Source organism: Tasmannia lanceolata, unplaced genomic scaffold (genome assembly GCF_043159265.1).
Source record: "Tasmannia lanceolata isolate RefF3 unplaced genomic scaffold, GAP_Taslan_0.1 ptg000037l, whole genome shotgun sequence".
Taxonomy (NCBI): domain Eukaryota; kingdom Viridiplantae; phylum Streptophyta; class Magnoliopsida; order Canellales; family Winteraceae; genus Tasmannia; species Tasmannia lanceolata.
The window spans coordinates 60,897,345-60,969,058 of NW_027518714.1; the positions used below are offsets into that span (position 1 = coordinate 60,897,345).

The 71,714-nt window shown below is 39.9% G+C and overlaps 4 protein-coding genes and 2 long non-coding RNA genes across 8 annotated transcripts; 4 read left to right on the forward strand and 2 right to left on the reverse strand.

The window, feature by feature from the left end:
• The first annotated feature begins 16,258 nt into the window (after positions 1-16,258).
• Positions 16,259-23,308, forward strand: LOC143860449 (uncharacterized). Of its 2 annotated transcripts, XM_077371109.1 has the most exons (12): positions 16,270-17,217; positions 20,321-20,551; positions 20,653-20,718; positions 20,817-20,885; positions 20,968-21,039; positions 21,246-21,476; positions 21,578-21,643; positions 21,742-21,810; positions 21,893-21,964; positions 22,058-22,279; positions 22,388-22,481; positions 22,570-23,308. In XM_077371109.1, exons 1-12 carry the CDS (start codon positions 16,480-16,482, stop codon positions 22,605-22,607), a joined length of 1,968 nt encoding a protein of 655 aa, XP_077227224.1. In that variant the 5' UTR covers positions 16,270-16,479; the 3' UTR covers positions 22,608-23,308. The 2 variants fall into 2 exon arrangements, with proteins under 2 accessions (XP_077227225.1, XP_077227224.1); XM_077371110.1 differs by lacking the exons at positions 22,388-22,481; positions 22,570-23,308 and having other exon boundaries at positions 16,259-17,217; positions 22,080-22,247.
• On the forward strand, positions 17,225-19,770 carry LOC143860451 (transcription factor bHLH62-like). Its single transcript, XM_077371111.1, has one exon. It carries the CDS (start codon positions 18,598-18,600, stop codon positions 19,189-19,191), a length of 594 nt encoding a protein of 197 aa, XP_077227226.1. The 5' UTR covers positions 17,225-18,597; the 3' UTR covers positions 19,192-19,770.
• A 7,682-nt stretch (positions 23,309-30,990) lies between the features above and the next one.
• Positions 30,991-31,466, reverse strand: LOC143860091 (uncharacterized). The gene is made up of 3 exons (XR_013239587.1): positions 31,311-31,466; positions 31,145-31,198; positions 30,991-31,047 (listed from the first exon to the last, which is right to left on the reverse strand). It is a non-coding gene; the product is annotated as an uncharacterized LOC143860091 (long non-coding RNA).
• A 21,828-nt stretch (positions 31,467-53,294) lies between these two features.
• LOC143860474 (uncharacterized) lies at positions 53,295-60,355 on the forward strand. Of its 2 annotated transcripts, XM_077371140.1 has the most exons (12): positions 53,302-54,264; positions 57,368-57,598; positions 57,700-57,765; positions 57,864-57,932; positions 58,015-58,086; positions 58,293-58,523; positions 58,625-58,690; positions 58,789-58,857; positions 58,940-59,011; positions 59,105-59,326; positions 59,435-59,528; positions 59,617-60,355. In XM_077371140.1, the coding sequence occupies exons 1-12, from the start codon at positions 53,527-53,529 to the stop codon at positions 59,652-59,654; spliced, it is 1,968 nt and encodes a 655-aa protein (XP_077227255.1). In that variant the 5' UTR covers positions 53,302-53,526; the 3' UTR covers positions 59,655-60,355. The 2 variants fall into 2 exon arrangements, with proteins under 2 accessions (XP_077227256.1, XP_077227255.1); XM_077371141.1 differs by lacking the exons at positions 59,435-59,528; positions 59,617-60,355 and having other exon boundaries at positions 53,295-54,264; positions 59,127-59,294.
• Positions 54,813-56,817, forward strand: LOC143860475 (transcription factor bHLH62-like). The gene has a single exon (XM_077371142.1). The coding sequence runs from the start codon at positions 55,645-55,647 to the stop codon at positions 56,236-56,238; it is 594 nt and encodes a 197-aa protein (XP_077227257.1). The 5' UTR covers positions 54,813-55,644; the 3' UTR covers positions 56,239-56,817.
• A 7,682-nt stretch (positions 60,356-68,037) lies between the features above and the next one.
• On the reverse strand, positions 68,038-68,513 carry LOC143860101 (uncharacterized). Its single transcript, XR_013239591.1, has 3 exons — positions 68,358-68,513; positions 68,192-68,245; positions 68,038-68,094 (listed from the first exon to the last, which is right to left on the reverse strand). It is a non-coding gene; the product is annotated as an uncharacterized LOC143860101 (long non-coding RNA).
• Between the last annotated feature and the right edge of the window lie 3,201 nt (positions 68,514-71,714).

The following is a 71,714-nucleotide window of genomic DNA, read 5'->3' on the forward strand; positions in this document are numbered from 1 at the left end:
GAGCTCTCCTTCACGTGGACGATCTAGAGAGACTCGCGCGGGGGCCCGTCCCCTCACGCCCGTCCCGGATCGGGGTTCCACAGGCTGGCGACTCTGCTGGGGATTTCTTGGAACATTGCCTAACTCTGTAAAAATGCCATTTTTATTAATTTTGAAGAAATTTGGGTCAAAACCAAGTTAAATGGGAACTTTATCGTTAGAAATCCAGGGGCACCAATTAGGTGCGTAAATAAAACAAGGGATTCACACACTGCACATCATGCATTGTCATATTCTTTATTTCTTTCATTATTTTCATTATTGGCCTCAGGGAATAGATATGACGCGTACCAGATGGGAACCGTTGTATCTATTTCCGAGCTATGCGCCGGAGCTGCAGCCGTAGACACTGGGTGTGCTGGTGTTCTACAGCAGCCGATGAGCAATGAACATACTTTGTATAATGCTGGGTGTGCTGGCGTTATACATCAAGGGTATGGTCATAAGCATAGTACCCTGCAGAAATGCCCGGGCCCTACTTTTATTTCATTATATTATGTATATATATTAGTTGCTCCCTTTAGAACCAAAATTAGGGAACCCTTGCTAGGACACTATATATATGTACTCATATAGGACGAACATATGTTGCTTACACATGTGAAGCCTAGAGTTAGGAGCCTTGTCCAATTTGTAGACTAGGGTAGCTCACCTTGCGTGGCTACAGCGCGGTCCTAGTACACTCATCAGTCTGTCACGAGTCGAGACCTCCTTGGCTCCGCTAGATTAGACTAGGGTTGGTGCCCCTGGTTAGGATGTATATATATATATATACATATTTGTTATTAGATTAGGGTTTACTTCCTAGTTAAGTTTTCCTTCATAATCATATCAATTATTCTTCTCTATCCATTCTGTGGATTATCATCAGATGCTTGGCTCTCTTAGCCATGATCTATCTCCCATGAGTCTGATCCTTTGATTGATCCTGATCAGACCGTGTTCCACATGTCGATTGTGAGTCTATCTTGCCATTATCATTATCGGAGTGTGTGTTCTTGCTGAGAACCCTGCTTTATCTTGACCATGACGGCATACTCTTCATGTTTAGTTGCTGAGACCCTCCTAGTATAGCCGTCATGCTGCCGATTCTTTTCAGAACCCTTGAACGTAATCATTATCCTTTTGGGTTCATTGACAAACTATGTGCTTACCTTACCACATCTCCTGGTATAGCCGTTATGCTGTCGAATTTTCTCCAAATACCTTGAGTGTGATCATCATCCTTTTTGGCTTGTTGACAAATCATGTACTTGCCGTACCACATCTTTATGTACAGTTGTTATGCTGTCGGATTTTACCCAACGGAAGGATGTATTGGTGCTACCTTTTGTCTCAACTTGCGCATTGCATTGCCATGTGATTAATTCTCATTGAGCTTAGTGTTTGTGGTGTCCATGAAAGGAGTCTTAGTCACTCGTCTGCCATCAACCCCAAAAGAGCTTTCATTTCTAAACTCGCTTGGTCTAGCCAGTCTGCTGTACCTTTTTCCTCTCACATTGCCCAGATGGCCGAGTACACTGAAAATCTCATCTTGACAGAAATGAGAGAGACGATGATGACATTCAAGACCTGATAGACAGGGATCCCCTCATTCTTCTTGAACTCAAGTGCTTCCAAGAACCCTACACCTAACCGTGTTGCACCTCCTACACCCACCATGGGAACCATTTCACCCATTCAACCCTTCATATATCTTACCACCTTTACCTGTACCACCTCTGGGCTGGAAAATGATTGGGAAGAAAAAAAAATGTCAGAGCTTGAACTCCTTGAAAACATTATACCAGAGAAAGCCTTGCCATTGTCAGGTGCTAAAGGACAATTTGAGCTGGATCAACAGAAACCAAAGAGGCCCTCTCTTCTGAGATTCTAACTCAAGGATTGCTCTCTCCAATCATTATCAATGAAGGCACGTTGTCCTTGAACTTTCAGCGCCAATCCGTTGCCTCCGATGAAGTGTCTCATCTTTGAAATTTGTTTGGAAGAGTGTATACCAACCCTCCTGTCAAAGTTGGTAAGCCTAACCATGTCAATATCAATTCTACGTACGTTGTGTTTATTGGTCTCTCTCATTGTGAACCAATGTCCAATCTTTTGTTGAATTTGATGGAGAGCCTATCGTGGCGCGTCAAGAATCATTGTATGTACTTCAAACATTCAATGCAACGAACATTTGATTCCAGTGTCGTCAGTATTCTTGTATATGTTCACTCTTGGATCTAATGTTAATAAACAAATTAAGACACCCTCATCGGACGAGGATGCCGATGAAATTTTCCTCGAGATTTGAAAGCTGATCAAACGAGGGGAAGATGTCGAGCAAAGCCACTTGAAGATGAAATCGATACCGTGAATAGTGGTACCCAAATCCGAAACTCGGGAAATAAGGATTGGCAAAATCTCCCGAAGAGCGCAAAGAATCGATAAACCTATTTAGAGGGTTCAAAGAAGTGTTGCTTGGTCCTATGAGGATAAACCAGAAGCGTGCCTTGGCATTGTTCAACGTAAGTCACCCTCAGCTTCAGACATCGGGTGGAAAAGCAAAAATTTCAAACGAAGAATACCAGATATCAAGTGAAGTTAATGAAAAATTGAGAGAAGACTTTCGGACAACAAAGTCATGAGCATAGAGCATGAACCCCAAAAAGAATACTTGGGCTATACATTGCGATGGAATTTCAAGTTAAAGCGTTCCAGGCGTAGGGGCATTCCCCACATCCAAGCAAAAAAATAAAAAATCAGAATGAACAAAGAAAAATAAGATAGAATCCAGAGAAGAAAGGAGAAGGGAGCATGCCCCACGTCAACTCCTCGAGAACGTCAGAATCGCAGGAAGCAGAGTCGATAAATGGATTGAAAATTTCAAAATCATCTTCAGCATTCATAGAAGACCCAGAGCCGTAGAATCCCAAATATCAGTGCGAGATCCCAAAGAAAAAGTGGGAATTCAATCAGTCTAGCTTGCACAGTGCAGATGAAGTCTTGCCAGGAAAAGCCGCCAGACTCCTCAAAAAAGAAAAGAAAAAAGAGAACAAGAGAAAAAGTTCAAAGCCATTGAACCTTGGCCATTCAAGAAGCTTGTATGCCAAAACATCAGAAGGCCATCCTTGGACGCCTGAGCCTTAAATGCCAGAATCCCAAGTTTTTTTTAAAAAAAAAAAAAAAAATCCTTTTGCAAACACCTTCGAGCCTCAACAAAATCAAACATTATTTTCAAGCATCCACAAACCAGGGGCATTTCGACCCGAACTACGCGGACCTGATCCCCAACTCTTCGGGGGTACGTAGGCAACTTGATCAATTTAGGTTCGGTCAAATCCTTGGGGATAAAAACTAAATCATCCCCTTTTCAAACTTTTGAAGCTAAAAAGCTAAACCATTCTTTGTTAAACCCAAAGCGAACTACGCGGATCTGATCCTCCATTTTTGGGGTACGTAGGTAGTCTGGCGAGACCAGATTCGATCCAAATCGTTTGAACTTCCGATATCTAACCCTTTTGAACCCAAGCCCGCCTAGAAAGTCCTTCTGGTGAACAAGCAGTGGTTCAAAGTCAAGAAGAAAAAATGATGGAGTTTGAAGACCCGCTAGGCTGAAAACCCGAGAGGGCGGTCTAGGCAAAATTTAGGGTCATTCACCCGCTAAGTTGACAACTGAAAAGTCGGGTTAGGCAAAAGTTAGGGTATCGAGCCCGCTGGATTGAAAACCCGAAAGGGCGAACCAGGCAAAAGTTAGGGCAAGCGGTCCGCCAGATTGAAAACCTGACAAGGCAATCTGGTCAATGGCAATGACTTCCAACGAAAAAGCGAATCATTGAGGTGGAGAAACAGTCTTCAACCAGGGTAAAATCTTGGAGTCCAAGTAGTGCCAGCAAGCTTACTTTAACATTCATCTAAACTAGGGGCATTGAAACCGAGCAATCCGAAAGGGATAATAATCATGACATAAACACCGAAAAAGGAGAATAGTGCCTCTTGACACGGTCTTCGAAATACTCTAAGAGTGGCTAAGCCATACCCTTGAAAAATAACACATCAGATCCAAGAGTGGGTCGAAAGCGAGTCGAGTCCTCCGAACAACAAGAATCTTCTTTGACCGAGTCCTTGGAAATCTATTCCTCCTTCATATTTGTGTTCCCTTTCCTTGCAAAGTCCAAACTGTCGGGTGCTAGAAGAATGGGAGCGTGTCCTCCAAATTGCGAAGAAAATTCAGAGTAAATCCTGGTTTAGGTATCAGAAGGGGCGGGAGACATCTTGTTCAAACCTACCCAAGACCTTAAGCCTCCAAAAGTGAGCCATGCGAAAGAAGAGATTTCCAGACTCAGCCATCATGGTTATTGTCCTATTCTCTCCATACAAAAGAACTTTGCATCCTCGAGCCTTCATGAAACGAAGCATCTTTTCTTCAACCATCATTGCCCTGCCTCCTTAAAACTCCTGTCATGGAAACACAATATACTAAGGGCATCTTTTATGACTTGCGTCATAAAAGATATCAAGCACAAAAGGCAATCAGTGCCAATGTCTTCAGTAATTTGAGATAAGAGATGTACGAGTATATCTCGAGCCAAACTTCAAACTTCTCAGACAAGTGCACTCTCTGAAAGGTCAACTTCCTAAGAAAATCAGTTTCCCAAGCGGAGTCTAGAATTTGCTCGCGCAGCCTTCAATCCCCGGCAAAATCAGAAAAAATGGTCAATATCCAAATCCCTGCAAGTTATCTGAGTCCAATTCTCAGCAAGGAACTCATACTCCCAATTTCCTCGGCAAGAGGCAATCAGTCTAAAAAAAAAAAATCATCATTCGAAATCAATCAATTCTCAGCAATATCACTGTCCTTCCAAGGCTCTTCGTGGTTTGTCAGGCAGGCACATCATGGACCCTTGCTCCCTGAATGGCTCTTCGTGATCTGTCCTTTAGGATATATCATGGACCCGCTCTCCATGCTCATTTCATTCATCTCCATTACTTGTTATTCTTGTTGGGCTCTTCGTGGCTTATTGTCATGGACCCCAAATTTCATTCTAGGCTCTTCGTGGCTTATTGCCATGGACCTTAGATTCATTGCGTGGCTCTTCACGGTTTGTTGCCGTGGACCCTCGATTACTTCTTGGCTCTTCATGGTCTACCATTCAGGTATACTACGGACCCATGCTCCCCGATTGGCTCTTCGTGATATGTCCTTCCAGAAATATCATGGACCCACTATTCATAGTCATTCCATTCATATCTTTTACATGTCATTTGTTTCTGCATGTTGGGCTCTTCATGGCTTATTGTCATGGACCCCAAATTCAATGTTTGGCTCTTCACGGAGTATTGCCGTGGACCCTTGATTCCTTTCTGCTGGGCTCTTCATGGTTTCTTGCCATGGACCTTAGATTCATTGCGTGGCTCTTCACGGTTTGTTGCCGTGGACCCTCGATTACTTCTTGGCTCTTCATGGTCTACCATTCAGGTATACTACGGACCCATGCTCCCCGATTGGCTCTTCGTGATATGTCCTTCCAGAAATATCATGGACCCACTATTCATAGTCATTCCATTCATATCTTTTACATGTCATTTGTTTCTGCATGTTGGGCTCTTCATGGCTTATTGTCATGGACCCCAAATTCAATGTTTGGCTCTTCACGGAGTATTGCCGTGGACCCTTGATTCCTTTCTGCTGGGCTCTTCATGGTTTCTTGCCATGGACCCTAGATTCATTGCGTGGCTCTTCACGGCTGGTCACCGTGGACCCTCGATTACTTCTTGGCTCTTCATAGCTTATGGCTATGAACCCTTGATTCTCAGTTTTTCTAATCCATTAATCACTCAATATCTTTCTTGCAAGGTTCTTCGTGGCTTATTACCACGGACCCCGGATTATGGCTTGGCTCTTCGCGGTTTGTTGCCGTGGACCCTCGATTTCTAGTTTCCTAAAAATAAAAAAAAATATAAATAAATTTCGTTCCGCGAGGCTCTTCGTGGCTTACTACCATGGACCCTCGATTCCCGTTTGCTTGGCTCTTCACGGTTCACCACCGTGGACCCTCGTTTTCTGCAAGGCTCTTCATGGCTTATTACCATGGACCCCTGATCAAAATTTTCATTCAACTGTTGTTCTTCCTTGTCTAATTTGGTGAAAAGCTGGACAACAACTCTCTCTAGTTATTTTGTTGTCAAGTCATGGTCCGTCGTTCCACAGTGTGCCGTCACCCAAGTGCGGAGTCAGGAATACCTGTGTGACCGATGTGTTACTCGAGTGTGACCGATGTGTTACTCGAGTTATTTCTCTGGTGGGAGGCTATCTCACCAATATGTTTTGAATGCTGAGTTATGTGTCCAGCATTTCACCAAATTAATATTAAGTCATGTTGAATGTGAAATTTTAAAACGAAAGTCTCTCTGAGAGCATCTTTGAGAGCATCAAGCCAATAATCAAAATCCTTTTCATTCGAAACCCCTGAGGCATCCCTTCCCTCCAATTCGAGTGAGACCCCTGAGACATCTGTTCCCTCCACGAGTTCAATCTTTGTAAAATAAATTTTGGGCCAGTCAAAATGTGTTGTCTGTTCAGCTTTGACATTCGCGCGACAAGCACACTCTGCCAAAGAGGGGCATCTGTAGACACCCCATTTTGACAAGGCCCTAAACCCGCATATTCGAATAAAATCCCGAGGTCAGACGGAAAATGAATGAAATTAATCCGAGCAAAAGAGAATGTGGGGCCCGCTTGTGTGGGACCCGTTTGTGTGGGACCCGCCTGTGTGGGACCCGCTTTTGTGGGGCCCGCTTTTGTGGGGCCCGTTTGTGTGGGACCTGCTGATGTGGGGCCCGCTGATGTGGGACCCGCTTGCGTGGGGCCCGCTTGTGTGGGGCCCGCTGTTGTGGGACCCGCTTATGTGGTCAAAGAGAGAATAACGACCGTCATCATTTTCTTTGTTTTTAAAGTGGGCGTAATGAGTGGTTTTGGTTTTCGCATGGCATCCAATGCCATTTGAAAATTATTTTTTATTTTGTTATTTATTATTTTGCAAAGAAATGGGAAATGGGGGGGGACAAGAGGGGGACAAAAAATAAATGATGATTGCTCTCCTCATGATGAGTCTCCCCACTCAAGAGGAGAGCTCGGTTCTCTCGCAGAGGGGAAGAACCAGAGAGAAAAGGGAGAACGAAGGAAAAAAACCAAAAAAAAAAAAAGGAATAACGAGGCAGAAGAAAAAACAAGAGAGAAGAAAAAAAGAAAATCGGCAGAGAGAGAGATCCGGCCAGTCATCTTCTCCGGCGAATTCCTTGCCGGAATCCGATCGCACATCTCTCATTACCAGTCACCTTCTTCATCTCCATCTACGCCACAAGCGTCTCAGATCCGGTGGTTTTATATTGATCCGGCGGATCTCCGGCAAATTTCTCCCTTCTTCGGTCAGTATCATCGGATTCCGTCGATTTTTACTACCTCCTGCAATGATTCCATCTCCGGCCAAGATCCGAGGTCTGCAAATCTGAAAGGAGAGAGGATCAAGCTGCTGATTTCAAATCTTTCCGAGCTTTGATCATTTTTTTTTAAACTCGATTAGCAGTCCATGTAAGTAGTTTCTCTTGAATGTTTGTTTTTGTTCTTGAGTTTTATTTGGAGGCTTGAGTTGCTTGTGATTGTAGACACCCCGCTGATGTGTGGGGCCCGCTGATGTGGGACCCGCTGATGTGTGGGGCCCGCTGTGTGTGGGGCCCGCTGCTGTGTGGGGCCCGCTGCTGTGTGGGGCCCGCTGCTGTGTGTGGCCCGCCGCTGTGTGTGGGGCCCGCTGCTGTGTGTGGCCCGCCGCTGTGTGTGGGGCCCGCTGATGTGTGTGGGGCCCGCTGGTGTGGGACCCGCTGGTGTGGGACCCGTTGTGTGTGGGTCCCGCTGGTGTGGGACCCGCTGGTGTGGGACCCGCTGACGTGTGGGGCCCACTGATGTGGGGCCCGCTGATGTGTGGGACCCGCTGATGTGTGGGGCCCGCCGCTGATGTGGGGCCCGCCGCTGATGTGGGGCCCGCTGTGTGTGGGGCCCGCTGATGTGGGACCCGTTTGTGTGGGGCCCGTTTGTGTGGATTTCTTCTTTTTTTAGAGTCTGTCATAGAGAGTTTAGGATTCCGTCCTTCCATCTTTCAGAGTCAGTCTTCAGCATAGGAGTCAGTCCTTCAGTCTTTCAGGGGTCTGTCCTATCATCATAGGGGTTAGGATTCTGTCCATCCCCTCATCCAATCACGTGATTTTATTCACTCCTGCAAGGTATAGGATGCTGTCCAACCCTTGCAGAGTTGTTATTCTGTTCATCCCCCCCGCAAAGCATAGGATGCTGTCCAACCTTTGCGGGATATCAGGAGTCTCCCTACCCTTATGATGATAGGATTTTATTCTCTGGTGTCAAAAAAAAAACAATAAAAACATTTCAAAAATACTTGAAAACAACAAAAACATTCCAAAAAACACTTGAAAATTCAAAAACATCTCAAAAACAATTCAAAATCCAAAAACATTTTAAAAATCAAAATTTCAAAAAAAATCTTGAGTCATGTGCAGAGTAGTTAGGAATTCTGGTCCGAACTACGGATGACTTGATCCCTAGCAGAGGGGTACGTAGGCAGCTCAGGCGTGCTGCTGGCACCCTGAGTTCAGTCACCATTTTTAGACACCATTTTTACACCCTTTCACCATTTTCAGTCACCATTTTTGTAAATATTTCTCACCTTTCCTTCCGAACTACGGATGGCTTGATCCCTAGCTGAGGGGTACGTAGGCAGCTCAGGCGTGCTGCTGGCATCCTGAGTGCAGTCACACCATTATTTTTTCCACTCTTTTCGTCACCATTTTTGTAAATATTTCTCAAACATTTCGAAACAAAAGCAAAAAAAAAAAAAAAAATGGGCAAGGACGGTGATTGCCAGGTCACTCAGAGCCCTCTTTTCATTCCATTTCCGGTTTTCATCGTGGTTTGCCGGTTTTATCGATTTTCTGACGTTTTTATCACGTTTTGGGACGGGCGACGACGTAGCGTGGCCCCTTTGCAGGGATTGTCCTCGCTGAGCCCAACGCTAGGCTATGACGATCGTGAGACCTATCCGATCTTCAGCAGATCAGGATTGTTGAGTTTGATTCATTAGAATTGCTCCCTGAGCCTATCGTACGCTCCCTTTTATTTTCCCTGTCATTCTCGATTTATCGATTCATTTTTTTTCCTGTGGTGTGTCCTGTCGTGTGAGTGTCCCTAGAGTTAGGAGGCCTCGAGTCGATCGGTCAGACACTTAGTCGAACCGATGGCTAGACTAGGAAGCATATAGTCAGCCCATGGTTTTCTTTATGTTGCACAGCCTAGATACACATAGGATGTAGGGCCCACCTGCATTAGCTTAAGGCTAAACAACCTGCATTAGTTAGGACATATAGAGAGTCGTAAAAATCACAATCCACTTGAATTTAAGCAATCGCACAAAAAGCTTTAAAAACTAGTCGAGTCTAGTTGATCGAGTCTAGGATAGCGGTCCTAGAGTTTTAGGCATCGTAGTTTAGAATAGGGCACCGAACTACGTTGGCTCTGATTCTTCCCGAGGCCGGGATACGTAGTGCAGCTAGGATGGATGGCCATTCTGGTCCGAGTCAAGTATTGCATTAGAGTCTAGGGTTTGTCGTGTCGGGTCGTGTGTCGAGTCGTGTTGTGTTGTGTGTTTTGCTGTGTTTTCTTATTTTTATGTACAGATCCTATACCTTTAGCTGTAACATGCATGTGCTTGTCCACCAGAACTTAGACACCAATTAGGCATGTCACTCATAACCTAGCTATTCTTAGGCGACATATCTTTCATTTCTTTTGTGTGTGCTTCTTATTCATCTCCGAGACATGCATGATTAGCTAGACGTTATCTCGGAGATATTCGTTCTCATTTCGCATGATTTTCGCCCAAAACTCTTCAAAATTAATAATAAATGGCATAAGAGACCAGGTGCTAGCACTTGGGCGAATTGGGGGCGCCTAATCCCTTCCTCATTCGTCATCAGGCACGAACCCTATTTTATATCTCTGGTTATCCGTTGCAACAGAGCACAGCATGGGATCCAGGGCCCACTTCCTTGGATGGCGACTCTTCTTTGTTTAAGGTACGCCTCGAATCTGGGCTAGTCCCCCGAATCGAGAGGTATCTCACTTTACATCGCCGCTCATGCTGTGAGGGGCACTCTTTCGAGAGTTCCTTGGCGGAGCTCTCCTTCACGTGGACGATCTAGAGAGACTCGCGCGGGGGCCCGTCCCCTCACGCCCGTCCCGGATCGGGGTTCCACACAATGAAGCAGAGCGGGTTGGGGGTGAGGAATACCCAGGTCAGTGAGAAGAAAAATGAGCCATTGAATTTCACAGGCAGTTTGAGCCACTGCTCTATACTCAGATCCTACAGAGGAACAGGAACAGTGCTCTGTTTCTTAAATCGCCAAGAAATAGGACTGTGACCAAGTAGAACACAGTACCCGCTGGTAGATCGACGAGTGAGAGGACAACGTCCCCAGTCTGAATCAGTGAAGGCTCGAAGCTGTAAAGAACTGTGAGCAGAGAACAAAACACCTTGTCCAGGACTGCCTTTAAGATAACGGAGAATGTGATAAGCAGCTTGTTGGTGAGATGTCCGAGGATGTTGCATATATTGACTGAGCAGGTTGACGGAATAGGCAATGTCAGGCCTAGTGAATGTCAGATAGATGAGTCTACCAACAAGACGCCGATACTGAGATGGGTCTGATAATAAATCACCATCATTATTGTTGAGCTGCAGATGTTGTTCCATAGGAAAAGAAGAGGGACGACAGCCAAGCATTCCTGCATCGTTCAAAATATCCAACGTGTATTTTCTTTGGCAAAGAAAAATCCCTTGATTCGAATGGGCTACTTCAACACCAAGAAAATATTTGGGAGATCCCAAATCTTTGATATGAAAAGTCTAATGAAGATATTGTTTCAAAGATCCCATGGCTTTGTTTGAAGTACCGGTAATTAAGAGATCATCGACATAGACAAGTACAAAAGTAGAGCCAGATGAGGTATGTTTAGTGAAAAGAGAATGATCAACCACAGACTGTTTGTACCCTGCTGTGGCCAAGGCGGTAGACAGCTTTGCAAACCAATTGCGACTGGCCTGTTTCAAGCCATAGAGAGATTTATGAAGGCGGCAAACACGAAGATCGCCTTGTTTACAATAACCAGGAGGAAGCGTCATGTAGACTTCCTCATCGAGATCCCCATGTAAAAAGGCATTATTTACATCTAGTTGATGAAGGGTCCAACACTTAATAGAAGCAATTGCCAATAAACAACGCACAGTGGTAAGTTTTGCCTCAGGAGCAAAGGTTTCATGATAATTGAGGCCCTCCGTCTGAGTGAAGCCTTTTGCAACAAGACGAGCTTTATATCGTTCTACTGTCCCATCTGAACGAAATTTAACTCTCTAAACCCACTTACATCCATAGAGGACAAATATCACAAAAATGTTTATTGTGGACTTTAATAGATGGATCTAACAATTTAACAAAAGTCTCCATTCTAGAAATTGAGGGGTGCCTGAGACGTCGATGCCAAACATCAAGGGAGTCTTGGGATGCAGCAAAAAGGGTGGTAGGTCTCGTCAAGTAATAAAGTCCATCACGCACATGGCCCAGTCCAATCGTTCTCTTCGATAACAGATCCTGAAAAATGCAAAAATCAGGGAAAAATGTGACAGAACAATGCAATGCTTTGGTAATCTGAGAGATGGATAGCAAGTTAAATTTGAATGACGGAATGTGCAAAACATTGTTCAGGTGCAAATCAGATGAAAAATGAACTGAACCAATGTAAGAGATTGGAACATGTGAACCATTGGGCAACTGGACATTTATGGATTGTAAATCATGTTTCACAACATGCAATGAATCAAGTGATGAACACATGTGTTCATTTGCTCCGGAATCTAATACCCAATCATTATTTGATGAAGCTATAGTGGAGAGAGCAATACTTGCCAATTGCGCTGAGGGTTGAGAATTACCTTGCTGCAGAATAGCAAGAATTTGAGCATACTGATCAGGTGAGACGGATGGACAATTAGTGTTGGTACTCATTTGCCTGTTATTGCTATTGTCCTGGGATCCCACAACTTGGAGACCTTTCAGTTGGGACTGGTTCCATGGATTGAGGACTGGTGCTTTCTTGGGAGGAAAGCCATGAATTCTATAACAGGTCTCGACAATATGGCCTTCTCGATTGCAATGAGTGCAGCAATTTGTGCTTGTTGCTGTGGTCTTCTTTGGTGGGTATCCATGAATTTTATAGCAATTGTTGACAGTGTGACCATCAATGTTGCAATGATCACAATGCAATTGATTTTTTTTTTGTCCTCGATGCGGTGAATTCGAGGGACGGTAATTCCCTTTAGAGGCATTGGATGCAAGAGCAGCAGCCTCCATTTTGGTTTGATGTGTTGATGATATCTCTCTTTGCTTCACTTCTTGGAGAGCCAAAGAATATAGCTTAGCAAGAGACGGCAAGGGGTCCGTGAGAAGCAATTGACTCCTTAACGAGGCATATGACTCATGTAATCCTTGTAAGAATTTCATGCCTTGATCTTGTTGAATGAATTCAACAAACCTTTTAGAAGCACCACATTGACAATCCGGTGGAGAGATGTAGGAAGATGGTTCATCCCAAAGAATTTTGAGACGTGTAAAGTACACTGAAATAGAAAGGTTACCTTGTTTCAAATCCACTATGTCTTGTTTGATCTGATAAACCTTCGTGGTATTAGGTTGTGAGAATCAATCCTTTAGGTCCTCCCATATCTCATGTGCAGAATCTGCATATATCACACTTGAAGCCAACTCCGGCGTGATAGAGTGCAAGAGCCAAGAGATGACCATGTCGTTGACCCTAATCCACTGCTCAGAATCTTTGCTCGGAATTGTAATGGATCCATCAACAAATCCCAACTTATTTTTGGCCCTTAAAGCCATTTTCATGGCTCGAATCCATGTAGCATAATTATCACCATTGAGAGGTGGAGAGACGAGAACAGCCGTGGGGCTGTTGGAATGGTAGAGAGAGTAAGGGTTGTCGAATGGATCAACCACTTGTGAAGATTTCTTTACTGTGGAAGAAGGTGATTCTTCCATGGCAGCAATATAAGGAAAAGAGAAGATTAAAAGACAGAAGAAGCAGGTTTCAACCTTGCTTTGATACCATGATAAACTTTGAGTATAGGGCAATACAAAATCCTCATATATTGATTAATTCAATCGATGTACAAACTGCCAATTAAATAGAAAATACAGGGAGCTAAATATGGAAAGTAAATCAATCTAATTACAGTGTAAATCAATCTAATTACAGTGAATCAGTCCTATAAGCAAGGTCCTAATAGCAGCAAGTTAATGAGCTAAATATGGACATGATTTATACAGGGAATCACAGAGAATATCCAGCACAGAGAACATCCGTAATAGGCTAATCCAACCCAATACGAAAAATTAATATCTCAACTGGAACCCGGCCCAATTTCCCAATTCAGGTTTGGTTGGGTCGGATTGAGTCGATTATGGTGATATCTTTCCCCTTTAGGCTTTATGTGAAATACCCTATCACACGGATGTTTCCATCAATTTATACCTTAAGGGCAAATTGGTAAACTATAGAATTAGTTAGGGATATTTTAGTAAATTCACTCTAGACATATGGTTATGAATATAACTACGATGATATGATCTACTTTGCCTTGCGGGCTGTGCGGTTGAGCCATGGGCTCACGACGCTGTCTCAAACTCCGGTCTGGGGCGTGACATTACGTTCTTTAAAAAACAAAACAGAAAAATGGTAAAAAAAATAAATTAAGAAATGACGGTTTTTAATGCAGGTCGAGTCAACCTGAACCCGAACCCGACCCGATTCGGGTTCAACTTCCTAGACCTGGACCTGACCCGTGAATTTTTCGGGTTGAACCTGGCCCGAGTTGCACCTCTCTCTCTCTCTCTCTCTCGCGCGTCAAACACAACTACAACAGGGTGCACATCAAGCTGTAGCCATCGGCATTTGAAAATGCCAAACTACTAGCATGGGGTGTTTGACAGAGCTCTCAGTTTGTCATTTCTTTACGAGGTAAGTCGTGGCTACTCTTGCATTATCTAGTGTATACCATGAGTCTCTCTCTCTCTCTCTCTCTCTCTCTCTCTCTCTCTCTCTCTACCCCTGCATTGTTAGATGAAAAGAACAACGAAGGAAGGAAAATAGTAGGTTCTTTTGCTTCTATTTCTTAACTTTGCTTCTATTTCTTAACGCTTTTTCTCTCTTTTATCTTCTTTTTCCTTTTTATGGAGTCATTTCATAGGGTTTTCCATATGAGGAATGCACGTGAACAAAGCCTTAGGGGATGTTTGTATATATGAAAATAAATTATCATAAAATTCTTCTTGATAAGTTAGGGCATGTTCAACATCCATTCTTAAAATATATTTTTTTAGACTTCTCCTATCAAATCATCGTAAAAAAAATAAAAATGAAAGAATCTTGTTCGTTAGTCATTTCAAAACATATTTAATTGGTTATTTAACTTTCTTAAATGAGGTTACATGGAGTGACTATTTGCCACTTATGAAATTCCTCGTAATGAGTTTTTTCGGACTAAAGCGTGGAGACATATTCCTCTTCCTTCTCACCCGTCTCCATCCCGACCTCCCTAAATCTTAGGCAAAAGTACCTCCTCTTTCTCACTCTCAATTAGGGGTGTTCGTTCGGTTATAACCGAACCGAATAGACTGAAATTTGATAACCGAAATAATTTCAGTTATCATATTTCGATAACCGAAACCAAACCGAAATTTCAAAAAACCGAACCGATTAAAAATTCGGTTATGGTAGGAGAAAAGGAGGAAAAAAAAAAGCAATATTTCGATTTGGATCGGAGGGCTAGGATCATCCTATCGAAATGATTTTTTGAACACAACCTAATTAAGTTGTGATCAATCAAATGGACGGTTTTGATCATCCTACGGAGTGCCCATATAGCACTTTTTTTTGAAAAAATAATGGTTTTATCCATAATTTTGGTTATTCGGTTAACCGAATTTTTTATTTGAGATAACCGAACCCGAATTCAAATAACCGAATTTCAAAATAAAATAAAGTAATCGAAACTGAACCGAAAAGGGAAAATACAGAACCGAACCGACCAAACCAATTCGGTTCGGTTATTCGGTTATAACCTGAACACCCCTACTCTCAATGACAAGTAAAAAACTGATTACTAGCCTCAAATTATATTTAAATTTGAGTCCAATAATAAATTTGGACTAAAAAACAATTCTTGAGATCCAAACATGTAAAGCCTTAATATAGTGTAGAAATTGGGAAGAGGTAGCTTAAAGCTCAACCCCAGTGCATCGTTTGTAGAGGGTGCAACAATTGGAGGCCTAATCAGGGTGCGGTGAGGGCCACTTAAGTGCGGGCTGCAGGTTTTCCCCAAATGTGATTATTATAGGAGAGTTATACGCATTGACAATTCATACAATCTACCAAGGAATATCTCTGGCAAGAAGGGAAGAGATTAATGAGATATGGATGGAGTTGGATTCACAGTTTAAATGTTATAAAAGAAACCTATAGCTGTCCATGACCTGAAAGATTAAAGAAGGAAATGGAAAGTGAGACTTCATTGTAAAGGAGAAGATATTCATCTTCCCATTATCCCCTCTTCTGAAAAGTAATGAGACTCAATATACTACCTATTTGTAACATTATTTTCTATACAATAATGAAATCGTCGTGGGGTACCCCTAACCCTAACTTGCCTACATAAAAAAGTAAGACCATATGGTTTTCTAACAGTGCATTTTGGACGCATGGGCTATCCATAAATCATAATTGTGAGTTTGTGACAGACAGTGAACAGTTTGGATAATTGAAGAAGTGGTCCCACACTTGTACTTTTCCTGCCTCTGTAGGATTATGCGCCCCACTTGTAACGTGAATTGTGGCAGACTTTAGCGCTTTTTGACGTCAAATCACCTGAAAAGTGGGGTGCATAATCCTGAAGGGGGTGAAAAAAATCATCTTCCCAAATAAAATATCAGAATGCCCTAAATTTGGCGGTTTCGCCAAATCTGTTTAGTTGAAATGTTTACCCCCCCAAATTTAACGAGTTTCAGCCCCCATCATCCTCCAAATTCCCCCTCCGACACAAACCTTTCTCTCTATACATGAAAGAAAGGAATTGAAGAGAATAAAAGCACTCTAAATTTAGGAGTCTCGAGCTAATTTTAGCCACATTCATCCCTGCAATACCGGATCAAGTACGAACATAGAGAGAGAGAGAGAGAAATAATGGTGACAGTGTGAGAAAACGAAGAGGAAGAAGAAGAGAGAAACATTCAATTCAAATTCAGAAACTAGGGTTTTTTTTTACACAAAAAATGTCACCTCCACCCCCAAATTACGAGTTCCAGGAATGGTGGAACAGGGAAAGAGAGAAAACCCTAGGGTCAACAACAACAGGAGGAGGAGGAACAGGATTATTCGACAAATCTGAAACCCCTAACTGGTCTACGGTCGAGATCCAATCTCCCAGTAGCAGAACGTCCGATCTAACGGTTGAGAAAGAACGGAGTCGAAACGCGCGTCAAAGATCCTATGTATTCCTCCTCAAATTCCAACAATCCGCTCAATTTCTCGCTTGGCTTACAAATTCCACATTCTCCCTCTTCCTCACTGCGAATCGCAGAATTTCCTCTTCAAACCCTAACTCAAATCGATCTGAATCTCGTCTTTACCGCATAATCAAAGCCTTCTCAATCCTAGCCGTAATCCTTCTCCTCTTCGAACTGATTGCGTTCTTCAAAGGTTGGCATTTTAGTCCACCTTCATCGGCCTCGGCTGAATTCTCCGGTCTCATTGAGTTTCTCTATGCAAATTGGTTATTTGTTAGGGCGAATTTCCTTGCGCCACCATTACAGGCTTTGGCCAATGTGTGCATTGTTCTTTTCTTGATCCAGTCGGTGGATCGGATTCTCTTGGTGTTTGGTTGTTTCTGGATCAAGTTTCGTGGGCTAAAGCCCGTGCCTTTGGCTGAGTTTGGGGAGGACATTGAGAATTCGAATCCTAACGATTATCCGATGGTGCTTTTGCAGATCCCCATGTGTAATGAGAGGGAGGTAAGCAGAAGTAGGTTTCCAATCCCCGCACTTGATGGTTTTTGCTTTTCATTTTTTGCTGCTTGTAGAATTTGTATCGCCCTTGAAAAAACCCAGTTGAAATTTCTAATTCTTATCACTTCTGGATGCTTGGGTTCTCTTCATCATTTCTTGTTAAAGTTGAATTTCATCTTAATGTAGATCTTGATGTCAGTGCAATTCTCATGGTGTTGCAATCTATTATTGCATTAGGCTTATGGGGTTGGGATGGTTTGGATCTATGGAACACCATTATTTGATTCTGTATTTTTTGTCATTCAGTGTTCGTCATTGCTTTTTCTATATAAAGGCACCATCATTAATTTGAGTGGTGATGAAGACACTATTGTGGGTCTTTAAGACCTTTGCTTGTGGGAATCATTTAAAAAAAAAGACCTTTGCTTCTGGGAATGCATTTAGGTTCATAGGGGTTTTAAAAGTACTTTTCCTAGGGTGAAACAACATGAAAACTTGAAATAGGATAGGTATGAGAGAATATGAACAGAAAGAAACAACTGGAGGGAACCTATTTATGTTACAGATTCTCGCTGCTCTCTTAAACATACTCTATAATTTATGCATCCCCGCATAGGATAATATTCAATAGGGGGTGGGGAAATGATTTCCTCCGGGAATGCAACAGTTCTCCTGCTATAATTTAGCCTACACTTTGAATTTAGTGTTGATACACACGTCCTTCCATGTCCGACACGACACACGTCCTCCTATGTCCGACACGACATGTGTCCACACGTGTCGACACTCCTTTGGACACTTTTAAATGTATTGCTAGGAGTGTTAGAGTTAATGTGGGTGTTTGGACACGTATTTGTGTAACCATCAATAATTTTATGTATATGTACTTGTCACCATTTCTAGATTTTTTGATGTTGCCATGTTAGAAACTCATATTCGTGTTGAAATTCGACACCCGAATCCATATCAACAAATTATGATTATATTTACTTTCTATTTTAGCCGTGAACCCATTTCTAAATGTTGGGGGTTTGCCGTGTCCGACACTCCGTGTCAGTGTCAACACGCGACACGCGTGTCCGTGTCCACAAATCAGAGCTCTCTTGTCATTGCTACATAGAATTGTTTCATCTCCCTCTTTCTCCCAACACTTACATTAACTAAGACATTGTTTCATCTTCAAATTCATTAAACCCATTTCCCATTTTCCTCCTCAGTGTAATTTCTTGTCTTTTTTTGTCCAGACACCCCCATTAGAAGACCCAAATCTCCTCCCTTTTCTTCTGGGTTTTGTTTTTTTTTTTTGCTTTTTTTCATCTGGGTCTGTGACCTTTTGGCTATTTATCACTTTTTTGCATCTGGGTCTGTGATATTTTGGCGGTTTATATGGAAAAGGAGAAGTTTTTTCTGAATGACACTAGTCCCCCTTCTCTGAGTTACAGAGAATCTTCTTCTCCACCCAATTGGCAATCTTCTTCTACTATGGATGTTCAATTTGGAGATTTAAATTGTTCTTCTGATCAATTAACTTCTTGTTTCCTCAATCTCAATTGGGATAATTCAATAGATCAGAGCGCCCCATTCGAATCAGAACTGAGCTCTATCGTCTCTTCCCCGGTGGCGTCAAATGTTCCTAACGAGAGCATTGTTATCAGAGAATTGATTGGGAAATTGGGGAGCATTTGTAACTCTGGGGAAATCTCGCCACAATCTCAGAGATTAGGGATTGGTGGAAATAACAATAGTACAAACACTTCATGTTATAGTACTCCTTTGAATTCTCCCCCTAAGCTTAATCTTTCCATGATGGATCATCAGGCCAGAGGGAATTTGCCCGTTTGGGGGAATTCTATGATGAATAATACACATCACACTTTGGCGACATTCGCCAGTGATCCTGGATTTGCAGAGAGGGCTGCTAAATTCTCATGTTTTGGTAGTAGAAATTTCAACCAATTTTTTTTTTTTTTGAAGCGGTAAAAGAATATATTAAGAACCGAGCTGGTTCGATCAAGCTACATAAAGAAAACAAAATACAATATCAAGGAGGTAAATAATCAAACTGTTCCAGGCTTGGGCGAAAGACACCACTCCTAGCGAGAGAGTCAGCCTCTGAATTAGCTGACCGTCTCACGTGCCTAAAGGATAAAGCCGAGAGAAGAGTTAAATCATTGAGTTCATCGAAAAGAGATAGAAACCGCCAAGGAGGAGAGACTTCCCCCTGAAGCCAGAGAATAACATTAGATGAGTCCCCTTCCACTATCACCTTATGAAAAACAGACGGATCCAACAGTTTGAGCCCACAATGGGCAGCTCTTACTTCCGCTTCTGACGAATCCGCCACTCCAATAGGGCCCGAGAAAGCCCAGAGAACATCCCCCTTGGAATTACGGCATAATCCCCCAATGCCTGCGACACCAGGATTACCAAGAGAGGATCCATCAAAATTCAGCTTTATCCATCCATCAGGAGGAGGGAGCCAGCGTTGAGAAGTTTTAGGTTTGGAAACCCCCTCATTGCAAATAGACAGCCATCCTTCCCATAGAGTATACGGAGAGACGAAATGGAACAAAGGAAGTCTCTTAGGGCTGGATCTCAGACAGGCGTTTTGGAGAATAAGGAGTTCACATTACAAGATGAGATGAGGTCTGCCTCTGCTTCAGCGTCTGTTTGTGCGTCTGTTTCGGACAAGAAATTCAATAGATTATCGAGGTCGTCTAGCCCCGACGACACAGAATTCAGTAATGCTCAAGACGAATTTTCTGGGTCTGATCCAATTACTGGTGGGGAGCTCTGCGTGAAAGGAAAGGATCAAATGAGATAAATGCTAGAAAACGAAAAGCTACTCTGAAGGGCAAACCAAAGGAAATTGCTTCCTCTCTCTCTGCTAAAGATCCCAAGGTATGTTAAATTGTTAATTGCTACTTGTAGATTTTGACTCAAATTCTCAATTAAGCATCTTGGGGGTACTAAATGATCGAAAATTGATTTTCACTCAAATCCTCAATTAAGCATCTTGGAGATACTAAATGATCCAAAATTAATTTTCACTCAAATTCTCAATTAAGCATCTTGGGGATACTAAATGATTCAAAATTCTCCCTTGCAGGCAGCTGAAGATGATTCAAATGCGAAGCGAAGCAAACCATCAGAAGACACTGTAATTGGAAAGGATGCGGCGAAGCCAAAGTTCGAACAGAATGGCAGTGCGAGCGGAGGGGATGGCGGTCAGAAGGAAACAAAAGATAATTCCAGGCCTCCGGAACCGCCAAAGCAAGATTATATCCATGTCAGAGCAAGAAGAGGCCAAGCTACATATAGCCACAGTCTAGCTGAAAGGGTAAGAAGCAAATAATTTCCACTCTGAGTGTATGATTCTTTGTTTTTAGTTTTTACCATTGTCAGTAGATTTTTGTTAACTCTGCCTTTGTTCTATGCCAGGTCAGAAGGGAAAAGATTAGCGAACGGATGAAGTTCCTGCAAGATCTTGTACCAGGTTGCAATAAGGTATGGAAAGATTACCAATTAGTACTGTTGTATTCATACATTTATGAAAAGTTGGCTTAATTAGAAAATTCAACTTTAACTCTGAATCCTTGCTGTAGATAACCGGTAAAGCAGTTATGCTTGATGAAATTATAAACTATGTACAGTCATTACAGCGTCAGGTCGAGGTAAATTCAGATTGCACATCAAATTATGTTGTCCTAAACATATATTAGGTTTGTGCTGCTGACATTCTGTCATGTTTTCCAGTTCCTTTCTATGAAGTTATCTACTGTGAATCCGAGGCTAGATTTCAACATGGAGACTCTCCTCTCAAAAGATGTAAGTCGTGTGATTAAGCATCTTGTAGATTTTGACTCAAATTCTCAATTAAGCATCTTGGGGGTACTAAATGATCGAAAATTGATTTTCACTCAAATCCTCAATTAAGCATCTTGGAGATACTAAATGATCCAAAATTAATTTTCACTCAAATTCTCAATTAAGCATCTTGGGGATACTAAATGATTCAAAATTCTCCCTTGCAGGCAGCTGAAGATGATTCAAATGCGAAGCGAAGCAAACCATCAGAAGACACTGTAATTGGAAAGGATGCGGCGAAGCCAAAGTTCGAACAGAATGGCAGTGCGAGCGGAGGGGATGGCGGTCAGAAGGAAACAAAAGATAATTCCAGGCCTCCGGAACCGCCAAAGCAAGATTATATCCATGTCAGAGCAAGAAGAGGCCAAGCTACAGATAGCCACAGTCTAGCTGAAAGGGTAAGAAGCAAATAATTTCCACTCTGAGTGTATGATTCTTTGTTTTTAGTTTTTACCATTGTCAGTAGATTTTTGTTAACTCTGCCTTTGTTCTATGCCAGGTCAGAAGGGAAAAGATTAGCGAACGGATGAAGTTCCTGCAAGATCTTGTACCAGGTTGCAATAAGGTATGGAAAGATTACCAATTAGTACTGTTGTATTCATACATTTATGAAAAGTTGGCTTAATTAGAAAATTCAACTTTAACTCTGAATCCTTGCTGTAGATAACCGGTAAAGCAGTTATGCTTGATGAAATTATAAACTATATACAGTCATTACAGCGTCAGGTCGAGGTAAATTCAGATTGCACATCAAATTATGTTGTCCTAAACATATATTAGGTTTGTGCTGCTGACATTCTGTCATGTTTTCCAGTTCCTTTCTATGAAGTTATCTACTGTGAATCCGAGGCTAGATTTCAACATGGAGACTCTCCTCTCAAAAGATGTAAGTCGTGTGATTAAGAATAATGCCTAAGTTCTCTTCTTTGATGCTTTTATTTTGTGCCCACCAATTATGTTTTTTGCCTTGCGAATTCAGATACTTCAATCGCGTGGTTCAGTTCCACAGATGGTGTTCCCATTAGACTCCTCAGTGTCAGCATTTTCATTCAACCACCAACCTCAACAGGGACCCCTACAGAGTGTTGTATCGAATGGGTCGGAGACCCAATGCTCTGTAAATCCATCAGATGCCACACTACGCCGAACTCTAGGCATGCAGCTACCTACTGTTGATGGATATGGCAATACTTCTTCTCAGGTAATTCTTTTGAATTTTGAAATGGCCCGTCTTTCAAGCCTCCCAGCACAGTTGCATCATCTCTACCCATACAAATTAATAAGCAAGACATGAAATTTCGATTTTCAGCTTGCGGCATTCTGGGAGGATGATCTCCAAAGTGTCGTCCAGATGGGTTTTGGACAGAACCAGGAAACAATATTCACATCACAAACTTTTCCTGGTATGAAAAGAATAATGTCCTGCAAATTTGATTCCTTAGGATTTAAGAGTTCTAATTTACTGATGGATAATTAATTCATCTGATTCAGGCTCATTGCCCACAGCTCACATGAAAATTGAGATCTGATCCCCATCAATCTTTGAGCAAGACTCCTTGGAGCTGCTCTCAAGTCTGGCCTTTGTATATACAGAGACATTGGTTGGAATCGGCACATGGGCTTCTGAGCGCTTGATCTTTACGTGTGGGAAAACTTCTCTTCTTTTTGCTACCCATTTGGAAACTGATTTTTTGGAAAACTCTCACAACTATCCATTGTAAAATGCTAGACTAATTGCATCCTGTGGTGCCAAAGTTACGACCACATGTAAGATGTAACAAGGTAGAGGGGAAATTTGGAGAGACATGCCACCTAACGTCTGATTTGATTATGTTGGTGTTGTCATTCAGAATATCACTATTCTTAATTCATTGTGATGTTTCCACAATGTTGTCGCAGCAATTATCGCCTTAATCTCGTTGCTTTACTTGAAAACTTTGGACAGGGATTGATTTGAGTGCCTTGCAAAATAATGTTACGTATTGGAATCTAAATTGTTACTTGTAACCAGCTGTTAAGGGGACCCAGAGGTCTCTCAAGTCCAACCAAGAGATGATTTGAGATACCTTTTACAAATTCTATTTCTGGATGAGTGGCATTTAGCTGGAGTCAACTTCAATTTTTAGCACCCAAGGCCCCATTTTCTGCACCTGTACTTTTCAAAATCCAACCAACAGTAGAAATTCCTTCTATTTGTAAGCCTTACTGTATATAAGAGCCCTTTTTATTGTGTACTGGAGTGCTGGCACTCACAAACTTTTGTGATGAGAATGACATGGAAGGGCCCAAGTAGAGGTTGACTAGGCCCAATAAATCTGAAAGCTCTACTCCCAACCAACCCTTCTGTTAAAAAGCTTCGTAGTCAATTGTTAAGTTGATAAAGAATAATGTACTGGAAAAATCAATGTAGATACCCTCCACAGGATAACGACTACTTTATGAAAGGCTGCCATAAAATCACAGTTTCCAGACCCTAAACACAGAATTAACCTCCCTTTCCTGAGCTAATTAGCTGTTTTATTATCTAGCTGCTGATCTGATATTGCATACAAATTTGCATTTACAGTAGCTGAAGTACCCGAAATCAATTAACTAAACAAAGTGGTGAATCAATTGGAAAATCACCACTAAATAGGACAGGATACATAATTGCCGTATTGTTGTCGATAGTATCCGAAGAAAATCCAAGTGCTAGAAGGTTATAGCATTGTGATGTGCTGCCCCTCTAATCGGATAAGCATCCTATTGTTATCTTACATTTATGCATCGTATAAGTTAAACTTAGTGCCTCCGTGGGTATCCTCTAAGAGTTCTTCCAAAATGGCTGGCTTAATGTTCCATTTGCAAATAAGATTAACTTAAAATTAACCTTATTTGGAAATAATTATAAATGTTAATGGAATCCAAAGCATAGTTTTGAAACTCCCCTGTGTCATTGTTGACTTGCCCCCAGTCGACTCCCTTTTACCTTAGCCGCATTCTTGTCCTAGTCCGCATTTTGCCTTACAAAGTCAATCAAAACTCCTTTCACATTCCGTAGTTATGACCGCGTCAGCCTAGTACTTGGCCAAATCAACGGAGTACTCAATCACGTCAACCGAGTACTCAATCGCACCAAATCACTAGGATTTTCTTTGGCCACATTTTGGCCGCATTCGCATTTTGAAACAGTGATCCAAAGAGGCCCTTAATTAACAGACCTTTTCTTGTTCATCTGATGCACAATGAGCGTATATAACCCCTTTTTGCTAGAAAGAAATCAGGCTTACAGAGTGACCCCGGGCGTTGTTACTTGTAAATGTGAACAGGAGATAAATCTGTTAGGAGATTGCACGTGGTTTACGGGTCCGAGTTCGAGTCCCCTCGGAGTTACCAATGAACATGGTTTACGGGTGATTGCGTGCATCCATAGGGATTAGTCCTACCGTAAAATGGGATGGGGATACCCTATGTCCAAAAAAAAAATCTGTTAGGAGAGAAGGATGTGCTTGTGGGTTGCAATGATCATTACAGGAGGCCCAATAGCCCGGCTGTCACTCTTTTTATTGGTGGAAATCCATGTTTCTATGCTTTTCACCTCAACAAACATTGCTTTAACTTGGGTTTGTGATTTTTGTGGGGAGAACACAGGCTCTGAAAAATCATTTGTTACGAACCCGGATCGGTTCGCAACGATTTTGATCCTCTTAGAGGGAAGATCAGCCTCTTGACCCACTTTGAGGGAAGGGTCGTTCCTCCTTCTGTACAAAAACACAAATTTGGGATAACTTTCTTTATTCCTTTCAAAAGACTGGTTACACGTTATTTAAAACATAGTTACCACTCCATCTAAAACTCCTACTACAAATCTAGAATCTAGACAACCCTTATCTATAAAGAGCAAATATAAAAAGCGTAATTATCTAAACTAATTTACACTACTCAAGTGGGACCCATTTTGGTACGTAACATTCCACCGGCCTTGAAATCAACCTTGTCCTCAAGGTTGGGCATTTTCCGGAAGTCTTTTTCCTTTGTATTCCTTTTCTTCTTCTTCTCTTCGTCTTTCGATTAGTCATCATGATGTTATCGAAGCTCCTTGGTTGTGCTTCTTCGAAGTAATTTATATTTTGATAGACGGATGGTTGTGGGTGAGAATCCTTTCGATTGTATTGGACAGATTGAGAGGAAGAGGGACCGTAGACTCTTCGGCGATGACGATGACGATGACCTTTCTTTTGTGCCTTCTTCGCATTTTCTTCTATCTGCTTTATTTCTCTCTTCTTTTCTCTCATTTTTCTGTTTCTTCTTTTCTTTTTCATCACACAAGCCTTCTCGACGATTTTGTCATTGAACTCTTCATTCAACTTCATCGAACATGGAGGCTCTTCTATCTTCATGCCCAGCGAGACTACATCTTGTTGAACTTGGCATTCATGGAAGCTAGGTGCCTTTTGATCTCCCTAATCGTCTCATCCCACGGATCCATTGCTCCTTCGATTTTCTTCTCTAAGGCCCAGATCGTGCTACTTTGATACCAATTGCTATGAACTCGGATCAGTTCGCAACGATTTTGATCCTCCTAGAGGGAAGATCAGCCTCTTGACCCACTTTCAGGGAAGGGTCGTTCCTCCTTCTGTGCAAAAACACAAATTTGGGATAACTTTCTTCATTCCTTTCAAAAGACCGGTTACATGTTATTTAAAACATAGTTGCCACTCCATCTAAAACTCCTATTACAAATCTAGAATCTAGATAACCCTTATCTATAAGACTACTATTTCCAACGAACTAAAGAGCAAATCTAAAAATTGTAATTATCTAAACTAATTTACACTACTCAAGTAGGACCCATTTTGGTACGTAACATCATTGGTTTCACCAACCATGGTTATCCATGCTTTCCAACCCTAGTAGTATTTGCATTTCAAATGTGGAGGCCATTTTATTCATCTGGTTGGAGTATTTGTATGTCAGTGGCACATCCTTTTCTTCTCCTTAAATTAGATAGGTGGGCTCTTTACATTTCAGTGGCATTTTCTCTCTCTAAATTGAACTTAAATGAATTTATTCATGTCACTGTCAAGCCTGTTTCTTCTATTTCAGTTGAATGGTTGAAGTAATTTTCACTTAAATAATTCATGGTGAAAATTGCTTTCTTTTCTAATTGAATAGTTGGGTTATGGCCATTATAACATGTCACTTTCAAACCTTTTATCCTCTGTCTATTAGCATTTACAGTTTCATTGTGGAAGCATATTTTCTTTCCAAAATTAGATGGCTGGGGTATTTCCATGCCACCCACTGTTCAGATCTATCCCCTCATTTTTTTTGTTAAATGTCTTGGAATTGGCCCACAAGTGCATCCATGTCATAGTAGACAAGGCCACAAGCTCTTTGTTTTATGGTCTCATTGACATGATGGACTCTTTTATTCCAGTCCTTTCGTTGGGAGACTGCCTTAGTAATTATTTGTGGATTGTCTTTGCCTGCCTCCCAATATATACAGGAGCAACTGACATATTGGCTCTGATCCACTTAAAGATTGCCCCCCATCCTCTTGACATCCAAACCAACACAGAGATTATCTGAACTAGAAAGCATCATATTAAGATTTTCTAAATGGGAATATATTTACATCTGGATCCGGCCAATCCAGTCGGAACCTCTCAATAACTTAGATGAGATTTAAAGCAGGATAATATTCCTTCTGGGTTTCATTTATATTACAAAATTTAAAAAAAAAAAGAAATAATTTTGGAGAGAGTAGTGTGTTGGGATAACTTATTTAAGAACAGTAATAGCAAATGTAAATACGAAAAATGGTTGATGTCTATGACTACTTTTCTGTTCATTCACTAAAGTGGATAATAGGATCTAATCTTTTACTGGACTATTACTAATCCGTTCTGGGTTATGCAAAATCTGTTACATTTCAAATAATCAAGGACCATATGATTCTCCCGATTAACCTTTTGGTGTCCACTGTACTCTTTTAGCCATATCCAAGTGTAGAAGAAAAACCTTGAAATCAGTGTTTAAGTATGGCAGTTAAAGGTGACAATTAAACTCAATTTAATGAACTGGTTTGTGCCATGCTTTATACAGTTTTTAATTTATGTTCTTCGTCTCTTATTTCAAGATTTTCTCATTCTGGGCAAAATATAAACATTGTTAAATCTCAGCAATGGAAAGAGAAAAAACAGACAAATGAATAATTCATTCAACTCTCTTCCAGACAAGATCCAAACTTGACTTTGAGCAAGACCCATGCACTGGTCCTTAAATGGGTGAGGACCAGTTACAAAGATGATCAATTCCAAAGCTACTGAGGTATAACAAAGTTCTGAAGTACAATTCAAAAAAAAAAAAAAAAAAAGCTCTGAAGTCATGCATGCATAATTCTGCCACCCGTATTACATTTTAGATGCTGATTTGAAAGTAATACATGCATAATTTTGCCACCCATATTACATTTTAGGTTCTGGTTTGATCATCATCCTCTAAACCATGAAGTGGGTTCATTCGTTCTCAAGAATTCACCATTTCCCCCATGGAAGAATGGCACAAATTCTTTTCCATCATTGATAATGATAATCCCAATCCATCATATCTCATAGCTATGTCGAAATCTCTTCAAGGAAGTGGTTTGAGATTAGAAATTTCTCTTCTCCATTTCTTCTTCAGCTTATCAGTTTCTTTGTATGCTTTCTCAGCCTCTTGGTCGGCCAGCACTGCTCTCTTTTGCAAGATGTTAAGGTGAGAGAAAACAAGTAATGCAACTAGGATTTACATTGATGCAAGTCATGCTATTATTTATAATAAATTACAATAAGTATGACTTATGCCTCTTGTACTAATAAACCATCAATAAAAACTGTAATTTACAAGTAACTGATTTTATAGGTATCCCAAATAGCATGATATTCCACCATACCACAATTGTTTCTGTAACTTCTATACACTTCATAAGTCAGGATAATCCCCGTGTTATTATAATGATTAGATTTTGATCTTCTAATCTCGGGAAAAAACAACTTGGGTATTCCATAGTTACCAGATTTTAATCTTCTAATGCAACTGTGATTTATGTGGTTTAACCAAGAAAATATAGAGAAATTAATAGCACTGAGTTCAATAGAATACAAATGTTATAGTTTTAAATATGAAATGAAGATCTGTTGTAAACATTAATTTTTATTCATTCATCAGTGCTGCTGTTATACTGTACTTTAGTAGCTAGGGTTGGCATTATTCATAGTTCAATACAATAACAACATTATGACATAAAACTGGTATACAAATATCTGCTCTGAACAATATTTTTTGTTTCTCCATCATCACTACGGTTATTCCTTTCTTTTTAGTAATTAAGGCTAGCAATTCCAATCACTTATGAACCAATTCTAATCAGTACAATTGAAAAATGCATCATTCTCAACACCAAGTAAAATTGGGGTTTATTATCGTTATACTATATTGCAAGCTTGGCAAGAACAGTATAGCAAATGAACACGGTATAGAAACATGTTGTAGACATATCTATTTGTTTCTCATCGATTGTACTGTTGTCTATAGTGATTTTTAGTCTCTGAAGCTTGACAACATTATCAATGAACACCTTCTCAGCACATAGAAACTGGGCTCGTTTTTATATTTAGGAAATTGGAAAGTACTAAGTAATTTTTATTATAGAAGTGATAACTCAACTTGTAGGGAATCAAACCGGGAAGAACTCACCCCTATAAGCTAGCTGTTAGAGGAGGGTTGCCCATTCCCTTATAACCCATCCGCATCCATTTCACATGTCCGATGTGGGACTATTGCTTTTGCGTGGAACCCCAATACAACTAATTATGAAAATTGAAGTAGCATTGTTTCTCAATTTTAAGTAACACTGCTATTACCTTGTAACCTTCTGCACTGGACTTTATGGTATGAGTTATGCATGAGTCTTTAATCAAATTAATAACAAGAGGTCAAATTTCAAGTTTCCCTGAGGAAATACTTATCGTGGAATGGGTTTCCTTTGTAATGGGAAACAATTTTCAGTTACAACGATTTCTTTCTAAAAACAGAATGCGGAAGAATCAAATTGCAATGTACCTTTAAAACCTGCAAGTGTTTTGCTCATCTACTAAGGCTCCGTTTCTTTCGACGTAAAAATGGACGGAAAATTTGTTTCATGTTGTAAAAATGAACATCAAACAAATTTTACATCCATTTTTACGTTGAAAGAAACGGAGCCTAAGTCAAGTTAGTTCAACTCACAACCCTTGTTTGGTTGAGATCCACTTTGACACTTGGTTCCTGGTGCAAAAATACATCAAAGGGTCATTAAGACTTGCTACACGAGTGAAGGCAAAGAAAAGAGGGGCCAACTGGGCCGAACCGGTGATATCATGATCACAGCAGCACATTGCCACTGTTTATGTCAATAGAGAGCTTACTTGTGTTCAAAGCAGGGTGAGAACCCCCTATAGCCATGCCTTCTTCCACTGAAGTGTTTTTGGACATTTTTTTTTTGAACTTTCTAAGTTTGTTGGGATGGGTTTAAGAGGTATCCTATTTGGGACGAAAATCCCACTTTATTCTTTAGTGTGCTTAGGAAAGTGTCTTGGCCATAGATTATGGGGTTTAGACTTCTTTCTTGTTAGGTAATAGCTTAGGGTTTTCTCTCTTAGCTATTAAATGCAGTTAGTTCAACTCACAACCCATGTTTGGTTGTGAGCCACTTCGACACTTGACTCCTGATGCACAAAGACATCAAAGAGTCATTAAGAATTGTTACAGGAGAAAAAACAAAGAAAAGATGGCCAAGTGGGCGAAGTGTATGACGACATGTCGATGCAAGGGCATGTCATTATTGATGTCAACAGAGAGCTTACAAATGATTTCATCAAAGCTAAGTAACTGGGAAGCTCTAGGGGACTTCTTTTGAAACATCTTATTTACATTTTGAGACCTATTTCTTATTTGACTTCTTAAGGGAGTGTGTTGGAAATAGAATTTGAGGGGAGTATATGTGTTTTAGATTTCTTACTTATTAGATAACAAAAGGTTGATTTTTAATACTACTAATGGCGGCTATGGGTAGCTCTAGGGGACTTTTTCTGAAGCATCTTATTGTCATTACGGGATTGTTGTTTTCACAATTCATCACATAGTATATCAACCTTGCTAAGTTTTCCTCTATAGATTGTGACTACTACTACTTGTTTTCTTCTTTGTGTGGATGGTTTGACGATATCCATGAAGTTTGCTTCCTACAGGATATGCATCCATGTCAGTGGATTCTTATGATCTCATGTTTTATTGTGACTTATTTTGGGGACTGAGTTCTGTCGCTGCTTATTGTGTTTTGAACCTACCTTTGTGAAAACACTGTTCTTTTTCTCTTTGCAGTGGTCCTTAGAAACACTCTCTATTTACAAGGTTGTCATCCCTTGCCTTCTTTGCCTTCCCAACAATAGTTGTGAGTGTTCTAAAATTTCAAATATCTGTGATTTATTTTGTAGACATTGATTTGAGTAGAACCTCCTCAGACCTACACCTAGGTCGATAGATTGTGGGCTGAAGTTGTTGAACTAGAACCCATTGGAAAGCCGTACTGATCAATTTATGATTATTATGACTTCAACTAATCAGTATTTTGTAAGCTTTCTCAAATCACAACCACTTGGTTTTCCATCACTGTTTACTTCTGCAAGATGTTAAGGAGCGAGAAAACCATTACGCAACTGTGATTTACATTGACACAACTTATGCTATGTTTTACCTTAAATACGACTTAATTTTAATACAACTGTAATTTTCATATAACTGCCTTTATAGATATATCAAAATATTAGATCACCATATTGCCATATTTTCTCAAACTTCTATGCATTTCATAAGTCGGGATACTTCCAATGTTATTATTATGATTATATTTATGTTCCCAAGGTTGGTAAGAGCCTGTGGATGCTTAGGCTGGTATGCAAGGCATGACTTCATGCAATAAAAGAAACACAATCAGAATATAATATGATAAGCATAATAGCACCTATAAAAAGCATTATTAATGAGAAGGTGGAATGGGGCCAACCCGGTAGCAGTTGATTGCTTCTTCCACTCTGCCAGCATCTTTGAGGGCATTCCCCTTTCAGACGTATAACGGGACACACCAATTTTTTGTAAGTAAGAAAAGAATGTCATTTGCCCAACATAATAGTATTCACATAATGCTCCAGCATAGAAATAAGAGGACCTACCAGATTATTGTATGCCTCCAAGAATCCTGAGTCACAAGCAATCGCTTGCTTGTAATGGATAATCGCCAAATCAAGCTGGCCTTGTTCATAATAAATACTAGCTAGATTCCCTGCACAAAAATGATTCCACCCAATGTGTGGTTACTCAGCATAATTTGTAGGCAATTAAAGCGAGGAAATTGATGCAACTTATTATCTACTTAAGTTGGTCACCATGGGGTTAGACCTGTACTTTTTACGCATTTCATTAAAATATGTGCATGAGATCAGCTTCAATGATATTGGCAGTGACATTTTTAACTCTGAAATGCTCAACGGCTATGACTAGAGTGCTATGATTTGGCCGACACTTCGAATTTATTGCCGACACACGTGTCGTGTCGGACACGACACGACACCCGTGTCCGCACGTGTCGACACTCCTTTAGACATTTTCAAATGTATTGCTAGAAGTGTTAGCAACTTTATATGTATGTATGTGTATGAGTGTGACACTATTTCTAGTTTTTTATGGGTTTCCATGTCAGATACATCATATCCGTGTCAAGACTTGGTCGAAACTCGGCACACGAATCTGTGTCCACAAATCATGAGTATATGTACTTTCTATTTTAGCCGTGTCCCCGTTTCTAAATTTTGGGAGTTTGACGTGTCCGACACCCCGTGTCCGTGTCAAGACGCGATACTCGTGTCCGTGTCCACAAATCATAGCTGGAGTGATATCTGACTCAGTTCCAGGCTATGTCACAAATCTCGTTTCCGGCAATTTCTCGGCAAGGGAAAATCTCGGGATATATTATTTTTTTATTTTTCCAGGTTTATATCAGGAAAAACATTAAAAATAAAAAAAAATGAAAAATATTATCGTGATATTATCAAGGTAAATAAAAATATCGCTATATTTTTTTATTTCACTGGATTATTTCAGGATAAGCCATTGTGTAGTCTGGTCGGGCCTGAAGAGCACGCTGACAACACACGATAGCCTCTTGCGGCATTCCCATGGCCTGGAAAAGGCAAAAGAAATATCTGTTTCTCTCTCCAGAAACCAGTCCTGGCATTTGCTGCTACCTGACCCTATTCGCACAATACATTAATGGCTTACCTTGTAAACATTTCCTTGATTCAGGTAGGCGTCAGCAAATGTTGGCTTGAGCTTGACTGCTTCCTGAAAGCAAATTTAAAAAAAAGTCATCAAGCAGAGAAGTTCAAATCAGTTGGTACAAATATAGTATTGAACCATAAGGAAAATCTTAATAGAAAAGAGTTCTGTAATGACCAGGAGATGCCATTAAATGAAACTCTGTTTTCAGTAGCCAGTCAACCAATGCCAAATGTTGCAATAGGAAGTAAGAACTAGGAACGTCCTAAACTGGTGCATGGGGTAGCCCCGATCAAAAAAATGTTCACTACCAGTTCACTGGTTTCCACAATCTGGACTACCTATATATTAGACATGGAATACTGTATTTTTGAAAAATATTGAAGCAGGAATTTTTTTCTTGGAAAATATTTCACTGGATTGGCCGTCATTTTCCACGGTAAATATTATCCAGGATAAAAAATTGTCCCTGTTTACTATGAAAATTTCAACCCTGCTAGTAGGATTATCATCTATAAGCATAGTTTTAAAACTCCCCCGCGTCAACGTGGACACCCAGAGTCGACTTTCTTTTCCTTAGCCGCGTTCCGCATTTTTCCGCCGCGTTCCGTGTTTTGCCCTACGGTCAATCAAAACTCCTTTGACTCTCCCGAGTTATGACTACATCAACCAAGCACATAGCCGCGTCAACCGAGCACTTGACTAGGATTTTCTTCGACTGCATTTTGACCCGCATCCGCATTTTGAATGCGGAAACACTGTCTATAAGTGAATGACCCTAGGTGCCCCAAGTAAGATTATCATCCATAAGTCAATGTAACATTAACAACAACACTTCTTAACAACATCACCCCTCCCAATCAGCTTAAAATAGAAAATCCTGATTGAGAACGGCCTTTTTGCAAACTATTTCCATTGCCTTTTTGTCCCTTTTATCCATATGTAGGTACCCTCGAGACCGCAAAGCGCTACAAAACTATCTTGTGACCCCAAAAAAAAACATTCTTGAAAATGGCCTCCAAATGATTTTACTACCTTCCCTTGAGTAGTAATCCACCACTCGTGTTATCTCTGGCCAATATAAACATAACTCGTAAGGAATCCTTTAAAGGTACATCACCAAGAGTCCAGCCAAGATCTAGTTGCGTGACCCACTCCCAATCCAAAACCAAAAAATCTCCTAAAACGGTTAAACCGCTAATAGCTTCACATGCACGCAATCTGGCATTTCTAGTTGTCCTATAAAAAGCCAACCACCCCCATTCCAACCCATGTTTTTTATTATTGCTTCCACAAACTATCTACTTCCACCCCAAATCTCCGAACCTACTCGCCAGAGAGAGCTTTTAGCCTGGTTCATGTTTGTTTGTTTTTTTAATGGTTTGTAGCTAGGTTCATCTCCCACGAACTTTTATCCCTATGCCCACCTAATTTTCATCTTGCACACCACACCTGTCTTTCCAAATGATACTTCTTGCATTCTTCTTCATCCTTCCATAGAAAGTCCTTTTTGTAAGTGAGCTAGTATAGTAATGACACTGATTATGCTGTGTTGCGTGGATTCTTTGCCGCCCTATGCTGAACCCGTGTCGACACGCCTCCACATGCGAATCGGACTTGGATTCGCGTGGGACACACCCGAATTCTTGTTCTTGTTCTTTCAGGCGAATCTGACTGATCGCTTTCTCTTAAAATGCGAATCCTATATATTTCTCTTTAAACATATGTCCTTCTTAACTTTTTTTTATATGAAAGCACAACCCATGCTCTTTCAATAAAAACCCTAGCATCTCGATCCTCGAATATCAACCCCCCTTCCTTGTTCGGCTCTCTTAATAAAATCTCTAACGCCTTTACCCTCCACCCTCAATTTTTTCATGTATATATATATATATATATATATATATATATATATATATATATATATAAGGAAAGTTTTTCTAGTCGGCCAACTAGAGAACCTTCTCTAGTCCGCCGACCAAAAACACAGCGGGCCCATGTTGTTTGGATGATCCAAAGCATTCATTTGATGGGCCCTAGCATAGATAGGGTGTGCCCAAAAAATCAGCTCCATAGGATCATCCTAGCCCTTCGATTTGTGGAGGTTAAGAATGGACAGTGGAGGTTAAAAACACAGTGAGCCCACGTTGTTTTGATGATCCAAAGCATTCATTTGATGGGCCTGACATAGATAGGATGTGCCTAAAAAATCATCTCCATAGGATCATCCTAACCCTTCGATTTATGGAGGTTAAAATGGACGCTTATAAACTCCACAAATCTGTCCATTTTTAACCTCCACAAATCAAATGGTTAGGATGATCCTATGCAGCTGATTTTTTGGGCACACCCTATCTATGCTAGGGCCTCTATCAAATGAATGTTTTGGATTATCCAAATAATGTGGGACCACTGTGTTTTTTGGTCGGCGGAATAGAGAAGGTTCTCTAGTCGGACGACTAGAAAAACTTTCCTCTATATATATAATTTATTATTTTTTAAAATTTTATTTAAAAAGACACTTGTGAGGCCAGTCATGCTGTATGGCTCATAATGTTGGGCCACCAAGAAGCAGCATGTGCATGAGATGAGTGTAGCGGAGATGCGAATGCTTAAGATGGATGTGCGGTCACACAAGGTTAGATCAAATTAAAAATGAAGACATCCGTAAAAAGGTGGGGGTGGCACCAATTGTGGAGAAGATGAGAGAGCACCGATTAAGATAGTTTGGGCATATCCAACGTAGGCATTTGGATGCTCCAGTGAGAAGAAGTGGCTGGTGCCAAGTCGATGAAGTAAAAAGAGGTAGGGGTAGACCGAAAACAACTTGGGTAGAAACAGCGATGAAAGACTTGAGGGCTAGGAACATAACAAAGAACATGACCTTGGCTAGGATAGAATGGAAGAAAATGATCCACGTAGACAAACCCAACAAGTGTCAGGATTAGACTTAGTCAATTTGAACCGGGTAGATCCGTTCACTTTCTTCATGAAAATTTTCTAAAGGATTCATTAGCCGACCCCAACTAGTTTGGGACAAAGGCTTAGTTGAGTTGAGATTTTTTAAAATTTTATTTTATTTAAAAATTACTGAATCCACAAATCCTACTTTTGGGAGTTAGCCGAATCCGCCACCTCGAATCCGAATCCATGCAACAAATGGCTGGGTATTGGAAGATTGAGTATTAGAAGATGAGTGTCAAGTTTGAAAGTTTCATGAATCTAACTTCATTGACGACCCCCTCCCCCACCCCCCAAAGAAAAAAAAAACACAGACACATGATATTGGCATTGATTGGAATTAAATTGACATTTTTTTCCAAATTACCTTTCGAATTTTTGTTATTTTATCAAAGTTTATGTTAATCACCAATATAATTACGTTTGTACCAAAGTGCCCATGGTAAACTCGTTGGGCTCTAGATGATACTATGATTCTACACTGAATAAGCTTGACGTCATACAATGCATTTAAGTGTTCCATGTAGTTATCAATTCAAAATTGCACAATTATTACTGGATGAATTCCAGAAAATTGCAATTTTGATGGCATACAAAGTAAATAATACATGCCAGGAAGGAGATTTCTTTTCTTGACAAGGGGGCCCTTTATCGAAGGAGATTCCTTGAATGTCATCAAAGAAATTAATGATTGTCCCCTCATAGATAAGCAAAAATGTTACAGGAGATTGGGTCTTTGGAGATCAGCATTTGTTTATGCAGGCTATGGTTTGCTTATGCCCACATCCACCTTTATTGTATTTGCCTTGCATTTAATAAATTGTTTCTCACAAAAAAAGGAACAGATGAGTTACTAAATTTTCAACCATATAAGAAGAAAAACTAAGCATCAACATTAATGTCTAAGAACCCCATGCGCCCCCAGAATCATGTCATGGAATCGTGTCATGATTCATAAAAAAGGAAGAAGTGATGCACCTTATAATATGCAAGGGCTCTGCTAAGATCCCCTGCCTCCATGAAAAGACCCGCAAGATTTGACCAAGCAATTGCAAAAGTTGGTTGTATGCGCAGAGCCTCAAGATAGCAAGTGTATGCCTGTACAGGTCATAAGCATTAGAAACAACAATTAGCTGAACTGGCCTGAGTTAATACAATGGGAGTTTTCATAAAATTAAGTAAATGTAGTGTTTTATTCTCACAGAAAAAACTTGCTATATTTTTTTTAATGGCAGAAAAAACTTACTATGAAGATGGATATAATTTAAAACCTTTGGCAACTGTATATTTGTGTTACTGTAATTCAGATTTCAGATAAAAAGTTGATAAAAGAGATTTAGTAGTGTCCCATTGACTCCATGAAGCGCCAGTATCCAACATGGGTACCTCGGCCATTTAGAAGAATTCATGTAACATACGACCAAACACAGATATTTGTCTCGGGAATTACTCGGGAAGGGTATATCTGGGGAAATTTGAAGTTTTTTGTTATATTCGGGTTTATATCAGGAAAATTGGAAATATAAATATTTAAATTATAATAATATAAAATTTACGAATAAAATTAGGGAAAAATGACATTGTGCATTTATCGTGATATTTTCGCAATAAAATAAAATATTTTGAGTATAGGCTTTTGGGAAGCAGCCAAAATTAGCAACTTCATGGCCGTTAGCAAATACCAACTAGTAACAGTTTTCTCCTGCAAAGGGAAGTTTAACAAAATAAGGTAGAGTTTTGGTGAAGTTTTGATGCTATAGGTTGACTCTAAGTGGAGATCTGGTTTAAGGCTTCGATTGGAGTTAAGAATTGTCTAGTTGTTAATTAGACTAAATATAGAGGACGGGAACCATATAGGAATAGCACAAGGTTTTGATGTGGTTTCCATGTTAGAAAGTATTCTTAAATTAGGAAATGAATTTGAATTGTCCAGGGTTTGAGCAAGGTTTTGCTAAAAGCTCATAAAGTAATAAGCATGTCATCTATTATCTGCAATTTTAGCTGTATTAATGAAAGAATTCATGCTCTTCTAGCCTTCTTATGATGATATTGCTGCACAAATACTCTGAATTTTCTGATCAACTTCAAGCTATTCAGTTCTTCCAGTGCAATTTGTGCCATGATTTCAACTTGTTCAACCAGTCCTACATCAAATATCGATTTCTAGTTTGTTGGACTCCGGCTAGTCGATTGGTCTGACATGCATATCTAGTGAAAATAACACATAGAAATCACTTGACTTACTTCTTGTACTAAACCTTGTGCCTTCATCAGATTTCCAAGATTGCTATGAGCATCAACCTGCCAGAGAAAGAAAAGCATTGCAATAATAACATAAAGGGGACTAAAACCCAAGAAAAGAGCAGAAGGGCACAACAAAACAAAAATTCACCAAACGAGGGTTTAACATAAGAGCCTGGCGGCAACACTGGGCTGCTTCATTAAGCCTTCCTTTCCTCATGTATGCACTAGCTAAGTTTGACCATGCATCACAGAAATTGGGGCGGAGCTGCAAACAACAAAAAGAACTAAAGATAAACTACAATTCCATATCAAACAGAACAGAACCACATCCAAATATCAAACAAAGCAGATGAGGGAAAAAATCCAATCCAATTCAGGCAATTAGTAGTTTTGAAGATTTCAGCCAGGGCAAAAGAAAGAAAAAAAAGCAGCAGTGCTAACTTAATGCTTCATTGAAACATTGGCATGCAAAGGAGGTGAAACATATCACCAACAAGTAGTTGAAAGTAGTGCAAGCAATCTCCCTTGGATTTAACTATCAAATGATTTAAAATGGTTACAAGAACCTGGCAAAGATTCTGCGCACTTTCCTATCACTACATGGATAAATTACCCAATATATAAGTGCTCTGGCAATCTAAGCAAATGAACTAGCTCCTTTGAAATGAAGATCCACCGGTTCAATTACCAAGATGAACTCTGAGAACTCCAGAGTTGACCGGATTCAAGATAACATACTCTTTTTCAACAATCAAACAGCATGAAAGTTGCACATCAATCTGATTGTGACCATAGATATATAGTTTGCACAGGTCCAATATATAATAGCCATATGTTGGAAGACTTACAAGTACATATATGCAATTGCATTCCTAAATTTGTTGCGTACACGACTACAAGCAGTGTGAACTGAGCAAAACAACAGCATGAACTCTCCAAACACCAATTGATGTTGTGAAGTCATTGCATACTTATCATAGACATACTGGATGTAATTAGCTTGGGCTGGAAAGTCATTCATTGTGTGAGGATCGCTATGTATCCATTTGTAGCCACGAGTTAACATGGCTGGTGTGTGCTTTGCTTGGTCGATGGACAAATTCAGTTTTAGTAAACCTACAAAAGCATTGTTGCAAACTTATGTGATACAAGGTACCTTTGTTCTACGGAACATGTTTAAGTAAAAGCTTGCTTCGCTCGAGAATCAACTGACACATGTCTACTTCAAAATGAATTTGGGTTTCCAGGTTTCTGTATCCTATATAAGCATGTAAAGGGAATTGGTAAATTGCATACCAAGCCAAACCGAGTATCTGAATTAACCGGTAACTATGCTAAAAACAGAAAAATAAACAGATCAATGAAACATGAATAAATTACTTATGCTTTTCTAATCCCCGTGTACATAACACCATTTTCTTACATGCTTAATCCTGCCTACTAGTATTCTAGACTATACTAGATTACTCTCCATTCTCCAAACCCACAAAAATCATAATCTTCATGCATATGGGAAAAGTCAGTCATAGTGAAGAAATGTTTAAATGAAGTCATTCTTATGATCGAGAAAACAGAGTTAAAATATACCCATTCCATTAATAGCAGAGAGATTTTTTAGGTACTTAATAGGATAAATGCAATTGGGTTAACACGATATACAGACCTCAATAGCAACTAAATAATATCGAATGGCAAGGTCAATGTTGCCTTTCTCCTGTATGGAAATAAAACAGGAACCATGTTCCATTAGAATTCATTAGCAGAGAATCCATTTCAATTTTATAACAATCAGTAATTGATACAGCAGTTACCTTCCAAGCATTGGCCATGTTTCCATAGCACTCTGCAAAATGTGGATCAATACGAAGAGCTTCTTCATTCTTTGCAATGCACATATCAAAATCGTGCAACTAGAAAATATGAATATATATTGAAGGTCAGAGAAATCCTTGTCGGCCAAAATCGAACTGTTCAAAATCAATTGAGAACCAAAAGCAGCTTGAACACAATAAAGACTCGTGGCTTTCAGAGACTTCCACTATAAACTCATCAAAATACAAACTATGAGATATGTGCTTTCATAAAAAGAGAAAAGTGAAATTACAAGAATAAACATATTCAAAAGAAATGAGAAGAAAAAACCGTAAAATGAAAAGACCCTACCTGATAGTGAGTTGCACCCAGAAGGAGAAGATTATCAGTTCGACGAGGGTTTTTCTCGTAAACGGCATTGCTGTGCTCTAGCGCTTGTTTATAATTCCCTGCCTTATACTTTTGATGGGCAAGGGCCAAGAGCATTTCTTCATCAACTACAACATGGAAAACAGAAAAACGTAAGAACCTAAAGTCATGGGGAATGATTCACTAAATACATTTTTTTTTTTGAAACGGTGCTTCGCTAAATACTTCTTGATCAGAAAGCAATGAAGTTGACTAGTGAGGCACAAGCAATACCACGCATTATTCAAAGAGCACATAATATCATTTTCTGGAAAGCATAAAAGAATGAAGATACATTTGGCCATAAATATAAGTCTAATGGGGAGTTGCAAAACGGAGATATAAATCAAGACACCAAATGTTATGAAAACATGATTTGATGAGCAAACTCAAAGTGAGAATAAAACTAATATGAAACTAGAAATGGTATTGCTACAAAAGACGGTAAAGAGATAAACAAAAATAAACCAGCACCAACTTAAGCTCCACTTCTAATTAGGGGTTATTAGTACCTAAGGGGGGCTTCTCAAGGGCAATAGAGGGGAGCTATGCATGGTATTAGAGAAGGGATTATGGCCACTCAAATGGGGTAGAAGAAGTACCCTTGGAGGGTCCATCAAATCCAGAAGATGGTCGTGAAGTTGAAAGTCATGGGTTTTTAGCTACAAAAAAGGGGTTATTAGTACCTAAGGGGGGCTTCTCCAGGGCAACCGAGGGGAGCTATGCATGGTATTAGAGAAGGGATTATGGCCACTCAAATGGGGTAGAAGAAGTACCCTTGGAGGGTCCATCAAATCCAGAAGATGGTCGTGAAGTTGAAAGTCATGGGTTTTCAGCTACAAAAAGGGGTTATTAGTACCTAAGGGGGGCTTCTCAAGGGCAACCGAGGGGAGCTATGCATGGTATTAGAGAAGGGATTATGGGCACTCAAATGGGGTAGAAGAAGTACCCTTGGAGGGTCCATCAAATCCAGAAGAAAGTCCTGAAGTTGAAAGTCATGGGTTTTCAGCTACAAAAAAGGGGTTATTAGTACCTAAGGGGGGCTTCTCAAGGGCAACCGAGGGGAGCTATGCATGGTATTAGAGAAGAGATTATGGCCACTCAAATGTGGTAGAAGAAGTACCCTTGGAGGGTCCATCAAATCCAGAAGATGGTCGTGAAGTTGAAAGTCATGGGTTTTCAGCTACAAAAAAGGGGTTATTAGTACCTAAGGAGGGCTTCTCAAGGGCAACCGAGGGGAGCTATGCATGGTATTAGAGAAGGGATTATGGTCACTCAAATGGGGTAGAAGAAGTACCCTTGGAGGGTCCATCAAATCCAGAAGAAAGTCCTGAAGTTGAAAGTCATGGGTTTTCAGCTACAAAAAGGGGTTATTAGTACCTAAGGGGGGCTTCTCAAGGGCAATAGAGGGGAGCTATGCATGGTATTAGAGAAGGGATTATGGGCCCTCAAATGGGGTAGAAGAAGTACCCTTGGAGGGTCCATCAAATCCAGAAGATGGTCGTGAAGTTGAAAGTCATGGGTTTTCAGCTACAAAAAGGGGTTATTAGTACCTAAGGGGGGCTTCTCAAGGGCAACCGAGGGGAGCTATGCATGATATTAGAGAAGGGATTATGGCCACTCAAATGGGGTAGAAGAAGTACCCTTGGAGGGTCCATCAAATCCAGAAGAAAGTCCTGAAGTTGAAAGTCATGGGTTTTCAGCTACAAAAAGGGGTTATTAGTACCTAAGGGGGGCTTCTCAAGGGCAATAGAGGGGAGCTATGCATGGTATTAGAGAAGGGATTATGGGCCCTCAAATGGGGTAGAAGAAGTACTTGGAGGGTCTATCAAATCCAGAAGATGGTCGTCAAGTTGAAAGTCATGGGTTTTCAGCTACAAAAAAAGGGTTATTAGTACCTAAGGGGGGCTTCTCAAGGGCAATAGAGGGGAGCTATGCATGGTATTAGAGAAGGGATTATGGGCCCTCAAAAATTCAATCCCTACACTCTTCAAACTCATGTCTGTCTTCTTTTCGCAAGCACTTTCACATTTAACACCAAAGCTAAATGGGATAGCATGAGTTTTGAATTACTAATAATAGCAATATCTTATGGAGCACAACCACCCTTTGCGCATTATCATATCACACTGCCACATTTCTCTTAAATAAAATATTTGCAAATTATTTCTTTCAGATAGTAAAGAAAATAATATGAAAGATAACAAGGGGGTGAAGGCAACGGAGAAAGATATGTGATTGTATAAGAATGCCATCTGGAAACATGTACCCCAACTGTAAGAACGGTGTGTTTGCCACAAATGGTTTATTTTTTCTCTAAATATACACTCAACTCCTATTGTTAAAGCATCAATTTCTTTAATGTTAATCTTTATTTGTTAGTTTCAAGAATTTGTTGCTCAAAATAAATGGATGTTAAGAAAGCTTTTATTCATGGAAAGTTCAAAAGCATAAATGTAGTTCAAAAGCTTTTAGTATGAGAGGTGAGACTACAAACTACATCTACATCTCTACTATGACAGGTGAGAATACAAATTTGTCAACTGACTACAAACTACAGCTCTACTTCGTACTCACACCGAAGACAAATCATGAAAAATAAACTGAGACCGGGTAGGGTTTACTGTTTTCCAGGTTTCATACGTGCTTCACCTTCGTCGAGATCGCCGGAGAGATTGCCTACGGCTCTGTTTGGTTGTCAAAAATGAGGCATCTCATTAGAATTTCGTGGGAATTTTAGATGCCGGCACGTCGTTTGGTTGTGTTTTTCAAACCCGATGGTCAAAACACCCACAACAATGTCGGGATACAGTCGGCCCATGTGGCTCTCCAATGAGAACCGAATGGCAAACCCACAAAACCGAGTTTCTATATTAGAATTTCAACAGGAATGGCCTTCTCAAACGACGGATGAGGCTCCACGCACTGCTTCGTCGCATATCTTCCGCTAAATTCTTGTAACCAAATGGCATTTGGGAATTTAGTTCCAACAAAATCCTAGTAAGCATCCCTACAACCAAACGTTACTTCAAAACCCCACCCCCATAAGGTCCTTTCATTGCCATTCTGCACAAATCTCCTTTCACTTCCCCTTCCCGCCTAGATTCACGAGCCAAACAGACCCGTAGAGATCGCCGGAGAAGAGGACGGAAAAAAAAAACACAGACGGGAGGAGAGAAGAGGGAAGAGAGAAGAGGAAAGAGAAAGAGAGGGAAACTGAATTGCTTTTTAATTCTTAAAAGTCATATCACCTATTTCAGGTACCTATATAGGGTTACCAGGTATATATATGGGGTTTTGGGGCTTCTCTAAGCCATTATTTGGGAGGGGAGGGGAGGGGGATGGGGGTCATCAAGAACCTAAATACACTACACTTTTGGGTCATACACTACACAAACCAAAAATAACACACTTTTCATTACTCTCTTCTTCTTCTTCCACCCACATACAATAAAGAAAACAAACCGTAAATAACAAAAACAACATATTTCCATTGATATAAGCAAGAAAACAAAAAAAAACATAAGCTGAAATGTGCAAAATACTATAAATAAACCTCAAATAACATTGGAAAACAACCTAATCTTAATCCCCTACTATCTTCTTTTGCACGAGGAAGACATTCAATGTCTGACGTTCAACATCTTTTTCGCCAGTGGCCGGATGTGCGGCGGCAAGAAACAGTGCTCAAAGCTCTAAAATGGGTTTAATGGGGAAGAAGATAAGTGGTAAAGGAAAGACAAAAAGAGGAGGGAAACAGTGGGTTTTACGAAGAGGGTTTTAAAAAAAATGACAAAATGAAAAGAGACGAAGAGGGTTTTCAAAACTTCAAATGGGTTTAACGGAGGACGTGCTCGCCGGACGTTTGTAGGCAAGGAATAGTGCTACAGTGGGTTTAATGGGGAAGAAGATAAGTGGTAAAAAAAAGACAAAAATGGAAGAGGAGGGAAAAAGTAGCAGTCATGTCACCTGAAAATCTAAAAATAAAACAAATATTTTTAAAAAGTATAAAGCAAAAACGTGTCTTCATTGGAAGGGTATTTTCGTCCATAGCAACTTTGAAACCCACGTTTTGACCCCCTTATGTCATTTTTGCTATAGCTAGACCCCTGTGTCATTATACGATTTATTTGACCCCCCTACGTCAAATCTTCCAAAATCAACTATGCATTTCTTTTAGGAGGGAGACTAACTATGCATTTCTTTCAAGCATTTTCATGTATGGGTTTGCTCGTCAGAACAGAACATGTTGACTGGCTGTTTAGTTGGCTTTCCATTGGGAGAGAAACTAACATGGATTCCATGTCGGTCCACGTGAAATCCCTGTTAGCCCTTGACTCTCAGATTTTATTTTAGTTACTGAGCGGTTAAAATTGGACGGATACTGATACAATTAGAGAAGATTGCACTAGTTTCAGAATTTCTACTAATTCTTGGATGCATTGCAGAGAGAATCAATGGGGCTTATATAGAGCACTTAATATTATAATATAGAAGGAAATCAAGATATCTATGGAAAAGAGAAGAGAATGGAACATTCTAAGTTAGCCTCATTTCTAATTCAATCTTATCGCTTTATCCGGCTTGGTTGCCAATCTTAACCCACTTGCCTAATCTACCACCATGACTATCCAACGGTCAACCTCAACCCAATCCTAATGCCTCACATATTCTAACATATCCCCTCAAACGTATGTGGATTGAAAAAATCGACAAACGTTTGATATTACAATAGAATTTTCCTAACACAATAGAATTCCCAAAATTACAAATGTAATCAAAATCCACCAAATTTTGCACACCGTCAAGAATTGATGATGAAAATCCCTTGATGATGATGACATTGTCGGTGATGATGACTCTTATTGATTTGTCGCAAAGAATGCTTTAAAGCCAATGGATCATAGCCTCCGTGGGCTAGACAAGACTCAAGCCTCCATGAGTAAGTAGGAATGAGTCATTATAAACCAATGCCATAATAGGCAAGGATGAACCTCAATGGGTAAAAGAAAGCCTCGATGGGCAGGACATCATGGGTCGATCCTCATGGAATTTGAAAGTACTCTATCAAGCACGCACCTCAAAAAGGCAAGGCACCTCGACTGACTAACGTATTATTTCAGGCACGCACCTAAGTAAGTCACCTTAACTAAAATAAGATATCAATAGGAAACAAAAAGAAAGAGAATGAGAAGAAGACAACAAGCGGCTAGGATATAACGGCAACATATCAACGAGAAAAGTACAAATTTGTTTAAAGCTACAAATGGCTTTATGAAAATCAGAGCTGCAAACGATTTTCATGGCTTCTAGGGTATTCCAAATCCATTGCTTTTGAAGATTTTGTTGATGTTTGGCGTTTAAGGCGATCTAAAAAAATTAGGACGATGTTGGTCTTAGTCCTAAAAGATCTTCACATCCCTCACAGGGTACCTGATTTGCCTCTGAAATCCAAATCTATGCTTGTTCCTGGGAAAATCCAACATATCGTATGTACTAGAAATCTCTGTATTAAAGAGGTTCGTGATTACTTAAGAGTCTTTGTCGTGACATGCATGTTACAAGAGTAGACCCGGCAAAATGGGACCCGTACCCGCGGGTACACCCAGCCCACAGGGGTACGGGTACCAATTTCAATACCTGCGAAAAAAATACCCGCACCCAACCCGTACCCGTGACCCGCGGGTGGGTCTGGGTCGGGCGTTGGTGCCCGCGGGTTACCCACCATTCGGTTTTTAACTTTTTATTCTTAAGGCCTAAACACTAAACACTAAAAAATAGACTATGTGGGTGGGCCAACAAAACAAGTCAAAGCAATCAGACCATGTAACTGGTATCTTTGGTTGTACCAAAACAAACATTTGTTAAAGTAGATGAAAATTTGTATGATGAATGGGTGTATAAACATGTACTCATCATCCCATCCTTGATATTTGATCCAACAGCAGCTGACTTGTTAAGAAGCTGTTGTTGGATTAAATATCAAGGCTTGTACATCCATCGTACCACATTTATGTGTTCATACACCCATTCATCATATAATTTCTTTTCGTAATATATATATATATATATATATATATATATATAGAGGAATAAGATTGTACGCTCGACCGTACCTAAAGTTAGGTACGGTAGAGTGCCAAATCACATGGGTCCCACATTTTTGGTGAGCATCTAAACCATTCATTTGCAAGGCCCCATTATAGATAGGGTGCATACCAAAAATCATCTCCATAGGATCATCCTAACCCATCCATTTGTGGAGGCCAAAATGGACAGACAGTGTTTGTCCACAAATCTGCCCATTTTGGCCTCCAGTTTTGGAGCGGTTAGGATGATTCAATGGTGCTGATTTTTGGTATGCACCCTATCTATGATGGGGCCTTGCAAATGAATGGTTTAGATGTCCACCAAAAATGGGGGACCCATGTGATTTGGCACTCTACCGTACCTAACTTTAGATACGGTCGAGCGTACAATCCTTTTTCCTCATATATATATATATATATATATATAAAATTTCTTCTTTAAATTTGCCGGGTTACCCGCGGGTATATCCGTACCCGCCCGGGTGGGTTCCGGGTTCATGAAAGGCTACCCGTACCCGCGCCGGTATTTCTTACCCGTACCCGCCCGGGTTACCCGTTTGCCAGGTCTATACAAGAGGTGAATATGATGAGAGGGTCCACTTTATCCGGAGACCAAGAATCTTACCATTCTTTGCACACTCTAGTGGTTTGAGGCTTTACCTATGCCATGAGGTGTCGAGTTCAAGACTGCTAGAGAGACAGAGGGAAAGAGAAGAGAACGGAACATTCTAATCTAGCCTAATTTCTAATTCAATCTTATTGCTTAATCCATAGGTTAACTATCTTAACCCGCTTGCCTAATCTACCACCATGATTGTCCAACGGTCAACCTCGACCCAATCCTAATGTCTCACATATTCTAATAGATACAAGGAAAGTTCTCTCTCTCTCTCTCTCTCTCTCTCTCTCTCTCTCTCTCTCTCTCTCTGGTGCAACTTGGGTCGGGTTGGGCTAAAGCCAAGCCAAAACTCTAAACTGTCAACGTGAACCCGCCTCTTAACCCGATGAAGGCTATGATAAACTTTGAATATAGGGCAATACAAAATCCTCATATATTGATTAATTCAATCGATGTACGGACTGCCAATTAAATAGAAAATATAGGGAGCTAAATATGGAAAGTAAATCAATCTAATTACAGTGTAAATAAATCTAATTACAGTGAATCATGTCCTATAAGCAAGGTCCTAATAGCAACAAGTTAATGAGCTAAATATGGACATGATTTATACAGGGAATCACAGAGAATATCCGTAATACCCCCCCCCCCCCCCTCAAGATGGAGGGTGTTGGAGAAGGCTCAACACACCCATCTTGCCAATGAGTTGATGGAATTGGTTGTGGCCCAATGGTTTGGTGAAGACATCGGCAAGCTGATCGGAAGTACAGAAATATGCTGTACGAATGAGCCCTCGTTGAATCTTTTCACGAATGAAATGGCAATCTAGTTCTATATGTTTGGTACGTTCGTGAAAAATTGGATTGGCAGCGATATGTAATACAGCCTGGTTATCACAATGAAGCAGAGCGGGTTGGGGGTGAGGAATACCCAGGTCAGTGAGAAGAAAAATGAGCCATTGAATTTCACAGGCAGTTTGAGCCACTGCTCTATACTCAGATCCTGCAGAGGAACAGGAACAGTGCTCTGTTTCTTAAATCGCCAAGAAATAGGACTGTGACCAAGTAGAACACAGTACCCGCTGGTAGATCGACGAGTGAGAGGACAACGTCCCCAGTCTGAATCAGTGAAGGCTCGAAGCTGTAAAGAACTGTGAGCAGAGAACAAAACACCTTGTCCAGGACTGCCTTTAAGATAACGGAGAATGTGATAAGCAGCTTGTTGGTGAGATGTCCGAGGATGTTGCATATATTGACTGAGCAGGTTGACGGAATAGGCAATGTCAGGCCTAGTGAATGTCAGATAGATGAGTCTACCAACAAGACGCCGATACTGAGATGGGTCTGATAATAAATCACCATCATTATTGTTGAGCTGCAGATGTTGTTCCATAGGAAAAGAAGAGGGACGACAGCCAAGCATTCCTGCATCGTTCAAAATATCCAACGTGTATTTTCTTTGGCAAAGAAAAATCCCTTGATTCGAATGGGCTACTTCAACACCAAGAAAATATTTGGGAGATCCCAAATCTTTGATATGAAAAGTCTGATGAAGATATTGTTTCAAAGATCCCATGGCTTTGTTTGAAGTACCGGTAATTAAGAGATCATCGACATAGACAAGTACAAAAGTAGAGCCAGATGAGGTATGTTTAGTGAAAAGAGAATGATCAACCACAGACTGTTTGTACCCTGCTGTGGCCAAGGCGGTAGACAGCTTTGCAAACCAATTGCGACTGGCCTGTTTCAAGCCATAGAGAGATTTATGAAGGCGGCAAACACGAAGATCGCCTTGTTTACAATAACCAGGAGGAAGCGTCATGTAGACTTCCTCATCGAGATCCCCATGTAAAAAGGCATTATTTACATCTAGTTGATGAAGGGTCCAACACTTAATAGAAGCAATTGCCAATAAACAACGCACAGTGGTAAGTTTTGCCTCAGGAGCAAAGGTTTCATGATAATCGAGGCCCTCCGTCTGAGTGAAGCCTTTTGCAACAAGACGAGCTTTATATCGTTCTACTGTCCCATCTGAACGAAATTTAACTCTGTAAACCCACTTACATCCATAGAGGACAAATATCACAAAAATGTTTATTGTGGACTTTAATAGATGGATCTAACAATTTAACAAAAGTCTCCATTCTAGAAATTGAGGGGTGCCTGAGACGTCGATGCCAAACATCAAGGGAGTCTTGGGATGCAGCAAAAAGGGTGGTAGGTCTCGTCAAGTAATAAAGTCCATCACGCACATGGCCCAGTCCAATCGTTCTCTTCGATAACAGATCCTGAAAAATGCAAAAATCAGGGAAAAATGTGACAGAACAATGCAATGCTTTGGTAATCTGAGAGATGGATAGCAAGTTAAATTTGAATGACGGAATGTGCAAAACATTGTTCAGGTGCAAATCAGATGAAAAATGAACTGAACCAATGTAAGAGATTGGAACATGTGAACCATTGGGCAACTGGACATTTATGGATTGTAAATCATGTTTCACAACATGCAATGAATCAAGTGATGAACACATGTGTTCATTTGCTCCGGAATCTAATACCCAATCATTATTTGATGAAGCTATAGTGGAGAGAGCAATACTTGCCAATTGCGCTGAGGGTTGAGAATTACCTTGCTGCAGAATAGCAAGAATTTGAGCATACTGATCAGGTGAGACGGATGGACAATTAGTGTTGGTACTCATTTGCCTGTTATTGCTATTGTCCTGGGATCCCACAACTTGGAGACCTTTCAGTTGGGACTGGTTCCATGGATTGAGGACTGGTGCTTTCTTGGGAGGAAAGCCATGAATTCTATAACAGGTCTCGACAATATGGCCTTCTCGATTGCAATGAGTGCAGCAATTTGTGCTTGTTGCTGTGGTCTTCTTTGGTGGGTATCCATGAATTTTATAGCAATTGTTGACAGTGTGACCATCAATGTTGCAATGATCACAATGCAATTGATTTTTTTTTGTCCTCGATGCGGTGAATTCGAGGGACGGTAATTCCCTTTAGAGGCATTGGATGCAAGAGCAGCAGCCTCCATTTTGGTTTGATGTGTTGATGATATCTCTCTTTGCTTCACTTCTTGGAGAGCCAAAGAATATAGCTTAGCAAGAGACGGCAAGGGGTCCGTGAGAAGCAATTGACTCCTTAACGAGGCATATGACTCATGTAATCCTTGTAAGAATTTCATGCCTTGATCTTGTTGAATGAATTCAACAAACCTTTTAGAAGCACCACATTGACAATCCGGTGGAGAGATGTAGGAAGATGGTTCATCCCAAAGAATTTTGAGACGTGTAAAGTACACTGAAATAGAAAGGTTACCTTGTTTCAAATCCACTATGTCTTGTTTGATCTGATAAACCTTCGTGGTATTAGGTTGTGAGAATCGATCCTTTAGGTCCTCCCATATCTCATGTGCAGAATCTGCATATATCACACTTGAAGCCAACTCCGGCGTGATAGAGTGCAAGAGCCAAGAGATGACCATGTCGTTGACCCTAATCCACTGCTCAGAATCTTTGCTCGGAATTGTAATGGATCCATCAACAAATCCCAACTTATTTTTGGCCCTTAAAGCCATTTTCATGGCTCGAATCCATGTAGCATAATTATCACCATTGAGAGGTGGAGAGACGAGAACAGCCGTGGGGCTGTTGGAATGGTAGAGAGAGTAAGGGTTGTCGAATGGATCAACCACTTGTGAAGATTTCTTTACTGTGGAAGAAGGTGATTCTTCCATGGCAGCAATATAAGGAAAAGAGAAGATTAAAAGACAGAAGAAGCAGGTTTCAACCTTGCTTTGATACCATGATAAACTTTGAGTATAGGGCAATACAAAATCCTCATATATTGATTAATTCAATCGATGTACAAACTGCCAATTAAATAGAAAATACAGGGAGCTAAATATGGAAAGTAAATCAATCTAATTACAGTGTAAATCAATCTAATTACAGTGAATCAGTCCTATAAGCAAGGTCCTAATAGCAGCAAGTTAATGAGCTAAATATGGACATGATTTATACAGGGAATCACAGAGAATATCCAGCACAGAGAACATCCGTAATAGGCTAATCCAACCCAATACGAAAAATTAATATCTCAACTTGAACCCGGCCCAATTTCCCAATTCAGGTTTGGTTGGGTCGGATTGAGTCGATTATGGTGATATCTTTTCCCTTTAGGCTTTATGTGAAATACCCTATCACACGGATGTTTCCATCAATTTATACCTTAAGGGCAAATTGGTAAACTATAGAATTAGTTAGGGATATTTTAGTAAATTCACTCTAGACATATGGTTATGAATATAACTACGATGATATGATCTACTTTGCCTTGCGCCCTGTGCGGTTGAGCCATGGGCTCACGACGCTGTCTCAAACTCCGGTCTGGGGCGTGACATTACGTTCTTTAAAAAACAAAACAGAAAAGTGGTAAAAAAAATAAATTAAGAAATGACGGTTTTTAATGCAGGTCGAGTCAACCTGAACCCGAACCCGACCCGATTCGGGTTCAACTTCCTAGACCTGGACCTGACCCGTGAATTTTTCGGGTTGAACCTGGCCCGAGTTGCACCTCTCTCTCTCTCTTGCGCGCGTCAAACACAACTACAACAGGGTGCACATCAAGCTGTAGCCATCGGCATTTGAAAATGCCAAACTACTAGCATGGGGTGTTTGACAGAGCTCTCAGTTTGTCATTTCTTTACGAGGTAAGTTGTGGCTACTCTTGCATTATCTAGTGTATACCATGAGTTTCTCTCTCTCTCTCTCTCTACCCCTGCATTGTTAGATGAAAAGAACAACGAAGAAAGGAAAATAATAGGTTCTTTTGCTTCTATTTCTTAACGCTTTTTCTCTCTTTTATCTTCTTTTTCCTTTTTATGGAGTCATTTCATAGGGTTTTCCATATGAGGAATGCACGTGAACAAAGCCTTAGGGGATGTTTGTATATATGAAAATAAATTATCATAAAATTCTTCTTGATAAGTTAGGGCATGTTCAACATCCATTCTTAAAATATATTTTTTTAGACTTCTCCTATCAAATCATCGTAAAAAAAATAAAAATGAAAGAATCTTGTTCGTTAGTCATTTCAAAACATATTTAATTGGTTATTTAACTTTCTTAAATGAGGTTACATGGAGTGACTATTTGCCACTTCTGAAATTCCTCGTAATGAGTTTTTTCGGACTAAAGCGTGGAGACATATTCCTCTTCCTTCTCACCCGTCTCCATCCCGACCTCCCTAAATCTTAGGCAAAAGTACCTCCTCTTTCTCACTCTCAATTAGGGGTGTTCGTTCGGTTATAACCGAACCGAATAGACTGAAATTTGATAACCGAAATAATTTCAGTTATCATATTTCGATAACCGAAACCAAACCGAAATTTCAAAAAACCGAACCGATTAAAAATTCGGTTATGGTAGGAGAAAAGGAGGAAAAAAAAAAGCAATATTTCGATTTGGATCGGAGGGCTAGGATCATCCTATCGAAATGATTTTTTGAACACAACCTAATTAAGTTGTGATCAATCAAATGGACGGTTTTGATCATCCTACGGAGTGCCCATATAGCACTTTTTTTTGAAAAAATAATGGTTTTATCCATAATTTTGGTTATTCGGTTAACCGAATTTTTTATTTGAGATAACCGAACCCGAATTCAAATAACCGAATTTCAAAATAAAATAAAGTAATCGAAACTGAACCGAAAAGGGAAAATACAGAACCGAACCGACCAAACCAATTCGGTTCGGTTATTCGGTTATAACCTGAACACCCCTACTCCCAATGACAAGTAAAAAACTGATTACTAGCCTCAAATTATATTTAAATTTGAGTCCAATAATAAATTTGGACTAAAAAACAATTCTTGAGATCCAAACATGTAAAGCCTTAATATAGTGTAGAAATTGGGAAGAGGTAGCTTAAAGCTCAACCCCAGTGCATCGTTTGTAGAGGGTGCAACAATTGGAGGCCTAATCAGGGTGCGGTGAGGGCCACTTAAGTGCGGGCTGCAGGTTTTCCCCAAATGTGATTATTATAGGAGAGTTATACGCATTGACAATTCATACAATCTACCAAGGAATATCTCTGGCAAGAAGGGAAGAGATTAATGAGATATGGATGGAGTTGGATTCACAGTTTAAATGTTATAAAAGAAACCTATAGCTGTCCATGACCTGAAAGATTAAAGAAGGAAATGGAAAGTGAGACTTCATTGTAAAGGAGAAGATATTCATCTTCCCATTATCCCCTCTTCTGAAAAGTCATGAGACTCAATATACTAACATTATTTTCTATACAATAATGAAATCGTCGTGGGGTACCCCTAACCCTAACTTGCCTACATAAAAAAGTAAGACCATATGGTTTTCTAACAGTGCATTTTGGACGCATGGGCTATCCATAAATCATAATTGTGAGTTTGTGACAGACAGTGAACAGTTTGGATAATTGAAGAAGTGGTCCCACACTTGTACTTTTGCTGCCTCCTGTAGGATTATGCGCCCCACTTGTAACGTGAATTGTGGCAGACTTTAGCGCTTTTTGACGTCAAATCACCTGAAAAGTGGGGTGCATAATCCTGAAGGGGGTGAAAAAAATCATCTTCCCAAATAAAGTATCAGAATGCCCTAAATTTGGCGGTTTCGCCAAATCTGTTTAGTTGAAATGTTTACCCCCCCAAATTTAACGAGTTTCAGCCCCCATCATCCTCCAAATTCCCCCTCCGACACAAACCTTTCTCTCTATACATGAAAGAAAGGAATTGAAGAGAATAAAAGCACTCTAAATTTAGGAGTCTCGAGCTAATTTTAGCCACATTCATCCCTGCAATACCGGATCAAGTACGAACATAGAGAGAGAGAGAGAGAAATAATGGTGACAGTGTGAGAAAACGAAGAGGAAGAAGAAGAGAGAAACATTCAATTCAAATTCAGAAACTAGGGTTTTTTTTTACACAAAAAATGTCACCTCCCACCCCAAATTACGAGTTCCAGGAATGGTGGAACAGGGAAAGAGAGAAAACCCTAGGGTCAACAACAACAGGAGGAGGAGGAACAGGATTATTCGACAAATCTGAAACCCCTAACTGGTCTACGGTCGAGATCCAATCTCCCAGTAGCAGAACCTCCGATCTAACGGTTGAGAAAGAACGGAGTCGAAACGCGCGTCAAAGATCCTATGTATTCCTCCTCAAATTCCAACAATCCGCTCAATTTCTCGCTTGGCTTACAAATTCCACATTCTCCCTCTTCCTCACTGCGAATCGCAGAATTTCCTCTTCAAACCCTAACTCAAATCGATCTGAATCTCGTCTTTACCGCATAATCAAAGCCTTCTCAATCCTAGCCGTAATCCTTCTCCTCTTCGAACTGATTGCGTTCTTCAAAGGTTGGCATTTTAGTCCACCTTCATCGGCCTCGGCTGAATTCTCCGGTCTCATTGAGTTTCTCTATGCAAATTGGTTATTTGTTAGGGCGAATTTCCTTGCGCCACCATTACAGGCTTTGGCCAATGTGTGCATTGTTCTTTTCTTGATCCAGTCGGTGGATCGGATTCTCTTGGTGTTTGGTTGTTTCTGGATCAAGTTTCGTGGGCTAAAGCCCGTGCCTTTGGCTGAGTTTGGGGAGGACATTGAGAATTCGAATCCTAACGATTATCCGATGGTGCTTTTGCAGATCCCCATGTGTAATGAGAGGGAGGTAAGCAGAAGTAGGTTTCCAATCCCCGCACTTGATGGTTTTTGCTTTTCATTTTTTGCTGCTTGTAGAATTTGTATCGCCCTTGAAAAAACCCAGTTGAAATTTCTAATTCTTATCACTTCTGGATGCTTGGGTTCTCTTCATCATTTCTTGTTAAAGTTGAATTTCATCTTAATGTAGATCTTGATGTCAGTGCAATTCTCATGGTGTTGCAATCTATTATTGCATTAGGCTTATGGGGTTGGGATGGTTTGGATCTATGGAACACCATTATTTGATTCTGTATTTTTTGTCATTCAGTGTTCGTCATTGCTTTTTCTATATAAAGGCACCATCATTAATTTGAGTGGTGATGAAGACACTATTGTGGGTCTTTAAGACCTTTGCTTGTGGGAATCATTTAAAAAAAAAGACCTTTGCTTCTGGGAATGCATTTAGGTTTATAGGGGTTTTAAAAGTACTTTTCCTAGGGTGAAACAACATGAAAACTTGAAATAGGATAGGTATGAGAGAATATGAACAGAAAGGAACAACTGGAGGGAACCTATTTATGTTACAGATTCTCGCTGCTCTCTTAAACATACTCTATAATTTATGCATCCCCGCATAGGATAATATTCAATAGGGGGTGGGGAAATGATTTCCTCCGGGAATGCAACAGTTCTCCTGCTATAATTTAGCCTACACTTTGAATTTAGTGTTGATACACACGTCCTTCCATGTCCGACACGACACACGTCCTCCTATGTCCGACACGACATGTGTCCACACGTGTCGACACTCCTTTGGACACTTTTAAATGTATTGCTAGGAGTGTTAGAGTTAATGTGGGTGTTTGGACACGTATTTGTGTAACCATCAATAATTTTATGTATATGTACTTGTCACCATTTCTAGATTTTTTGATGTTGCCATGTTAGAAACTCATATTCGTGTTGAAATTCGACACCCGAATCCATATCAACAAATTATGATTATATTTACTTTCTATTTTAGCCGTGAACCCATTTCTAAATGTTGGGGGTTTGCCGTGTCCGACACTCCGTGTCAGTGTCAACACGCGACACGCGTGTCCGTGTCCACAAATCAGAGCTCTCTTGTCATTGCTACATAGAATTGTTTCATCTCCCTCTTTCTCCCAACACTTACATTAACTAAGACATTGTTTCATCTTCAAATTCATTAAACCCATTTCCCATTTTCCTCCTCAGTGTAATTTCTTGTCTTTTTTTGTCCAGACACCCCCATTAGAAGACCCAAATCTCCTCCCTTTTCTTCTGGGTTTTGTTTTTTTTTTTTGCTTTTTTTCATCTGGGTCTGTGACCTTTTGGCTATTTATCACTTTTTTGCATCTGGGTCTGTGATATTTTGGCGGTTTATATGGAAAAGGAGAAGTTTTTTCTGAATGACACTAGTCCCCCTTCTCTGAGTTACAGAGAATCTTCTTCTCCACCCAATTGGCAATCTTCTTCTACTATGGATGTTCAATTTGGAGATTTAAATTGTTCTTCTGATCAATTAACTTCTTGTTTCCTCAATCTCAATTGGGATAATTCAATAGATCAGAGCGCCCCATTCGAATCAGAACTGAGCTCTATCGTCTCTTCCCCGGTGGCGTCAAATGTTCCTAACGAGAGCATTGTTATCAGAGAATTGATTGGGAAATTGGGGAGCATTTGTAACTCTGGGGAAATCTCGCCACAATCTCAGAGATTAGGGATTGGTGGAAATAACAATAGTACAAACACTTCATGTTATAGTACTCCTTTGAATTCTCCCCCTAAGCTTAATCTTTCCATGATGGATCATCAGGCCAGAGGGAATTTGCCCGTTTGGGGGAATTCTATGATGAATAATACACATCACACTTTGGCGACATTCGCCAGTGATCCTGGATTTGCAGAGAGGGCTGCTAAATTCTCATGTTTTGGTAGTAGAAATTTCAACCAATTTTTTTTTTTTTTGAAGCGGTAAAAGAATATATTAAGAACCGAGCTGGTTCGATCAAGCTACATAAAGAAAACAAAATACAATATCAAGGAGGTAAATAATCAAACTGTTCCAGGCTTGGGCGAAAGACACCACTCCTAGCGAGAGAGTCAGCCTCTGAATTAGCTGACCGTCTCACGTGCCTAAAGGATAAAGCCGAGAGAAGAGTTAAATCATTGAGTTCATCGAAAAGAGATAGAAACCGCCAAGGAGGAGAGACTTCCCCCTGAAGCCAGAGAATAACATTAGATGAGTCCCCTTCCACTATCACCTTATGAAAAACAGACGGATCCAACAGTTTGAGCCCACAATGGGCAGCTCTTACTTCCGCTTCTGACGAATCCGCCACTCCAATAGGGCCCGAGAAAGCCCAGAGAACATCCCCCTTGGAATTACGGCATAATCCCCCAATGCCTGCGACACCAGGATTACCAAGAGAGGATCCATCAAAATTCAGCTTTATCCATCCATCAGGAGGAGGGAGCCAGCGTTGAGAAGTTTTAGGTTTGGAAACCCCCTCATTGCAAATAGACAGCCATCCTTCCCATAGAGTATACGGAGAGACGAAATGGAACAAAGGAAGTCTCTTAGGGCTGGATCTCAGACAGGCGTTTTGGAGAATAAGGAGTTCACATTACAAGATGAGATGAGGTCTGCCTCTGCTTCAGCGTCTGTTTGTGCGTCTGTTTCGGACAAGAAATTCAATAGATTATCGAGGTCGTCTAGCCCCGACGACACAGAATTCAGTAATGCTCAAGACGAATTTTCTGGGTCTGATCCAATTACTGGTGGGGAGCTCTGCGTGAAAGGAAAGGATCAAATGAGATAAATGCTAGAAAACGAAAAGCTACTCTGAAGGGCAAACCAAAGGAAATTGCTTCCTCTCTCTCTGCTAAAGATCCCAAGGTATGTTAAATTGTTAATTGCTACTTGTAGATTTTGACTCAAATTCTCAATTAAGCATCTTGGGGGTACTAAATGATCGAAAATTGATTTTCACTCAAATCCTCAATTAAGCATCTTGGAGATACTAAATGATCCAAAATTAATTTTCACTCAAATTCTCAATTAAGCATCTTGGGGATACTAAATGATTCAAAATTCTCCCTTGCAGGCAGCTGAAGATGATTCAAATGCGAAGCGAAGCAAACCATCAGAAGACACTGTAATTGGAAAGGATGCGGCGAAGCCAAAGTTCGAACAGAATGGCAGTGCGAGCGGAGGGGATGGCGGTCAGAAGGAAACAAAAGATAATTCCAGGCCTCCGGAACCGCCAAAGCAAGATTATATCCATGTCAGAGCAAGAAGAGGCCAAGCTACATATAGCCACAGTCTAGCTGAAAGGGTAAGAAGCAAATAATTTCCACTCTGAGTGTATGATTCTTTGTTTTTAGTTTTTACCATTGTCAGTAGATTTTTGTTAACTCTGCCTTTGTTCTATGCCAGGTCAGAAGGGAAAAGATTAGCGAACGGATGAAGTTCCTGCAAGATCTTGTACCAGGTTGCAATAAGGTATGGAAAGATTACCAATTAGTACTGTTGTATTCATACATTTATGAAAAGTTGGCTTAATTAGAAAATTCAACTTTAACTCTGAATCCTTGCTGTAGATAACCGGTAAAGCAGTTATGCTTGATGAAATTATAAACTATGTACAGTCATTACAGCGTCAGGTCGAGGTAAATTCAGATTGCACATCAAATTATGTTGTCCTAAACATATATTAGGTTTGTGCTGCTGACATTCTGTCATGTTTTCCAGTTCCTTTCTATGAAGTTATCTACTGTGAATCCGAGGCTAGATTTCAACATGGAGACTCTCCTCTCAAAAGATGTAAGTCGTGTGATTAAGCATCTTGTAGATTTTGACTCAAATTCTCAATTAAGCATCTTGGGGGTACTAAATGATCGAAAATTGATTTTCACTCAAATCCTCAATTAAGCATCTTGGAGATACTAAATGATCCAAAATTAATTTTCACTCAAATTCTCAATTAAGCATCTTGGGGATACTAAATGATTCAAAATTCTCCCTTGCAGGCAGCTGAAGATGATTCAAATGCGAAGCGAAGCAAACCATCAGAAGACACTGTAATTGGAAAGGATGCGGCGAAGCCAAAGTTCGAACAGAATGGCAGTGCGAGCGGAGGGGATGGCGGTCAGAAGGAAACAAAAGATAATTCCAGGCCTCCGGAACCGCCAAAGCAAGATTATATCCATGTCAGAGCAAGAAGAGGCCAAGCTACAGATAGCCACAGTCTAGCTGAAAGGGTAAGAAGCAAATAATTTCCACTCTGAGTGTATGATTCTTTGTTTTTAGTTTTTACCATTGTCAGTAGATTTTTGTTAACTCTGCCTTTGTTCTATGCCAGGTCAGAAGGGAAAAGATTAGCGAACGGATGAAGTTCCTGCAAGATCTTGTACCAGGTTGCAATAAGGTATGGAAAGATTACCAATTAGTACTGTTGTATTCATACATTTATGAAAAGTTGGCTTAATTAGAAAATTCAACTTTAACTCTGAATCCTTGCTGTAGATAACCGGTAAAGCAGTTATGCTTGATGAAATTATAAACTATATACAGTCATTACAGCGTCAGGTCGAGGTAAATTCAGATTGCACATCAAATTATGTTGTCCTAAACATATATTAGGTTTGTGCTGCTGACATTCTGTCATGTTTTCCAGTTCCTTTCTATGAAGTTATCTACTGTGAATCCGAGGCTAGATTTCAACATGGAGACTCTCCTCTCAAAAGATGTAAGTCGTGTGATTAAGAATAATGCCTAAGTTCTCTTCTTTGATGCTTTTATTTTGTGCCCACCAATTATGTTTTTTGCCTTGCGAATTCAGATACTTCAATCGCGTGGTTCAGTTCCACAGATGGTGTTCCCATTAGACTCCTCAGTGTCAGCATTTTCATTCAACCACCAACCTCAACAGGGACCCCTACAGAGTGTTGTATCGAATGGGTCGGAGACCCAATGCTCTGTAAATCCATCAGATGCCACACTACGCCGAACTCTAGGCATGCAGCTACCTACTGTTGATGGATATGGCAATACTTCTTCTCAGGTAATTCTTTTGAATTTTGAAATGGCCCGTCTTTCAAGCCTCCCAGCACAGTTGCATCATCTCTACCCATACAAATTAATAAGCAAGACATGAAATTTCGATTTTCAGCTTGCGGCATTCTGGGAGGATGATCTCCAAAGTGTCGTCCAGATGGGTTTTGGACAGAACCAGGAAACAATATTCACATCACAAACTTTTCCTGGTATGAAAAGAATAATGTCCTGCAAATTTGATTCCTTAGGATTTAAGAGTTCTAATTTACTGATGGATAATTAATTCATCTGATTCAGGCTCATTGCCCACAGCTCACATGAAAATTGAGATCTGATCCCCATCAATCTTTGAGCAAGACTCCTTGGAGCTGCTCTCAAGTCTGGCCTTTGTATATACAGAGACATTGGTTGGAATCGGCACATGGGCTTCTGAGCGCTTGATCTTTACGTGTGGGAAAACTTCTCTTCTTTTTGCTACCCATTTGGAAACTGATTTTTTGGAAAACTCTCACAACTATCCATTGTAAAATGCTAGACTAATTGCATCCTGTGGTGCCAAAGTTACGACCACATGTAAGATGTAACAAGGTAGAGGGGAAATTTGGAGAGACATGCCACCTAACGTCTGATTTGATTATGTTGGTGTTGTCATTCAGAATATCACTATTCTTAATTCATTGTGATGTTTCCACAATGTTGTCGCAGCAATTATCGCCTTAATCTCGTTGCTTTACTTGAAAACTTTGGACAGGGATTGATTTGAGTGCCTTGCAAAATAATGTTACGTATTGGAATCTAAATTGTTACTTGTAACCAGCTGTTAAGGGGACCCAGAGGTCTCTCAAGTCCAACCAAGAGATGATTTGAGATACCTTTTACAAATTCTATTTCTGGATGAGTGGCATTTAGCTGGAGTCAACTTCAATTTTTAGCACCCAAGGCCCCATTTTCTGCACCTGTACTTTTCAAAATCCAACCAACAGTAGAAATTCCTTCTATTTGTAAGCCTTACTGTATATAAGAGCCCTTTTTATTGTGTACTGGAGTGCTGGCACTCACAAACTTTTGTGATGAGAATGACATGGAAGGGCCCAAGTAGAGGTTGACTAGGCCCAATAAATCTGAAAGCTCTACTCCCAACCAACCCTTCTGTTAAAAAGCTTCGTAGTCAATTGTTAAGTTGATAAAGAATAATGTACTGGAAAAATCAATGTAGATACCCTCCACAGGATAACGACTACTTTATGAAAGGCTGCCATAAAATCACAGTTTCCAGACCCTAAACACAGAATTAACCTCCCTTTCCTGAGCTAATTAGCTGTTTTATTATCTAGCTGCTGATCTGATATTGCATACAAATTTGCATTTACAGTAGCTGAAGTACCCGAAATCAATTAACTAAACAAAGTGGTGAATCAATTGGAAAATCACCACTAAATAGGACAGGATACATAATTGCCGTATTGTTGTCGATAGTATCCGAAGAAAATCCAAGTGCTAGAAGGTTATAGCATTGTGATGTGCTGCCCCTCTAATCGGATAAGCATCCTATTGTTATCTTACATTTATGCATCGTATAAGTTAAACTTAGTGCCTCCGTGGGTATCCTCTAAGAGTTCTTCCAAAATGGCTGGCTTAATGTTCCATTTGCAAATAAGATTAACTTAAAATTAACCTTATTTGGAAATAATTATAAATGTTAATGGAATCCAAAGCATAGTTTTGAAACTCCCCTGTGTCATTGTTGACTTGCCCCCAGTCGACTCCCTTTTACCTTAGCCGCATTCTTGTCCTAGTCCGCATTTTGCCTTACAAAGTCAATCAAAACTCCTTTCACATTCCGTAGTTATGACCGCGTCAGCCTAGTACTTGGCCAAATCAACGGAGTACTCAATCACGTCAACCGAGTACTCAATCGCACCAAATCACTAGGATTTTCTTTGGCCACATTTTGGCCGCATTCGCATTTTGAAACAGTGATCCAAAGAGGCCCTTAATTAACAGACCTTTTCTTGTTCATCTGATGCACAATGAGCGTATATAACCCCTTTTTGCTAGAAAGAAATCAGGCTTACAGAGTGACCCCGGGCGTTGTTACTTGTAAATGTGAACAGGAGATAAATCTGTTAGGAGATTGCACGTGGTTTACGGGTCCGAGTTCGAGTCCCCTCGGAGTTACCAATGAACATGGTTTACGGGTGATTGCGTGCATCCATAGGGATTAGTCCTACCGTAAAATGGGATGGGGATACCCTATGTCCAAAAAAAAAATCTGTTAGGAGAGAAGGATGTGCTTGTGGGTTGCAATGATCATTACAGGAGGCCCAATAGCCCGGCTGTCACTCTTTTTATTGGTGGAAATCCATGTTTCTATGCTTTTCACCTCAACAAACATTGCTTTAACTTGGGTTTGTGATTTTTGTGGGGAGAACACAGGCTCTGAAAAATCATTTGTTACGAACCCGGATCGGTTCGCAACGATTTTGATCCTCTTAGAGGGAAGATCAGCCTCTTGACCCACTTTGAGGGAAGGGTCGTTCCTCCTTCTGTACAAAAACACAAATTTGGGATAACTTTCTTTATTCCTTTCAAAAGACTGGTTACACGTTATTTAAAACATAGTTACCACTCCATCTAAAACTCCTACTACAAATCTAGAATCTAGACAACCCTTATCTATAAAGAGCAAATATAAAAAGCGTAATTATCTAAACTAATTTACACTACTCAAGTGGGACCCATTTTGGTACGTAACATTCCACCGGCCTTGAAATCAACCTTGTCCTCAAGGTTGGGCATTTTCCGGAAGTCTTTTTCCTTTGTATTCCTTTTCTTCTTCTTCTCTTCGTCTTTCGATTAGTCATCATGATGTTATCGAAGCTCCTTGGTTGTGCTTCTTCGAAGTAATTTATATTTTGATAGACGGATGGTTGTGGGTGAGAATCCTTTCGATTGTATTGGACAGATTGAGAGGAAGAGGGACCGTAGACTCTTCGGCGATGACGATGACGATGACCTTTCTTTTGTGCCTTCTTCGCATTTTCTTCTATCTGCTTTATTTCTCTCTTCTTTTCTCTCATTTTTCTGTTTCTTCTTTTCTTTTTCATCACACAAGCCTTCTCGACGATTTTGTCATTGAACTCTTCATTCAACTTCATCGAACATGGAGGCTCTTCTATCTTCATGCCCAGCGAGACTACATCTTGTTGAACTTGGCATTCATGGAAGCTAGGTGCCTTTTGATCTCCCTAATCGTCTCATCCCACGGATCCATTGCTCCTTCGATTTTCTTCTCTAAGGCCCAGATCGTGCTACTTTGATACCAATTGCTATGAACTCGGATCAGTTCGCAACGATTTTGATCCTCCTAGAGGGAAGATCAGCCTCTTGACCCACTTTCAGGGAAGGGTCGTTCCTCCTTCTGTGCAAAAACACAAATTTGGGATAACTTTCTTCATTCCTTTCAAAAGACCGGTTACATGTTATTTAAAACATAGTTGCCACTCCATCTAAAACTCCTATTACAAATCTAGAATCTAGATAACCCTTATCTATAAGACTACTATTTCCAACGAACTAAAGAGCAAATCTAAAAATTGTAATTATCTAAACTAATTTACACTACTCAAGTAGGACCCATTTTGGTACGTAACATCATTGGTTTCACCAACCATGGTTATCCATGCTTTCCAACCCTAGTAGTATTTGCATTTCAAATGTGGAGGCCATTTTATTCATCTGGTTGGAGTATTTGTATGTCAGTGGCACATCCTTTTCTTCTCCTTAAATTAGATAGGTGGGCTCTTTACATTTCAGTGGCATTTTCTCTCTCTAAATTGAACTTAAATGAATTTATTCATGTCACTGTCAAGCCTGTTTCTTCTATTTCAGTTGAATGGTTGAAGTAATTTTCACTTAAATAATTCATGGTGAAAATTGCTTTCTTTTCTAATTGAATAGTTGGGTTATGGCCATTATAACATGTCACTTTCAAACCTTTTATCCTCTGTCTATTAGCATTTACAGTTTCATTGTGGAAGCATATTTTCTTTCCAAAATTAGATGGCTGGGGTATTTCCATGCCACCCACTGTTCAGATCTATCCCCTCATTTTTTTTGTTAAATGTCTTGGAATTGGCCCACAAGTGCATCCATGTCATAGTAGACAAGGCCACAAGCTCTTTGTTTTATGGTCTCATTGACATGATGGACTCTTTTATTCCAGTCCTTTCGTTGGGAGACTGCCTTAGTAATTATTTGTGGATTGTCTTTGCCTGCCTCCCAATATATACAGGAGCAACTGACATATTGGCTCTGATCCACTTAAAGATTGCCCCCCATCCTCTTGACATCCAAACCAACACAGAGATTATCTGAACTAGAAAGCATCATATTAAGATTTTCTAAATGGGAATATATTTACATCTGGATCCGGCCAATCCAGTCGGAACCTCTCAATAACTTAGATGAGATTTAAAGCAGGATAATATTCCTTCTGGGTTTCATTTATATTACAAAATTTAAAAAAAAAAAGAAATAATTTTGGAGAGAGTAGTGTGTTGGGATAACTTATTTAAGAACAGTAATAGCAAATGTAAATACGAAAAATGGTTGATGTCTATGACTACTTTTCTGTTCATTCACTAAAGTGGATAATAGGATCTAATCTTTTACTGGACTATTACTAATCCGTTCTGGGTTATGCAAAATCTGTTACATTTCAAATAATCAAGGACCATATGATTCTCCCGATTAACCTTTTGGTGTCCACTGTACTCTTTTAGCCATATCCAAGTGTAGAAGAAAAACCTTGAAATCAGTGTTTAAGTATGGCAGTTAAAGGTGACAATTAAACTCAATTTAATGAACTGGTTTGTGCCATGCTTTATACAGTTTTTAATTTATGTTCTTCGTCTCTTATTTCAAGATTTTCTCATTCTGGGCAAAATATAAACATTGTTAAATCTCAGCAATGGAAAGAGAAAAAACAGACAAATGAATAATTCATTCAACTCTCTTCCAGACAAGATCCAAACTTGACTTTGAGCAAGACCCATGCACTGGTCCTTAAATGGGTGAGGACCAGTTACAAAGATGATCAATTCCAAAGCTACTGAGGTATAACAAAGTTCTGAAGTACAATTCAAAAAAAAAAAAAAAAAAAGCTCTGAAGTCATGCATGCATAATTCTGCCACCCGTATTACATTTTAGATGCTGATTTGAAAGTAATACATGCATAATTTTGCCACCCATATTACATTTTAGGTTCTGGTTTGATCATCATCCTCTAAACCATGAAGTGGGTTCATTCGTTCTCAAGAATTCACCATTTCCCCCATGGAAGAATGGCACAAATTCTTTTCCATCATTGATAATGATAATCCCAATCCATCATATCTCATAGCTATGTCGAAATCTCTTCAAGGAAGTGGTTTGAGATTAGAAATTTCTCTTCTCCATTTCTTCTTCAGCTTATCAGTTTCTTTGTATGCTTTCTCAGCCTCTTGGTCGGCCAGCACTGCTCTCTTTTGCAAGATGTTAAGGTGAGAGAAAACAAGTAATGCAACTAGGATTTACATTGATGCAAGTCATGCTATTATTTATAATAAATTACAATAAGTATGACTTATGCCTCTTGTACTAATAAACCATCAATAAAAACTGTAATTTACAAGTAACTGATTTTATAGGTATCCCAAATAGCATGATATTCCACCATACCACAATTGTTTCTGTAACTTCTATACACTTCATAAGTCAGGATAATCCCCGTGTTATTATAATGATTAGATTTTGATCTTCTAATCTCGGGAAAAAACAACTTGGGTATTCCATAGTTACCAGATTTTAATCTTCTAATGCAACTGTGATTTATGTGGTTTAACCAAGAAAATATAGAGAAATTAATAGCACTGAGTTCAATAGAATACAAATGTTATAGTTTTAAATATGAAATGAAGATCTGTTGTAAACATTAATTTTTATTCATTCATCAGTGCTGCTGTTATACTGTACTTTAGTAGCTAGGGTTGGCATTATTCATAGTTCAATACAATAACAACATTATGACATAAAACTGGTATACAAATATCTGCTCTGAACAATATTTTTTGTTTCTCCATCATCACTACGGTTATTCCTTTCTTTTTAGTAATTAAGGCTAGCAATTCCAATCACTTATGAACCAATTCTAATCAGTACAATTGAAAAATGCATCATTCTCAACACCAAGTAAAATTGGGGTTTATTATCGTTATACTATATTGCAAGCTTGGCAAGAACAGTATAGCAAATGAACACGGTATAGAAACATGTTGTAGACATATCTATTTGTTTCTCATCGATTGTACTGTTGTCTATAGTGATTTTTAGTCTCTGAAGCTTGACAACATTATCAATGAACACCTTCTCAGCACATAGAAACTGGGCTCGTTTTTATATTTAGGAAATTGGAAAGTACTAAGTAATTTTTATTATAGAAGTGATAACTCAACTTGTAGGGAATCAAACCGGGAAGAACTCACCCCTATAAGCTAGCTGTTAGAGGAGGGTTGCCCATTCCCTTATAACCCATCCGCATCCATTTCACATGTCCGATGTGGGACTATTGCTTTTGCGTGGAACCCCAATACAACTAATTATGAAAATTGAAGTAGCATTGTTTCTCAATTTTAAGTAACACTGCTATTACCTTGTAACCTTCTGCACTGGACTTTATGGTATGAGTTATGCATGAGTCTTTAATCAAATTAATAACAAGAGGTCAAATTTCAAGTTTCCCTGAGGAAATACTTATCGTGGAATGGGTTTCCTTTGTAATGGGAAACAATTTTCAGTTACAACGATTTCTTTCTAAAAACAGAATGCGGAAGAATCAAATTGCAATGTACCTTTAAAACCTGCAAGTGTTTTGCTCATCTACTAAGGCTCCGTTTCTTTCGACGTAAAAATGGACGGAAAATTTGTTTCATGTTGTAAAAATGAACATCAAACAAATTTTACATCCATTTTTACGTTGAAAGAAACGGAGCCTAAGTCAAGTTAGTTCAACTCACAACCCTTGTTTGGTTGAGATCCACTTTGACACTTGGTTCCTGGTGCAAAAATACATCAAAGGGTCATTAAGACTTGCTACACGAGTGAAGGCAAAGAAAAGAGGGGCCAACTGGGCCGAACCGGTGATATCATGATCACAGCAGCACATTGCCACTGTTTATGTCAATAGAGAGCTTACTTGTGTTCAAAGCAGGGTGAGAACCCCCTATAGCCATGCCTTCTTCCACTGAAGTGTTTTTGGACATTTTTTTTTTGAACTTTCTAAGTTTGTTGGGATGGGTTTAAGAGGTATCCTATTTGGGACGAAAATCCCACTTTATTCTTTAGTGTGCTTAGGAAAGTGTCTTGGCCATAGATTATGGGGTTTAGACTTCTTTCTTGTTAGGTAATAGCTTAGGGTTTTCTCTCTTAGCTATTAAATGCAGTTAGTTCAACTCACAACCCATGTTTGGTTGTGAGCCACTTCGACACTTGACTCCTGATGCACAAAGACATCAAAGAGTCATTAAGAATTGTTACAGGAGAAAAAACAAAGAAAAGATGGCCAAGTGGGCGAAGTGTATGACGACATGTCGATGCAAGGGCATGTCATTATTGATGTCAACAGAGAGCTTACAAATGATTTCATCAAAGCTAAGTAACTGGGAAGCTCTAGGGGACTTCTTTTGAAACATCTTATTTACATTTTGAGACCTATTTCTTATTTGACTTCTTAAGGGAGTGTGTTGGAAATAGAATTTGAGGGGAGTATATGTGTTTTAGATTTCTTACTTATTAGATAACAAAAGGTTGATTTTTAATACTACTAATGGCGGCTATGGGTAGCTCTAGGGGACTTTTTCTGAAGCATCTTATTGTCATTACGGGATTGTTGTTTTCACAATTCATCACATAGTATATCAACCTTGCTAAGTTTTCCTCTATAGATTGTGACTACTACTACTTGTTTTCTTCTTTGTGTGGATGGTTTGACGATATCCATGAAGTTTGCTTCCTACAGGATATGCATCCATGTCAGTGGATTCTTATGATCTCATGTTTTATTGTGACTTATTTTGGGGACTGAGTTCTGTCGCTGCTTATTGTGTTTTGAACCTACCTTTGTGAAAACACTGTTCTTTTTCTCTTTGCAGTGGTCCTTAGAAACACTCTCTATTTACAAGGTTGTCATCCCTTGCCTTCTTTGCCTTCCCAACAATAGTTGTGAGTGTTCTAAAATTTCAAATATCTGTGATTTATTTTGTAGACATTGATTTGAGTAGAACCTCCTCAGACCTACACCTAGGTCGATAGATTGTGGGCTGAAGTTGTTGAACTAGAACCCATTGGAAAGCCGTACTGATCAATTTATGATTATTATGACTTCAACTAATCAGTATTTTGTAAGCTTTCTCAAATCACAACCACTTGGTTTTCCATCACTGTTTACTTCTGCAAGATGTTAAGGAGCGAGAAAACCATTACGCAACTGTGATTTACATTGACACAACTTATGCTATGTTTTACCTTAAATACGACTTAATTTTAATACAACTGTAATTTTCATATAACTGCCTTTATAGATATATCAAAATATTAGATCACCATATTGCCATATTTTCTCAAACTTCTATGCATTTCATAAGTCGGGATACTTCCAATGTTATTATTATGATTATATTTATGTTCCCAAGGTTGGTAAGAGCCTGTGGATGCTTAGGCTGGTATGCAAGGCATGACTTCATGCAATAAAAGAAACACAATCAGAATATAATATGATAAGCATAATAGCACCTATAAAAAGCATTATTAATGAGAAGGTGGAATGGGGCCAACCCGGTAGCAGTTGATTGCTTCTTCCACTCTGCCAGCATCTTTGAGGGCATTCCCCTTTCAGACGTATAACGGGACACACCAATTTTTTGTAAGTAAGAAAAGAATGTCATTTGCCCAACATAATAGTATTCACATAATGCTCCAGCATAGAAATAAGAGGACCTACCAGATTATTGTATGCCTCCAAGAATCCTGAGTCACAAGCAATCGCTTGCTTGTAATGGATAATCGCCAAATCAAGCTGGCCTTGTTCATAATAAATACTAGCTAGATTCCCTGCACAAAAATGATTCCACCCAATGTGTGGTTACTCAGCATAATTTGTAGGCAATTAAAGCGAGGAAATTGATGCAACTTATTATCTACTTAAGTTGGTCACCATGGGGTTAGACCTGTACTTTTTACGCATTTCATTAAAATATGTGCATGAGATCAGCTTCAATGATATTGGCAGTGACATTTTTAACTCTGAAATGCTCAACGGCTATGACTAGAGTGCTATGATTTGGCCGACACTTCGAATTTATTGCCGACACACGTGTCGTGTCGGACACGACACGACACCCGTGTCCGCACGTGTCGACACTCCTTTAGACATTTTCAAATGTATTGCTAGAAGTGTTAGCAACTTTATATGTATGTATGTGTATGAGTGTGACACTATTTCTAGTTTTTTATGGGTTTCCATGTCAGATACATCATATCCGTGTCAAGACTTGGTCGAAACTCGGCACACGAATCTGTGTCCACAAATCATGAGTATATGTACTTTCTATTTTAGCCGTGTCCCCGTTTCTAAATTTTGGGAGTTTGACGTGTCCGACACCCCGTGTCCGTGTCAAGACGCGATACTCGTGTCCGTGTCCACAAATCATAGCTGGAGTGATATCTGACTCAGTTCCAGGCTATGTCACAAATCTCGTTTCCGGCAATTTCTCGGCAAGGGAAAATCTCGGGATATATTATTTTTTTATTTTTCCAGGTTTATATCAGGAAAAACATTAAAAATAAAAAAAAATGAAAAATATTATCGTGATATTATCAAGGTAAATAAAAATATCGCTATATTTTTTTATTTCACTGGATTATTTCAGGATAAGCCATTGTGTAGTCTGGTCGGGCCTGAAGAGCACGCTGACAACACACGATAGCCTCTTGCGGCATTCCCATGGCCTGGAAAAGGCAAAAGAAATATCTGTTTCTCTCTCCAGAAACCAGTCCTGGCATTTGCTGCTACCTGACCCTATTCGCACAATACATTAATGGCTTACCTTGTAAACATTTCCTTGATTCAGGTAGGCGTCAGCAAATGTTGGCTTGAGCTTGACTGCTTCCTGAAAGCAAATTTAAAAAAAAGTCATCAAGCAGAGAAGTTCAAATCAGTTGGTACAAATATAGTATTGAACCATAAGGAAAATCTTAATAGAAAAGAGTTCTGTAATGACCAGGAGATGCCATTAAATGAAACTCTGTTTTCAGTAGCCAGTCAACCAATGCCAAATGTTGCAATAGGAAGTAAGAACTAGGAACGTCCTAAACTGGTGCATGGGGTAGCCCCGATCAAAAAAATGTTCACTACCAGTTCACTGGTTTCCACAATCTGGACTACCTATATATTAGACATGGAATACTGTATTTTTGAAAAATATTGAAGCAGGAATTTTTTTCTTGGAAAATATTTCACTGGATTGGCCGTCATTTTCCACGGTAAATATTATCCAGGATAAAAAATTGTCCCTGTTTACTATGAAAATTTCAACCCTGCTAGTAGGATTATCATCTATAAGCATAGTTTTAAAACTCCCCCGCGTCAACGTGGACACCCAGAGTCGACTTTCTTTTCCTTAGCCGCGTTCCGCATTTTTCCGCCGCGTTCCGTGTTTTGCCCTACGGTCAATCAAAACTCCTTTGACTCTCCCGAGTTATGACTACATCAACCAAGCACATAGCCGCGTCAACCGAGCACTTGACTAGGATTTTCTTCGACTGCATTTTGACCCGCATCCGCATTTTGAATGCGGAAACACTGTCTATAAGTGAATGACCCTAGGTGCCCCAAGTAAGATTATCATCCATAAGTCAATGTAACATTAACAACAACACTTCTTAACAACATCACCCCTCCCAATCAGCTTAAAATAGAAAATCCTGATTGAGAACGGCCTTTTTGCAAACTATTTCCATTGCCTTTTTGTCCCTTTTATCCATATGTAGGTACCCTCGAGACCGCAAAGCGCTACAAAACTATCTTGTGACCCCAAAAAAAAACATTCTTGAAAATGGCCTCCAAATGATTTTACTACCTTCCCTTGAGTAGTAATCCACCACTCGTGTTATCTCTGGCCAATATAAACATAACTCGTAAGGAATCCTTTAAAGGTACATCACCAAGAGTCCAGCCAAGATCTAGTTGCGTGACCCACTCCCAATCCAAAACCAAAAAATCTCCTAAAACGGTTAAACCGCTAATAGCTTCACATGCACGCAATCTGGCATTTCTAGTTGTCCTATAAAAAGCCAACCACCCCCATTCCAACCCATGTTTTTTATTATTGCTTCCACAAACTATCTACTTCCACCCCAAATCTCCGAACCTACTCGCCAGAGAGAGCTTTTAGCCTGGTTCATGTTTGTTTGTTTTTTTAATGGTTTGTAGCTAGGTTCATCTCCCACGAACTTTTATCCCTATGCCCACCTAATTTTCATCTTGCACACCACACCTGTCTTTCCAAATGATACTTCTTGCATTCTTCTTCATCCTTCCATAGAAAGTCCTTTTTGTAAGTGAGCTAGTATAGTAATGACACTGATTATGCTGTGTTGCGTGGATTCTTTGCCGCCCTATGCTGAACCCGTGTCGACACGCCTCCACATGCGAATCGGACTTGGATTCGCGTGGGACACACCCGAATTCTTGTTCTTGTTCTTTCAGGCGAATCTGACTGATCGCTTTCTCTTAAAATGCGAATCCTATATATTTCTCTTTAAACATATGTCCTTCTTAACTTTTTTTTATATGAAAGCACAACCCATGCTCTTTCAATAAAAACCCTAGCATCTCGATCCTCGAATATCAACCCCCCTTCCTTGTTCGGCTCTCTTAATAAAATCTCTAACGCCTTTACCCTCCACCCTCAATTTTTTCATGTATATATATATATATATATATATATATATATATATATATATATATATAAGGAAAGTTTTTCTAGTCGGCCAACTAGAGAACCTTCTCTAGTCCGCCGACCAAAAACACAGCGGGCCCATGTTGTTTGGATGATCCAAAGCATTCATTTGATGGGCCCTAGCATAGATAGGGTGTGCCCAAAAAATCAGCTCCATAGGATCATCCTAGCCCTTCGATTTGTGGAGGTTAAGAATGGACAGTGGAGGTTAAAAACACAGTGAGCCCACGTTGTTTTGATGATCCAAAGCATTCATTTGATGGGCCTGACATAGATAGGATGTGCCTAAAAAATCATCTCCATAGGATCATCCTAACCCTTCGATTTATGGAGGTTAA

Coding starts and splice junctions, on each gene's coding strand:
- LOC143860449 (XM_077371109.1), top strand. CDS start 16,480: ATGTCACCTCCACCCCCAAATTACGAGTTCCAGGAATGGTGGAACAGG. Junction 21,477..21,577: donor GCCACAGTCTAGCTGAAAGG/GTAAGAAGCAAA, acceptor GTTCTATGCCAG/GTCAGAAGGGAAAAGATTAG. Junction 21,965..22,057: donor AGACTCTCCTCTCAAAAGAT/GTAAGTCGTGTG, acceptor TTGCGAATTCAG/ATACTTCAATCGCGTGGTTC.
- LOC143860451 (XM_077371111.1), top strand. CDS start 18,598: ATGGAAAAGGAGAAGTTTTTTCTGAATGACACTAGTCCCCCTTCTCTG.
- LOC143860474 (XM_077371140.1), top strand. CDS start 53,527: ATGTCACCTCCCACCCCAAATTACGAGTTCCAGGAATGGTGGAACAGG. Junction 58,524..58,624: donor GCCACAGTCTAGCTGAAAGG/GTAAGAAGCAAA, acceptor GTTCTATGCCAG/GTCAGAAGGGAAAAGATTAG. Junction 58,858..58,939: donor CATTACAGCGTCAGGTCGAG/GTAAATTCAGAT, acceptor CATGTTTTCCAG/TTCCTTTCTATGAAGTTATC.
- LOC143860475 (XM_077371142.1), top strand. CDS start 55,645: ATGGAAAAGGAGAAGTTTTTTCTGAATGACACTAGTCCCCCTTCTCTG.